Raw genomic sequence first — 63,399 nt, 5'->3', positions numbered from 1 at the left:
TGTTAAATACTATTAAAATATGACGTAGTAACCAAATCCAGGCTATTTGTAGGACGAGTGAAGGCACGTGGAAGCTGAGAGTTAGAGTTCAGGTACACTATGGTTTGAACTAGCTGTATTACCTCCAGAACCTGCTTCTGTTCAGAAAACAGTTGACAAAGAAGGTGTGCAGACCTCTCAGTGTAACTCTGAACGTTGGCCCAGCGTCAGCAGCGGGGTGCGGAGAGCCTCGATGGGTCTCCCTGAGACCCGCTCCTTGTGCCTGCGCTGCGCAGGGACGCTTTTGGGGTGAAACTGTTTATTCTGTTCGGTGTGAGCTGGAGCCAGCTGACAGCTTTTGCTCAACGATCAGATACCGTTAGATGGCAGCATTTACTACATTTTAGAATACTGCCAGTCTTAAGTGAAACAGATGTCCAACTCCTACACTTCAACATGGAGGTATTCAATTAATGGTAAATAACTATAAAAAACAATATCATCTCTTTTTTTTCTGTCCTGGGCTCTCAGGCTGGCCACAGTTCTTAGCTGGTGCTTGTTCGCTGACTGTCCTGGTTTTACGTATGACAGACTGACAGACCTTAATGATGGCGAAGTATTGCCTACTGAAAAACCCCATTCTCCTGCGTGCTTGGATCTTGCAGGTGGGAAGTTTCAAGCATAACTCTACAGCACTGTAGCAAGAAACGTTTGTTAGGAAAGAGGTGAGAGTGCGTTGCTCTTGCATACTGGAAAAGAAGGAAAGACTGCAAAAGCCATATGAGAAAATTTTAAATACTAATAATATGTAACAGGATGCCAATTTTTTTATTATTTATTTATCTAATCTTTACAATTTAAAATTATGTTGTTTGAGTGCAACAGCAGGTGCTGTGCCCTGGTCCAGAATCAGGAAATCTTCTGAGGGTGAACACTCTATTTCCATTGTAGAGGCAGCAATTTTGGACAGAATCACACCTGGCAAAAACACATCCTTGGTGATTATTTTACCTCAGAAAAATACAAAAGCACCTGACTTCACCACAGTGCAAAATTAAAAGTCTGGCCAATTTTTTAGTATTGCTTAAGCATTAAAGTAGCCTTCAGCACACTATTGCAGGGTTGAAAAGCAAAAGGGGATATCCAGCTGTTGCAGCTTCTTCATGCTAGAATCGCCCAAAAGCCAATTCAGCTGCTGGGGCAAAGCAGAGATTCACTGAAACTGCTTGGACATACGTGGACTTCGTGAGAGGTGGTCAGGCATGCTTGGAACACAGTGAAAGAATATTCCTTTCTGTTTATGAGGTTTGATACTTAAATCAGAGAGCAGCAAAACCAAAAGAACATTGGATCCCTCCGGTTAGGAAACACCGTGCATGTAAAGCCACCAGCGAGTTCCTGAGGACCAGCTATAGCAGCGCTGCCGCCTCAGCAGTGGTGCAGAACAGTGTTGCATTGCCATTTATCACTTTCCTGTGTAGAAATAGTTAGCAACTGACCACTGGTAATGAAGAGTTTTCTCCTGTTTGCGATAGTGCTGTATCCCTGAGAACAGGCACCACAAAGGCCTTGTGGAAACTCTACTCTTCAGTTACTGCTAACCTTGCAATGTTTGAAGTCTCCGTAGTTTTGATTCAGGACACAAAGAAACCCTGTATGTAATTAAGTTATTCGAAAAGAAATGTACCAGAAAGAGCATCTCATCACGGTATCTTTTCCCTGAATCTACTAAAGGTTATTGTGCTTGGCAAGTGCGTCCTCTGCAATGTCACTTCCCAAAGCCATCAGTGAGGCAAGCATTCTGCCTCAACTTGAGGAATCCCCGCAACTTACATTATGCAAGAAGGCATGCCAAAATGTGCTTTTCTAACTCCTATTTAGGGTGAATGTTCCCACAAGACTAGCACACCCAACAACTGTAGCAGCTTTAGGCAGAGGTCAGCATTATTACTACAAATGATGGAGAAGAGGTCTTTCATGCTGGAACTGAGTAGAACAAATTTTTCAATATTTATGAAAAAAGTTAAAAACAGGGAGGCGTTGTGTTTAAATACTGTTGTTAACTACTGCCAGCTAATAGCAAGTGTGACTTAGACTTGCTTTGGCAGACTACAGGCTTACTTTCCAAAGTCTCTGTCTCACCTGCCAAGGAAAATTTCTGCCAATTGCTTCATAGAGATGAACAATAAAATGGGCCTGGCGCATGCAGAGCTGCCCATCTCTTCTGCTCCTCTGAACATGGACTGCCTTCAGAATGAACATCCCAGAGCATCTGCTGATCAGTGACGTCCGTTCCAGCTTTCGGTCCCCTTCTGCTTTGGGCTTACCTCGGAGATACCTTGGAGAACCGAGCAGAAAAACGCTAGTTACTGAGACCTAATTCAGCAAGCATATTGCTGTCCTGGCAGGTAGGGTCACCACGTTTTGGGCAGGTCTCACTGCAGTCAGCCTTCGCTGTGGTTTCCCAGCCTTCTTCCTTCTTCCTGCTTAACATTAGCTTAATGTATGCTCTGCTGAGCCTGTGCGGTGGAAGCCCATGCAACGACTGCCTGTGCAAGCCAGAACTTCCGTGCGCGTTAACTAACTTGGCTGTTACGTGTGGAAGGGAGAACTATACGGTTTTCTGCCATCTCTCCCTTCTCCTTTCTTCTCATATCTGAACAAATTGGATTCTTCAGTTATTCCTAGGTTTGAATAACTCAAATTTTAGTAGCTTAACAGTTGCTGAATTCACAAATTCATAGTTATTAATATTTTTTAGTAACATTATAAAAAAGTCATTGCTCAGCTTGCATTTCCTCAACACCAGGCATGATACAGAAACATAACAGGAAGTAAAGGACGGAGTGTCAGTAATCCCATTAGCCAATTCCCTTGTCACAGCATCTCATCGGAGATGAAAGGTAAAGGTAAGAAAGCGCCACAGGTGGTGATGACTAACCAAATAACAGCATAAGGATCCCTCCCATTTGGTATCCCTAAGTGTCATCAATTTCTAGCAAGAGAAGGATAGCCCAAAATGAAAGATTAGAAGAATGAGAAATGGTACAACTAGAAGGTCAGATTGTTTGGAAGCAGCTGGTGCAAAAGAAACCTTGTACAGGAAACAGTAGTTCAGGAAAAGAGAATGGTAATGGATGGGGAGAAGAGATGGATTTTGGATGAGAAAGGACTATCTGGTATGTTGAATACACACTTCAGGGATGACTGGCAGTCACGTATTGCCTGCTAAATCTAGGAAGGTTGAAAAGACCATCCATTATGCTTTCCTTGCCCACGTAACAAACAGATTTTCATTCCAGAAGTGCAAACTATCATTAAAAAAGACTTCACCAGTATCTTAGAGGTCTATGTTCCTAAGAAATACATAAGTAGTTCCCAGCAAATTGTTTGATTTGATCTACACTGAAAGACAAAATATCCAGTATTTCTGATAATTAGAAGGAAAATTCCTACTTCATCCTCAATCTGGCAACAAAATAGTCTAAGTTTTGCTTTAAATGGGCACATACTGTCCCAGTTTATCTCATGTTTTACTAGTTCAACCACAGCTTTCCAATGCTCTGCTACCAAGTGGTAGTCATAAATGATTAAGTATCAAATTCCACACCCAGAGAGGTGATCAATGTCTCATCCCTGGAAACATTCAAGGCCAGGCAGGATGGGGCTCTGAGCAACCTGATCTAGCCGAAGATGTCCCTGCTCACTGCAGGGTGTTGGGCTGGATGGCCTCTAACAGTCCCTCCCAACCTAAAGAATTCTGTGATTCTGTGATCTGTTGCAAATTAAATGCAATTGGTGCATTGTCCGGTTTTGGACTCCTCAGAACAAGAGACATGTTGGAGGAAGTACGGCAGAGGGCAACCAGGATGTTGGAGCACATGACACATGAGGAAAAGCTGAAAGATTGATTTTGATTGATTTGTTCAGTCTTAAGAAGGGAAGGTGAAAGTGTGGATCTTACTTTTGACTTCAGCTACCCAATGCATGTTGAGAAGTGAGAGCCTAACTCAGGTGTACAGAGCGAGAGCTGGGGGTACTCAGCAGAGAGCTACCAAGATGCTCAAGGGACTGGAGCATCTCCCATATGAGGAAAGGCTGAGACACTTGGGTTTGTTCAGCCTGGAGAAGAGAAGACTGAGCGGGGATCTCATCAATACCTATAAATATCTAAAGGGTGGGTGTCAGGATGATGGGGCCGGACTCTTTTCAGTAGTGCCCAACGCCAGGCCAAGGGGCCACGGGCACAAGCTGGAACACGGGAAGTTCCCCCTGAACATGAGGACAAACCCCTTCCCTGTGCGGGTGCCAGAGCAGGGGCACAGGCTGCCCAGAGAGGCTGTGGGGTCCCTTCCCTGGAGACATTCACCCCCCGCCTGGACGCGGCCCTGTGCCCCTGCTCTGGGGGTGCCTGCTCCAGCAGGGGGTGGGACGGGGTGAGCTCCAGAGGTCCCTTCCAACCTCCACCATTCTGTGATTCTGTGATTCTGTGATACAGATAGGAGTCAACAGGCACAAGTTCCAACAAGGGAAATGGTGATTAGACGTTAGGAAAAAAGTCTGTAGTGAGGGTGGATAAACTTTGGAATGAATTGACAGAGATGTTGTGCCATCTTTGTCCTTGGAGAAGTTCAAAATTTGGCTGGACAAGATACTGACCAGCCTGATCTAGCTCCAAACTTGAATCTACTTTGAAGGTGGATCTGCCTTAAGTTGGATTGGTTGAACTTCAGATGTCCCTTCCAATCTAAATTATTCTGAATCTATAACAGTAGCCGCACACTTTTCAAACTTAAATATTATGGCTAAACAGGACTTACCCACATTAATCAACAGCTGTTTGTATGATCTGTGAGTCTGAGTTTATACCAACCAGTATTATTTCAGGTACACGGTTCTAGTCATTCTGCACGATAGCGTGACAAATGAGTGCAAATCAACAAGAGATTTCTGATCTGTCCACCCCTGGGAACCAAATGATGAGCCCTCTGTAACTTCTACAGCATCATGTCAGGTTTCTTTCTAAGAGTTTCTTCAGTACGCCCAGCCATTATAAAGATTTAGATAAAGATATTGAGTGGTTTCAGAGCTGAATGTGGTGGCACAAGTTTAGGCTTTTTGCCCTGCCAATTCCAGAGAAAATACTTGAAGGCATCAACTTAGTAAGTGGTTTTATTGATTTACAGAGACTTCTGAAAGATCAATAGAGATGTTTTGGCAACCCCTCAGGAAAATATAGCTGTTTGGGCAAATCCTTTGCAGTTATCTGCTTCATGGTTCCATGGAGCTAAGGCAAGATAGGCCAAGCTGATTTTGATAATAGTCATTACCTTAATGCAGAGCTGCTGGAGGTCTGGGCAGATTGAGGGCAATGAGGTTTCCTCTTATCTCCAGGTTTCAGGGAAGACGGGCTTATGCAGGAGCGTTCAAAGGTCAGCGGTTCACAGGTTAGACTTAAGACAACAGGCACCCTCCTTGCTGCCCAAACATTGGTTAGAATTTGCCCGCAAAGATAAATTAAAGTAGTCACTGGAAAGACCAACTCTTATGTAAATTTTCTTTTATATATACATACCCTTCTTGAAATGAGGAGAGTAGAACTGGAGATAGTATTTTAATGATGGTCCTACTATGCTACCAGTCTGAGCATGCTCTGCAAAATTTATCAGCAAAGATTTCATACCACTACTTCAGGTAGGTATATTTCTGTGTGGCTATGGCTGGAGTAATAACACAGACATAACGAGGCAAATAGAAAGTCATCCTTTTGTTCTTCACTCGATATGTTGTTTGCTGCTGCTGCTAGTGAAGCCTGTAACTGCTGATGCCAGAAATCTTGTTTGTGTAAGAAGTCAGATTCTTCAATATCTGTACACAGAAATTCACCAGAATACTGCCTGCTGCTGCTCCCCCCTCCCCCTGCCCTGCCCTCTGAACAGCATCTGTAGAAAAGTTCTCCCCCTTTTCAATGAAACAATAGTAAATTTTAATCCAAATAGCAACGACAAGACCCAACCATGGCACCTTTGGAGAATGGCACCCAGTTCCTCCCTACATATATGTGGTGCCCATCACTCATTTCTCAGGCTCTCTGACATCCCATTCAATATAAAATTTGTGCTTATGTCCACTGCGTCCACCCTACTTCCCTTCAGCTTCCTCCTGTAAATTGTTTTGTCTGCCAGCTGTGCAAAAGGCAGAATATCCGATGGCTGCGAGAACATCAGATATAATGGGTAACAGGTTCTCTTACTTTCCCCTGAGTGGGGGGCTCATCCCTTAACAAACAGCCAGTGATCCAGATGGCAAATACCCCAAAAGTCCAGATAGGAAAGAGAGGGTATTAATGTACAAACACGGATAAAGTCAATGCAAGCTGCACTTTCATACTCACCTGGGAATCCACCAGCAAAATACAAAGTCATAGGAAAAACTAAGGTGTTGTTAATTCTGCTGCTCATGTGACTAGTTGGTATTTATTTGAGAATACTGGATCTAAAAGTATGTTTGCACTATATGTTCTGATCCGTTTACTGCCTGCAGCTTCAAACTGAAACATGCTTAAACTGATAAATGCTTAAAATTCCTAAACTGATATTCTCCTTCAGCTGAATACCATCTCAAATAAAAGAGAAGTTGTTTTTAAAATAAAAATTTACCTCAGTCTTATTTTGTTTCATTATGTCGTATTATTTCATTATGTGCATGGTGACACGCATAGATATAAGTGGCTGCCAAAAGAGAAGCTTGTTGTTTGTTAAACTGATATTGCCCAACTCAATTTTCTACATTCACCCCATTTTCAGTCCAGGGCAAAGGTATTTTCTTCCTGTATGACTGCCCAATAACACCCTCCAACGGAGAAGGGCTCAGAGGAGATGGGCAAGGACGATGTGCCCACGAAGCTCGGGGAATAACAGAGTGTGACTGACCACAAACTGTTGCAAAGAAAGCCGACTTTATCACAACACAAAGGGGGCTGGGGGGTGGCCTTTGCTTCAGGTAATTGCCTATCAACAGCTGAGTGGATCGGCTGGTGGTATAAATGTTTCTCCCTGCATTCATTAAAAGGGAATGTCTCCTTAGAATCATCATAGAATCATAGAATCGTTAAGGTTGGAAAAGACCCTTAAGGTCATCGAGTCCAACCGCTAACCCATCACTGCCAAGTCCACCACTAAACCATATCCTCAAGCACCACGTCTACCCTTCTTTTAAATACCCCCAGGGATGGAGACTCCACCACCTCCCCGGGCAGCCTGTTCCAATGCCTGACAACCCTTTCGGTGAAGAAGTTTTTCCTAATGTCCAACCTAAACTTCCCCTGGCGCAGCTTCAGGCCGTTTCCTCTCATCCTATCGCTTGTTACTGGGGAGAAGAGACCAACCCCCACCTCACTACAACCTCCTTTCAGGTAGTTGGGGAGAGCGAGAAGGTCCCCCCTCAGCCTCCTCTTCTCCAGGCTAAACCCTCCCAGCTCCCTCGGCCGCTCCCTATCAGACTTGTTCTCTAGACCCTTCACCAACTTTTCGACCTGGTATCTCAAGATAGTTGAAGAGCCTTAATCCTGCTGTTTTGGGTTGAGCATGTTCATTCCAGGTGAGATGTCTAAATCCTCAGACTGCCAGCCCAAACACCTGCTTTTTTGTATGGTCAAAGGACGGAGGCTCAGCCTCCTCTTCTCCAGGCTAAACAACCCCAATTCCCTCCTTGAGTTAGCGAGAACAGCATGGGGGGAGCGTATATGTGCTTCAGCCCAAGAGAGAGTGTAAAAACTGAGCAACTAACGAAGGAATTTCAGAGAGCAACGGGCTTGAGCTGCTTCAACCCCCGTACCTCTTCCCAGTGACTGGGGATGCCCAGCATCGTGATGGTGAATGTATTGTAGAGAGGGTAATGGAGATGACGTTGGTATTGGGATTGAATTGTACGTCGCAAGTGCTATATTTTGCTAAGTATAACCTTACATTTATGTGTATCATGATTTCAGCATGTTATGAATCACTCTGCTCAATCAAAAATCCCATGTAACATCAAATATCTTTGAAAATAAGTAAATTTGACTTTAAACGTCACAGCCTCCATGCAATGGAGTATCTAAAAGAATCTGGTCGAGGCTATTGGACTCTGCCAACAAGGCATGGCTGCTCTCACTCCAATTACCCAGAGTCAAGAATATAAATAAGCAAGCATTTAGAGAAAGGCTTTTCTGATTGTTAAAAATGGGGCAATGGTAAAAGAAAAAAAATACAATTTTAGAACCCATTCACTCACCTTAATGATTATAGAGACAGTGACAACAGCCATCTTCATTTCAGGTTATAAATTTTGTATGTTTATCTATGTATACAGAAGCAGGTATTTTAATTGCAGTGCAATTAAATTAACTTCACAATGTTTCACAGCATGCCATGAATAATAGATAAGAAGTGAAGTGAAACCTGCCTCCCCATTTCCTGATTTGATGATGCTGATTAGTGGATTTGAATACTACATCCAGCTGTAGCAAAGAACCCGTGGCCTTGATTGGCAGAGGCTTTCATTTCCGAGTGCCGCATCATTGCCCAACTCATGTCATAACAGGCGTCACTGTCCAGTGAGCCAGGTCCCATCGGAAAATGCAATGGTTCAAGTCTGGCTTTTTGGCCAGTGCTTAAACAGTGCCCACATTTCATAGATTTAAGCAAAGAGGTTCACTGTAAATGAAGTAATAAGGCATTTCCTCACAAGACACTTTCTGGCTTTCTGAAGGTTGTTTAGTAAAACTGCTTCTCTCCATAACCAAGGGCCATTCCATCCTTCTTATAAGGATGGAGTTATTCTATCTTTCATCTTATTCCATCTTTCTGTGGTGTTGAAGAGCATAAAGGTATTTACCGGGTCTATAACACTACCGGCCTTTTGCTGGTGCCAGTCCTACTTAACGCAAAGTTGAATTCCCAAGCCCTTTACCACAGTAGACAGAAAGGCCTCTGGCTGGCCTCAGACACCAGGAAGAGAAGTAAATCCCTGGAAATCTTATAAGAAGGTCTGTCCTTCCCAAACACTTAGCAAATGGATGATATGTGGTATATCTACCCCAATTAATAAGCAAAGACAGTCCTACGGTTGCCCGGTGCTGTAAGTGAAGAGCGGAAGCATGCTTGCATGTTCCCATAAATCCCAGCAGTATAACATTTTTGTATGTAATCAAACCCAGCTATTAACATTATCCCTTTAGCTTTTTCTTGAATTCTAAGCCAAAGAGTGCTCATGGGCCAAACACCTCACAAATAAAAGCTTTTAACCTACCAAAGTAAAGGTTGCTATAAAGCCTTTTTTGTGTGTGTGTGAAAAAGGTCGGATTTTACTACCTTAAAAAATAATCTCTACCCGATGCACCAGTTCTGATATTATGAACTGATGATTCTGTTTGCAAAAGAAAAGATCCTTTATGTCAAAAGTCAAGCTCCCTCACTGAAAAAAGAAAGTGAATCCAGTTTCAGTAACTGAATAAAAAGCTGTATGAAACTTGTGGACAGATACAAGCACTTCCTTCCTTTTCCCTCTTGCCTTTTCTCTTCCCATCTTTTTTGCTTTTCAACTTTCATTTCTTTGCATGTTCTTTATGTATTGCAAGAAGCTGCATGATAAAAACATTATGGTTAAGACAGGAGAATTAAACCAGCCTCTAAATATCTTGTGCTCTATGTGTTCTATGTCTGGTACCCAGAAAACATTTGTATTCTTGTAAGTAAATAAGAATGAGATTACCCATAAAATAACATAAAAGCATGGCCCCAGTTACAGGACATTTGACTTACTTGAAAAAAAAACCCTAATTTGTGGATTTATATGTGCAAATACGCTTGCATGTTTATGATACATTACAAGGGCCAACAGCAGTAGACATTGCTTGAAGTTTCCCTTTTGGAGGATAATGAAGCTCATGTGTTGCAAGAAATATTTGGTTGACTAACACAGGTGAGACACTGATGTTGTTTCAGATTATTACTTCCTCTGGCCTTTATATTATTTTGACACAAAAATACTTGTGGGAGACAAAGCGCAGATGCTCAGAACGTAACACGTTTCAATAGCAGGAGAAAATTCCTTTGACCTTCCAATCACATGTTCCAGTTTCCACAGATTCAAAGCTCTAGTTTTAGCTTTGAAAGACGAGGGTGAGATGAGTGATGAAACAAATCCTAGATTTTTTCTGTTCTGTTTGTTGAATTTGATGGAGCTTTAAAGCATTTCTTCTGAGAGGCAATTTAGACACTTCTCTTAGCATTGTCCAATTATGCATTGGCTGCAGCTCACTGTATCTATCAAAGTGTCACAGATGCTTTCATGTAGGCAATATATTGCTTTTTCAGACCCTAGAGAGGGGAAAAATCAGGCACCCCAGCGTCTTCTCCTTAAGTAGGTGTTGAGCAAATTAGCCCCATTACAACTCAGCATGCATTAGTCCATTAAAGAGCTGGAGGAAGATTCCTTTGTGTATATGACCAAATGGCTTCACTGTATATTTGTATTAGTCATTTCCTGTTGTTCTTTAAAGAAAGTTCTTGATACCTGATATTTAAAAGATCTGAATTTCTGCATGACCATAACTTAAAAAAAAAAATTTAATGAAAGAAAGCATTCCCATATTTTTAAAAAGGTAATTAATTGATTTTAATATCATTAAATTAAATTACTTTTTGGCCCAAAGAACACAACAATTTCTCAATATGCAAAACCAATATAGTTATCCTATGATTAATGGTGGCTCCTTGCATACAAAATTCTTCCTTCCCCAAATAGTTTCTGCTGCTGTTCCCAGATTTAATGGTAGACCATACAAAAAAGCAGGTGTTTGGGCTGGCAGTCTGAGGATTTAGACATCTCACCTGGAATGAACATGCTCAACCCAAAACAGCAGGATTAAGGCTCTTCAACTATCTTGAGATACCAGGTCGAAAAGTTGGTGAAGGGTCTAGAGAACAAGTCTGATAGGGAGCAGCCGAGGGAGCTGGGAGGGTTTAGCCTGGAGAAGAGGAGGCTGAGGGGGGACCTTCTCGCTCTCCCCAACTACCTGAAAGGAGGTTGTAGTGAGGTGGGGGTCGGTCTCTTCTCCCCAGTAACAAGCGATAGGATGAGAGGAAACGGCCTGAAGCTGCGCCAGGGGAAGTTTAGGTTGGACATTAGGAAAAACTTCTTCACCAAAAGGGTTGTCAGGCATTGGAACAGGCTGCCCGGGGAGGTGGTGGAGTCTCCATCCCTGGGGTTATTTAAAAGAAGGGTAGACGTGGTGCTTGAGGATATGGTTTAGTGGTGGACTTGGCAGTGATCGGTTAGCGGTTGGACTCGATGACCTTAGGGGTCTTTTCCAACCTTAACAATTCTATGATTCTGTGAAAAGCCTTGTGGTAGTGAACTGGTGCCTTGGTTATGAAGTTCGCCTCTTCTCATGCTCCTTCTGTTATATAAGAAGTTTCAAGATCAACTGAAAATGTACAAAAATTGGAAAAAAAGAAACCCTGTATGCTCAGTTCTTTCCTACCAGACATGACAAGAGCCAGAGAGACCATCAGTAGGCAGGAAACCACAAAATAACAGGTGGAGATGCCAAAGACTTCACAGAGACATATAATAGACACAGAATTATCAAGATTACAAAGGAAAAAGTGAAAATTCCTGCCAAAAACTGTTGAAGATAGCAGGCAGTGACAAACTCCTCTGTTCCAGAGGAGGTGGAAGGAGTAAAGGATGCAGTTCAAAGTGCAGAGCTGGCATAACGAGCCGTCAGGGATCGTTCAGTTTAGATCTTCTTTCAACTACTTTGCACACAGAAGATGTCATTTTCTAAACAGTATTTGACACTCATTTTTTTCTGCTATTCCAATCTGATCAATAATACAGCCTCTAAATCACCATCCGCTGCCAAACAGATGCTTTAGTCAGTCATCTTATTATGTATTAAATAGCTTATCCACTTGTACTCTCTATATAGGTCCTTAAAATTGGCTGGTCCTGAAGGCTATAGTTTATTCCTACCAGCCTGGACCTTCATTCCAGGGTGTGATATCTTCAGCTAACTAAAGTTGCCTCTGATTTACATCAGATAATCAGGTTTTTGTGTTTTGCTTCTTCATAAAAACCAGAAATAGAATGGATAAAAAAAGTTTCTCAAAGAGTAAATATCTAGTGTCTGATACAGTGGGGGAAATCTCTAGATATACTTAATGCTGCTTGATGAAATATTATTAAGAATATTAATTTTCTACCTTGATTTACTTCACTGCCCTAATTCTCTTAGCATTATTTTGACAGACCACTGAGGAGAGAGAAAAGAGCAATCCATATTTTTCCATTTGAGCAGATGATAAGCAAATTTTCCCGATTGAAATGTGCATCGGACCATTTAGAAAGCTGAAGATTACTGTACGTAACAGAATGATTTTAATACATACTTACAAAGAAAGCAATTTCCTGTTACTCTGTAATACCAATTATCCATTCAAAAGAGTCTGAATTTTACATCATCATGATTTTTTTTTTATAATTTCATTCTCTGATAAAAGGAAATTAGATTCCTTTATACTGGGTCTTTATTTTGACAAAGATGCCAATTAACTACTTTATACCATTTAGGCTTCGCTATTATGTGGATCAGAAAATGGCTTCAGCCATTCTTTTAAAATAAAGCAGCAATGTAATATATTAGAAAAGCTATTCTAATCTCTGCAGTAAAAGGCCTTCATAAATCACTAAAAGCTCTCTGCAGCATCATTTCCTCGGTCAGACTGGGCTACGAATCCCACATATGTTAATACTCGTCCCATAAACAGCAATTTATGGGGGTTTCCCCTCTTGACCAGAAGCTCTCAGTCTCCATTGTAGTGTAAAAGTGTTATTAAAAAAAAACCCCAAACCTCTGGAAAGGTGCTAGCTTTGTAAAGTCACGGGGACATCGTACAGACGGACACAGCTCCTGAGCTGGCAGTTACACATTGCGGAGGTTACTTTCCATACCTCAAATTCACTGACAGAAAAAAATCAACAACACCCCTCCAAAAATGGAAATCTTATGAGATAAATCTCATCACAGTGATTTCTTTATAGGAAAGAGAAAGCCTAAAATGGGTGATATGGTCCTTAATTTATCTGTTTAAAGCCATATCAGTTAAGCAATTCTAAATTGACTGAAATCGTTATACTGAAATAGCACATACACAGAAGTTGCAATTTTTTTTTTCCAGTCTGTGCTGCTTGGCTTTAGAACTCAAAATACTTGCAGTTGAAAACCTATCATTTATTATTTAAGTTGTAGGTAAGCTGCTCAGGGTATGTAGGATTTCTTTTGATTAATAACTATATAATTCTGCATTGTATATCTGAAATCTGCCAAAGAATTTTAACATGAACTATTGTCAGCAACAGTGAAGAAAAGTTGTCACAACGCTGATGTTTTTCCTTTGGCTGATGAAGAATTCGGGTTTATTTTACACATTAGATATTAAGATTTTCTATTTAGCTTTCATCTCCTTTCTCCCACATTCTGCAGTTGAAGTGGTTTTGATCGTTGCATCTTTATGAAATGAAAAACCAGGATCAGTTACAAAATGAAAACCCGCGCTGTATCCTTGAGAAAAGGTGATAGTGAAATGCGAAAGGAATTTACAGTTAAGGTTTCCAAACCATATCTAACTTCTCAGAAAGGACCAGAAATTAATCTTTACTAAATCTGGTGATGCTATGAGGTTCCAGAAATATATGCAAAAATGATTGCACTTGTGCAACTCATCTGCTTTCTCCCAATTAAAGCTGCCATTGTATTCGCTATTGTGTCCCTGTTACTATAGCAATAAAATCTATGTAAAAACCTGGATAGATACTGGCTGATTGCTGCCCCTGATATATAATTTTTCACAATCTACCTTCCATTCATTATTTCTTAAATTGCTATAAAACAGCATAATTTATCATAACAGATAGTTATGTACGCACATACCAATTACAGCATCGTCAGGAAACTTATAGAAATAAGTTGGTGGTTATTTTTAAAAGAGCTAAGAAATGTAATTGTTCTGTACTATTTTTAACTAACCGTTCCCTACCCCAAAGTTATTGCTACACTGTGAAGGTAAAACTGAAAGGCAATTTGAATCTCACTTTAAGCTGATTGTTCAGCTTTACTGTAGATTGAATTACTTTACATTTAATGAATATTCTATTTTTCTAATAGCAAACATACATCACATGAATATGTTACACTTGCCTTTAAGTATTAATTTTTCTTAAGTTCCAATATCCATGAACATCAAATATTTGCCCACTTGCATTAAGCCATTTCTGTATCATTTGCAAATGCAGATATTGCTCAGCTTTTTAAATACCTCTATACATTTTCCCTCTAAATACCTAGGCTTTTAATAGACTATTTCCATATGTTTTCTTTACAATTGGGGAATGCTTTCTGGATCTTCATTTAGCAAGGTTGAGATTTTTTCATAGCAGCACTTACATTTCTACTTTTTCAAATTTCTTTTAGCTTGAGGTTTATTTCCTTCCAGCTGCTCTTATTAACTTGAATTTGCTGAGGTTGGAGGTTCTTCACTTTTCCTACTGATGGAGGAGTGGGGACTCAAACAGCCTTGTGAGTACAGCAGGTGAAATAAGGATTTAACTTTGGACAGGAAAGGAAAACTCACTGCCAAAGGTGCCTCATCCCTGTCCAGCAGGAATCTTTATTTTCTCCCCATGCATTTAAAAGAAGCTGGGACATGTCTAAGTTCCTGTTTATACTCAGGGGAGATTTCATCAACACAGTTAATGGAGCCTAGACATCTGCTTCTCTCACCTTCAAGTAAACATAGAAACACAGAATCATTAAGGTTGGAAAAGACCTCTAGGATCATCAAGTCCAACCCCCAACTCAGCACCCCCATGTCTCCTAAACCATGCCCTGTAGGCTATGTCTACATATTTTTTGAATACCCCCAGGGACGGCGACTCCCCCACCTCTCTGGGCAGCCTGTGCTAGTGCCTGATCACTCCTTCAGGGAAGACACTTTTCCTAATATCCAATCTAAACCCCCCCGATGCAGCTTGAAGCCATTTCCTCTCATTCTATCATTAGTGAGTTGGGAGAAGAGACCAAACCCCCACCTCACTACAACCTCCTTTCAGGTACTTGTAGAGAGCGATAAGGTCTCCCCTCAGCCTCCTCTTTCCAGATGAAACAACCCAGTTCCTTCAACCTCTCCCCATCAGACTTGTTCTCCAGACCCTTCCCCAGCTTCATTGCCCTTCTCTGGACACGCGCCAGCACCTCGATGTCCTTCCTGTCCTGAGGGGCCCAAAACTGAACCCAGTGTTCGAGGTGGGGCCTCCCCAGGGCCGAGCACAGGGGCACCATCCCTGCCCGGCCCCTGCTGGCCACACCAATGCTGACACAAGCCCGGGGGCTGGTGGCCTCCTTGGCCACCTGGGCACTGCTGGCTCATGCCCAGCCGGCTGTCAGCCAGCACCCCCAGGGCCTTCTCTGCCAGGCACTTTCCAGCCCCTCTGCCCCGGGCCTGGAGCATTGCACGGGGTTGTTGTGACCCAAGGGCAGGACCTAAAACTTCTTAAACCTCATACAGCTGGCCTCGGCCCATTGATCCAGCCTGTCCAGGTCCCTCTGTAGATCCTTCCTACCCTTGAGCAGATCAACACTCCCACCCGACTCAGTGTTATCTGCAAACTTACTGAGGGTGCACTCAATCCCCTCGTCCAGGTCACTGATAAAGATATTAAACAAGAATGTCCCCAAAACAGCCCTGGGGAACCCCACTCATGACCAGCCACCAATGGGATTTAGCTCCATTCAACACAACTCTCTGGGCTCGGCCATCCAGCCAGTTTTTTACCCAGCAAAGAGTACACCAGTCCAAGCCATGAGCCACCAGCTTCTCTAGGAGAATGCTGTGGGAGACAGTGTCAAAGGCTTTACTAAAGTCCAGGCAAACAACATCCACAGCCTCTCCCTCATCCACCAGGTGGGTCACCTGGTCATAGAAGGAGATCAGGTTGGTCAGGCAGGACATGCATTTTGTTTGGCTACTGCAATTCAACATTTCTGCATCATTCAGGTATTTGCCGCTCTTTGGAGGCTACACAGGGAGTTGTGACCCAGAGCCACTTTGCAGTGCAGATGATACAAGACACCTACTTTCTCAAGCAATCACTGGGGTAAAACTGGTTGACTGCTAGAACTGAGTCAGTTATCTCTTTGCCATGAGTAGTCAATAGGCTTGGATAACCCAGTGCACACAAGGAATATACCTTGGATGCAACCTGTAAAAGAAAGTGTCATTTGAAAAGACCCTGGGATATTTTTAATTACTGAGAGCTTAACTTATCTCTGATTCAGTCTGGGCCAGAGCTGGCAAGTAACTTGCCCATCTCAAGGTTAGTGCAAGGACCCGGGCAAGTCCGAGATAAACATGAGATGCCATTCCTGCTTTCTTCAGGCGTAGATGACAATAATTCCTTCTTGCCTCTAGAAACTGCCCGTTATGTCCTCCGCAAAGTGGATGACAGACAGATAGCTTACAGGGAACAAAAGATAATATGAATTGAATTTGTGTCATGAAGTCTGAGATTCATGTCACTGGTCTGAACATGCTACTTTCTGTAAGTGATGTTACTTGAAAGGGTGGTAGTGATGACAATTGTGAAGCCAGGTGGATTAATAAATCTTTTATGTGTTTAAACCTGCCATGAGATTTCCTAATTTCATTTGTGGATAGTCTTCTTGATCATTACAAATGTGCTTCTGCCCATGAAATTAAACCTTCTGTGCAGTGCCCTGTCCAAAGCATTGAAGACAGAGTTTAACTTGCTACAGCAATACTGTCATTAAATTTAGAGCCTAATGAACCAAAGCTTCTGCCAAAAGACAGCAATGTTCCACCAACACATCAAAATTAGGGACCTGGCACACCATCATGACTTCTTTCTCCCATTTCTCAGAGTCCTACATGCTTGAAAGGAAGTAACTTTAATGATAGAAGGAGATTGGCAACCAACCCAAATTCAACAGAAAATAAAATAACATTTGTCTCAGTATATTGTAACACTACTTTCCTTGAAAATCTCTTTTCCACTTCAACCAAAGCTGCCAAGGACAGCATATGGATGGGTTAAAAAATTGTTTTGTTGGTCCCAATTGTATTTAGTATAGGGAAGGATCCAGCACCCAGATATTCCAGGTCAAAACAGAGCTCACATTTTTAATGCATCCTCATGCTGCAGAGGTACCATCTCATATTCCATCTAGGGGTCAGTTGTCTTTCCTTCCTCTCATTCATTCCATTTAATTAGATGAAATATTAGATGTCCTGAAAGTGAAGTATAATCTGAAACTAATGTATCAGCCTTAACTTCTCTCTTTAGTGTCTGAGGATGAAACTTTTTTCTTGTACAGCCAATACTGAATGCAAAGAAAATGCCTTCCTTCTGCCTTAAAAAGTTCATCAGCCTGACTAATTCAGAAATACAACACTCGGGATCCTTTGGAGATAAGTGAGATCACACTCTCTGTCCCTAAGCAAAACCACACGGAGAAATGAGTGCACCCAGTAAGAGACATCCTGGTTCTCCTGCAGGAGAGGCGTGGGTCCCTCCTTGAGGAAGAGGACTCCTCTTTTCCCTCCCTGTTTTTGAAGCATAAGAAAATTTACTTTTATGGACAGAAATTTACCATGCGGTCAGCTTCAGTATGTGCCCTGTCACAGGTGAGGTCTCTCTCCCATCCCATCCAACAGTGGCTTCAGCCATGGAGGAGTTGCATGTTTCAGGAGTGATTGAACTCTTGCAGGCTCCTCACGTACTCTTTGTGAATATCATTATATATATCATTAATCTGAATCATATATATGCATCGCCATTTTATTTATGTATATGTGCCTATACCCCACCCCTTATATACATGTACGGATACAGAGAGGTAACAGTCATCAGTTTTCCCACCTCTACCCAGCTTCAGTCATAGTCATTCAGTATAATTTATAGATTCAGCAGCGTACGTTTTCTGATTTTACTAAAGCAGAGAACTGAAACTGTAACAGTCAAATAAAAAATAAAGGCCAAAGCATTTTATAAAAAACCTGTTATAGAACAGAGAGGTCTCACTGTGAGGCTGACAAATACATTTGCTCCCATGTTTTCCATCCGTTTTGTTCTGCTTCAGTCCTGATTTTCTGTGAAAGACACTCAGAAATCCAGGGATGGAACAATATCTTAAAGAAATGCTCAGCTTGGAGCCTGCCCAGCTTTGTTTACTGAAGTAACGTCCTTTCCCAGGAGACCTTGTATAATCACATCAGTTACTCTGATGGCTAAATAGACACCTCCCTCAACACCCCCCATGTACAAATAACACAGTCCCTGAAGGAAGAGTACTGCCAGAGTGGCGAGGGATTGCTGAAAGGGGAAACCGAGATGATAAAGGCAGTGAGGAGGTTTTCCCAACTATTTCTTGGGAGGTAACTGGGCTCAGATATGTTTCTCTTGCACAGAAATAAGTGACTGCTCTAACCTTCACTTCGATGGGACAGAAAATCGTGTAAGTCCTGTGGTTTATTGCACTTTCTCTTCTTAGATTAAGGTAGTTTGTGGTAGGGTCTTCAAAAGGATTCAGTGACCATTTATTTGCCTGAAAAACATTGAAGAACCTGAGCAGAAACTTTTTTCTAGGTGAGTGACAGGTAAAAGAGAATGAATGTGGGTAGGACAAGTGAATATTTATTCCCTCCGATGCAATATGTTTGCACACGAGTTTCCCCTATGTTTTTGACTTGCAATTTTGCTGAAATGAGTTAGGGTCAAAAATAACACATAGAAGAGTGAACAGGCATCTAAAGAATTTTTTCTTCTGTGCATAAAAATGGCAGAGATATATATCTTGTATACAAAGTTCAGAAACTTTAGCTATAATTTTTATTTCGAAGAGAAAAAAATTCAATAACCTTAAGTTTTATAATATTACTCTCTCTTACATAGGTTTATTCTTAGTACTATTGTTCTGACTAACATTTATTTTTTAAGACTTAAGAAGAATGGATCTTATTTTAAATGGAATTTTTTTTTTTGTAAACAAAGGCTTAACTAAACCTGTTTTATTTGTGGAATATGTTGAACTGTGTTTGGTGAATGTTTTTATCAAGAAAAACTTTGGGGCAGATAAACTAATAAGTGAGTGTTGGTGGGGAAGTAAATTAACGACTGATGCAACCAAAAGGAGAACATAAATTTGGCTTTTTGGTGGTGAATTGGCTGTAGAAAACAAGACAATCTCTTGGAACTCACAGAAACTGATCTCTTTGCTTTGAGAAAGCAGAAGAGATTAATTGGTTCGGGTTTGCATCTGAAGCACCTGCAATAGCTTTTCTCTGCTAGGAGTGGTGTACGTGTGTTCAGTTCACCACACAGACAACAGGTAAACCTCTAGAGAAATGATTTTAAATGGAATAAAGCTGTACATTATATGAAGGTGTTTTAACAGGATGATAAGGATGATAAACAGTGGAGGTAACCAGTACAGAGACCTAACAGAACCAGTTCCTCAGGAGGTTCTTGCCGTGGTACTCGTACTGTTCATTTACCATGTTTCATAGGTTTTGATATTTTGTTGTACTACATTTTGATTCTCTTTGTAATTGATTTGACCAGAGACTATTCTCCTTATCAATGGAGACAAGTTCTGTGAAATTTGGATTTCTTTCTGTAGGATGAAAAGGGCAAATGTTGAAGTTAACCATGAAAAGTGAAGAACCTAATACTGACATTAGGTATGTCATTATTAAGTGACATTATTAAATGGCATACCTAATGCAAACAGGTTATTTAGAAATGAATTCTGATTAGATACTTTTTAATTTATTTAGAAAAATATTTCTGGGAAGAAAACTGTGGCAGATGCCACAGACCATGCAATATGAAAATTTCATACAACTTGTGGAATCAACAAACTTCTGGCAAAGTTAAAATTTAGATTATATACTTGAGATAAGTTTTTTTTTAAAACTTACATGTGAAATATTTTCTCACTGTATTTTATCAACAATGGTTTTTTTTCAGATTTTATTTTATGGACTATTTGGCTTTTGTTATCATCTTGGGGAAGAATGTTTATCCTATGTTTATCTAAAGTGTTGTCCTCCAAAGCATATATTCAGCTGCTAAGAGACCTTTCTGTATGAAAAGATACATGACGAATCCAAACTTCAGATCTACAAAATGGCAAATCTGTGATACTTTTAGTGCATTTAGTACTTTCTGTTAATAGTAACAGTCCAAAATCCAGTCCATGTATTTCACTGCGTTCCTATAGCTTTTGTTTGTTATAGTCAAGTCTTATTAATACGAGCTAAAAGTTTATAGGACCATTAACCACATTAATGACATTTGAAACACTGCTTACACGTGTCAAGGAAAAAATCTGGTACATTGGCAGTCTGGCCTTCGCAACCCTAAATCTCAAATGCAAAAACCCAAGTTACTGTTTAGTAATTCCATCTAAATACAATTGCAGCAACTTTTATGTAGGTATCCTTAGCTTATTGCAAATTTGATGTAGTGAGAGCTTAGTTCTCATTCCTCAAAGGTTAAGAGAACTCAAATTCCATCTGCTTGTTGCAAAGCTTGAATATCCATAAAATCTGCGGATGGTTCAGTCCAGCACTATAGACTATATGCGGTTGACACAACTTGTCCCTCTCCTGGCTGCTAAATGGAACCTGCAGCACATGCTTCTTCCTTCCACTGTTGCTCCTTTAGCAGGACCCAGCCTGCCAAGCTTAGTGAAATGAATCAATTTCCCTTCCTCCTTCTCCTTTTCCTCCTTCTCTTCCCCACTTCATGGGGCTGAAACATGAGAAACTCACACTCTTGCTGTACTTCTTAAATCTGCCCCCAGACCAGCTGATATTTCTTGGTATGGCACTCCATTGTGCCATACCACTCGTTGGCAAGAAACACTCTATTTCACCCAGGGTGTCTAAGCACACGTAGTGTTCAGGTTAGGAGAGGGCTGAATCCTCACCTGCCTCTCCTTTTTGTTTTTTAAAACTCCACACCTAAGCTTTATTGCCCTGTCATCTGTGTTCAGCAACTTGTTGATCTTCTTGGTAACAGCATAGGAAGGAGGTTTTTGTCTCTGGTCTCTGTGCAATTGCCTCCATATGGTCTTATATGACTACAGCGTGGAGTGTCAATGGACTTGGATATCAACACGCTTTGATCACAGATATATGCAATTTTATGAGTTGCATGACTCTCCTGTACTGCAGCTCCAGTCATGCCATGCATATTCCTGGGCTGTGGGGTCCCTTGGGGTCTTCTCTACTCCCTGGATTCCTCATAGGTTGGAGAGATGGTCCTAAATTCTGGTGTTAGGTCATGGAGTTTCCCACTCTCCCAGAGTCTTCCTTTGTCCTCTTGTTACCCCCGCTATCCTTAGGTACAGGGCTGGGTAGGGAATCCCTTGTTGATGGCTACTCACTTCAAACTGCACTGTCATTGTGGGATTTGCTGTTGGCGCTCACAGTCTTGCTCTGGCTGCTTCTGAATGCTTCTGCATTTCTTGTTGACCAACAGGTTGTTTCTGTGGTTTGCCTACTTCCTTGGGCACACCAAAGCTACCAGTTAAAGTTCACAGGCTGTGTTAATAACTGTGCTGGTTATATCTAACTCATCCTAACTCCTACAGCAACAGACTAGTCTATGGTCATTAAAAGATTTTCAGCTCTTTTATCTCAGATTCCCACGCTCCACAGAGTTTCTTAACTTCCTCAGTGCTTGTAACTGGCCGTTTGACAACTTGTCAACTGACTGCTCAAGCACTTACAAGAAGTGATCTCTGCACAGACTCAAATTATTTATGATAGCAAAGTAGCTGAAAATTAGTCTGCCCTTACCATGCAAAAGAAAATATGACTAACGCTTCAGTAATTGCTAAGAAGGCTTGTCCTGTAACTAGTCATTAAGAAAGTAGTGTAATATAAGGCAGTCCTAGACTTTTTATGTGTTCACAGCCTGCTGGTGACTAATGATGTTTGCCCAGTCCTATCACTGACTGTAGAATTACTAATCTTTGGAAGTTTAGTAGTTGTCCATTAGTTGAGGCAGTGAGAATAGTAGGCCTAATGGATACAAAAGGGAAATTAATCTCATCTCACTTGAGACATCTCAGGTCATCAATTGTAGTCAACTGGCACTCTGAGATGTGATTCATTTCATCCCAAAAGAAATGTGAGAAGGTGTCTGAGATGCCTGCAGTGAGGTGAGAGCAATCCCACCCAAAGGGGCTTTCTAGATGAATGCTAACAGACTTTATCAGGTCTTTGTACGTTGCTTGGTGAATCTCCACACTGTTTAGTACCTTCGTTCCCCAGGGCTGGGGACTGTAAGCTGTAAAAAAAAAAAAAATTGAAAGAGTGAGATTTATCTCAGGATAAGTCTTCTTTCCTAGCCAGTGAAAACAATTAAAAATTGCATTTTTCTACACTCTTCATGTGTCTTAATCTATATGCTTCCTCATCATTTGCTGGTCTGTGTCCTCAGTTTTGTTGATTGCAAAGAGGGTATAGGGTAGCTGGATCCGCTGTTGCCATATCCCTTCATCCACATGCCATGTTGGGAGACTCAGAGGACCTGAGCTCTTGGCCAGGTTGTCTGGGCAAGGTAAACAAATTTTGGTGTTGAACCCAGAATATTGAAAGGATGATGCCACAGCTCATTTCAGGTAAGGTGTGATGTTCTAATGGTGGGAAACTAGTGAGCAAATATGCTGATCATTGTCTCCCTTGTCAATCTCAGTGGAGCTACACTGGGTGGTGTTATTCAGACCTGTGCATGTTTCTTGTAGGCTGCTCTAAATAGGTAGACTACATGGGCTGTAGTAGGCATAGTATTTGTTTTCCTTATATAGAGGCATTTTGTGGGGGAAATTGCCTTTTACTTTTCAAATGAATGCAAAATTTTATTTCTTTTTTATTATTACATTGGTGCATGGTGGGAGGACAAGAGGCAACGGGCATAAATTGGAACAAGGGGTCCAAATGGATTGAGACAGGCAAGTATTAGAATGGGTTGCTCAAAGAGGTTGTGCAGTCTCTGTCCTGGGAGACTTGCCTGGATAAAGCCCTGACCTTATGACTGCCCCATTTTGAGGAGCAGGTTAAACTAGAGATCTCCTGAGCTCTCTTCCAACCTGAATTATTCTATGATGAAAAAATTACATGTGTTAGTATACAAAAGTTATTTCCACACATGTTTTAAAGATCATTAAGACAATGACAGTTTGGTTTGATTAAATAATCTACCTCAAAATATAGACAAGTTTTTGAGGAAAGAACAGAACAGTTCTACAAAAGGTTTGAACTGCTGTTAACTAAATCTTTCCTTATTCAGTTCTAGAAGGATTTATCTTATCTGATGGAAATTCATGTGTAGAAAGATGTAACACAGCCCAAGTCTACCGTAGTAACTTTAGATGGTGCATTTGGCATGTCTTTCCAAGGTCCATATCGATGTTCTTGGTTCCTGAAATAATTACTGGAGATACAAACAGCTGGTTCAGCCCACAGTCCCTAACTTTGCTCCTCCAGTCATTGGATATTATCACTGAATAAGATGCAAAAGTATACAAAAATCAGCTACACTGAAGAGAATAAAATTTTGGTTGTTCCGATAGGACAAAGACTTTCTCATACCATCTTCAAACAACTGTTATTCCAGTTACTCACGAGATAATTTCTGTGCATATTATGAAAGCCTTTTTGTACCAAAGGGACAGTTTTAACAGACAAGAATTGCGATCATCCAAGCTAAAGAAAAAAAATGTAATAAGGTAATCATGGCCACTTTGGTCTTACTAATTACCTTGGTCATGCTGATCATAGTAACTGTCAACATGTTTTCACCTCTTTCCATAGCAGATTATGAAGCTAGGAAATCAAATAATTGAGAACAACTTTTATTCATTAAGTGAGGATTGAACTGGGGTGATGGTAATGGCAAGAAAAGGAGAGAAAACATCTTTGACAATAACTTTGTTCCCTATCTGTCACAATGAATATTCCTGAAGAGGAGAAAAACGTTTGGGAAAAAGCAGTCTTCCTTCAGAAAGCTATCTAGCTACACATTTTGGTATTTGAGAAATAATTCATAGAAAATGCATTCAATGGCTAAAAGAACAGATAATTTTTTGTTTGTTTGTTTTCTTATTATTCTTCAATCATCCTGATTTCATGCAGCATTATCTGGTCTTTAGTCAGTCAAAGGTTAAGAAAACTCTTAATTTTAAAGAGATGCTAAAAGTCACAGTATTTTGTAGGTATTTTAAATTCTTGAGAAAAGGCCAGAATGGTACTTTGTTGCTTCTCTGACATCAAGGGCAAAATGGTTTTGCATTGATACTTTTCATTTCTTTTGGTCAAATTGCTAATCTAACCCTGGTCATATAAAAAAATAAATACATCTCAGCTGCACTTTGTATGCTATCCTCTGTAAGACTATGGGTAAAAGAAATTATTTTGGGGGATAATTTTAAACATGCTTGAATGAATCAGGAACATTTTTCTGGATTACTCCATTTGTAATAATCATCAGATTTCATTCAGGACTAGGGTGAGTAGCTCAAAATTGCCCATGAATGAAAAATGTAGTTTAGCCTTCTACTCACAGAATCACAGAATCACAGAATCACAGAATCACAGAATCACAGAATCACAGACTGGCGGGGGCTGGAAGGGCCCTCTGGGGCTCACCCCATCCCACCCCTGCTGGAGCAGGCACACCCAGAGCAGGGGGCACAGGAACGTGTCCAGGTGGGGTGTGAATGTCTCCAGGGAAGGGACCCCACAGCCTCCCTGGGCAGCCTGTGCCCCTGCTCTGGCACCCGCACAGGGAAGGGGTTTGTCCTCATGTTCAGGGGGAACTTCCCGTGTTCCAGCTTGTGCCCGTGGCCCCTTGGCCTGGCGTTGGGCACCGCTGAAAAGAGTCCAGTCCCATCCTCCTGACACCCACCCTTCAGATATTCATAAGTATTGATAAGATACTGCATGGCTTGCAGCTGCCATCAATGGAAATTGTGCTACTAACACGTGAGACAGCAAGCACAAAACTTTATTTAATTTCCTTAATGTTTGTTCACGTGTGGAGCAATTTATAAAACCACCTGTACCAGGAAAGGCTCCCCTGCCTGGTTTCTAGCTCTGGCCAAGGACATGCAGACTCTGCGTGCCCTCATGCTTCTTCCTATTTCCCCATCCTTGGCTTTAGCCAGCAACATCTTATCTTCCTAGATTGTGATCTGCCCTCTAATAGTCTCGAGGGAGAACGGTGTGACAATCGAAAGTTTATTTTCTGGGATTTCAAAGGTGGTTTGATGTAAGAGAGGAGACAAAACTGCAAAGAAATCTGCAACAAACCCAGAATTTTAATGGCAATCTTTTGAGATCAGGTAGACTTTTATGGAAGTGCTGCGTGAAGGGCTGGGTTTGGATGATTTGGCACAAAGCAGAATAAAGTAATTATTGTATTCCCTCCATACATTGCACAGAAGTTGTGTTATTTCATGCATCATTCACAGCTCTCGTTACTGATACCACATCATCTAAATTGCTCTGAGCACCAACAAAACAAATACCACTTTGGCTAGCTGAAGACTTGAAAACTTGGGAGTGGATGTTATCATCTTCATTTTTAATATAACACTACACACAGCTTCCAGACTGTTAGCTTGATCTTGAAAAGTGTAAAATAATGAGTATTCTTGCCTGAATGTCCTATTTCTCCTCCAGAAATGTTGCTATTTTGTGCTGGAAGCAAGGCTGACTTTTCATATTTATAATTTTTTGTGCTTATTTAATGAGAGGCAGGCAGACTGCAAAAATGAAGAGATTTCACTGCAGTTTGCCACTGGCCTCCAGCTGTTTTTCAGTTCAGCAATGTGACAACTGAAATCATGTATCTGGGGAGAAGTGAAATGGCATTGCATGGTAGGAAAAGATACAGGGATTCAGCACACAGGCAGTAAAATTATCTAATTTCAGTAAAACAAAGCCTCTTGATTCAGGCTTTGTGTTTTCCTGGGATGTTGCATATAATGTCTGAAAGGAAAGGTGAAAGAGCAGGTCATCTGGCACTTGTTCAGCAAGGACAGATTAAACTTCCCAAGATAAGCTCTGACTGCTAGTTCAGGAGTCAGCTTTGAAAGACACATTGCAGTGGTGGTGGCAGCTGCTGGATGGAAAGACGTGGCTGTGTGTCTCTAATGTGATCTTCTTCCCCGCAGACTCAGCAGTGATCCATCCTGGCTAAAGTCCTCGACCAGATGGGATCATTTCAGAGTCTGCAGGTGGGACTGCACTGGCTCAGTAGCTCTGTGACTCTGTACTGAATCAACAGCGTCACCCTAGAGGGCATAATCAAAGAAAATTAGAGAAATCTCCCTACAGAGCCTCTGAGTGAGTTTAGCACAAGGGTGCAGGTCTGCACCGTCTTACTCTGTGTACCATTTTCAGTATTTTCACTGTCAATACATGTGCACTTCATGGCCTTGCTTTGAAGCTTTTCACAGTGTTAAGGTAGAAGGTTGGGTTTACTGTACTGCCAAAATATGGACTGAGGTGGCATTTAGTTGAATGGATTCTACCCAACACCTTACCAAAATTCTCCTTTAAATAATGCAAAGTATCTTTCTAGTATAATATCACTTTCCTTGTTCTGACAAGTGGACATAAAATATAAACTTTGTGCTTGATACTTATCACATCAAGAATTTTTGTCCACTATGTCAGTACTGACTCTCTGGGTCATGAATTAAATCTTCTAATGCTTGGACACTGCTCCTTCCTGCACTGGCACCACCAGGATGGGTTATCCATTCGAGTATTTACATCTGCACTGGTTAATTTAATACTTGGTCCTTCTGTTACAGACACAGTTTCTACATGTTTGATGTTGCTGCAGTTTGATGGGTTTTGCTGTCCCATTTCCAAATACTGGGTTAAACCAGTGCCTTGGGTTTTTTTCCTGAAAAACAGCTCAAGAGCATTTAGGAAAACACATGTCTTAAATGAGGTGCTCTAAATATACTCTTAAGTTTAGAGGTCTGCCTACATCCTATAAGATACACATAATTTTAAAAAATACTGAGCGGGCATCTCACTGGAAAAGGTATGGATCGTACCTTTTTTATTTTTTCTCTTTAACAGCTGACGGTCAGAAAGTTATTAGCTATGCATGGGCAACCAGTTGTTTAATTTTCATAACTTACCTGTTTTGGAGTTACTTGACTTTTTACTTGTTTCTATTATTTGGACAGAATTAGTGACAGGAAGAGAAGAATGAAAAATGGCCGAGTTCTTACTGCCTGGTACCAACAACTTCCGTAAATTCACTTACGAATCCTTGGCTGCTATCGAAAAGAGAATTGCTGCCAAGAGGAACTGTCGAAGAAATACTACAGACCAGAAAGCTGAGGAGAAACCACGTCCTCAACTTGACCTAAAAGCTTTCCAGAAGTTACCAGCTCTCTATGGAAATCCTCCTCCAGAGCTCATTGGGGAACCACTGGAGGATCTCGACCCATACTACAAAGATCGTAAGGTTAGAGCCAACCAAGATGCTTCGATTTTAATGTGTTTTGTTGTGTTGCTCTAAGAAGTGTTTATGTGAACGATCTATCAAACAGTTTTGCTCACATCCCTTCAGAAAAACTGTCATCCCTTTCTAGGTTATAATAACACAGGCAGTTGACACAGCTGAAAGACATGCTGTAATCTTTAAAAAAGCTTCATTTTGAATAATAGGAATTAAATAATATGAAATTGATTAATGTTTGAATCAGAATGGAAGCAAAAATATGGATAAAGGGAGAAAAGGGGATTTTGAGTCAGTTCTACAAGAAATGATAATAATTGTGTAAATTTTATTAAATTCCATGGTTTGAAATGATGTGTTCCTTTCTATATCAATGCTTATGCTCCACTTACATGTACAATAGTCACCTATGTATAAAAATTATTTTAAAACATTTCCTGATGAATCATTAAAACCTACTTATTCAAGCTCCATATTCTAGTCATGAACTGTTGAAGAATATGATTTTTCGTTGAAGAACAGAGAAATGGGGATTAATCCATTGGAAATTACGCTTATTGCTTGAGAAATGGTTAACACTGTGAACTAATTTCTACAGTCGTAGAGCTAGAGGTTCGCTATCAACAACAGCAAATAATGACAAAGGCTGTAATTCTTCCTTCCACCTCTGTATATCTTAACTCAACGAGAGGTTCTATTTTTTTTAAAAGCATAGTCATAAACAAGATTAATTCTCTGCACAACTCTTTGGAAGTCCCAAAGTTTAAAAAGGAATTTCATGCTGAGGATTTTTTTGCAGCTTGACAGTTAATGGGTATTTATTCTTTCACCAGATTATGATTAAAAGATAGCAAAATATTACAAAAAGTCTTCTCATTTAATCATACAGACTAAAGTTAAATCAAGTTCTTGCTCATCACTGATACAAAAGTATATAGCACAAAAATATGTTCTCTGTTCAACTTCCTGAAACTTTACTTCATGTTTCTTTATTTTTTAAAAGATTTTCATAGTGCTCAACAAACAGAAAACAATCTTCAGATTTACTGCTACACGTGCCTTATGGATCCTCAGTCCCTTCCATCCAATCCGAAGAACAGCAATTAAAATTTTAATACATTTATATCCTTTTGTTGGCTTCATTCACTCTTTTTGATTGTGAAATCCTACATAAATCCGGTGCTTTTGTATTTCAGAGCAGATTACTTCCAAATTACTGTTTTCTTGGTGCTCTTGTGCTACTTAGAAATAAATATTTTTTGTGTTTACTGGGGGTATTGAGGCCTGATTTTCTACAGATCTGTGTTTTGAGAATGATCTCTAATATTGATATCCTTGTTGCATAAACAAGTATCTCATGCCAAAGCCTTTCTCAGTGAGAAGACTAGTAAGATCTCTATCCTCTTTCCCATCTTCTGTTTACCCAAACTGTAGGAATTAAATTCAACATGTGCCAAAGCTGATCAGCCGTTGGCCAACTTTAAGAAGAAAAAGGCTGCGATAGGCAGGCTCACATATGAAAACACATGGAAAGAAAAATTATGCAAACTTAGTTTCTTTAGGAAATCAGATTTTAAAATATATCTTTGGTATATGAATGTGAAAATTTCCAGGGATGCCATTGCAGGGAATGCCTTTGGAATATAAAGGTAGTATAGATCCCACCTCATACATCAAATTTAGGGAAGAGGGATCACTAGTGTATTGCTCCAGTTTGGCACTGGGCAATGAGGCCAGAGTAATAACGCTGTTGCTCGAGGCTGAATCAGGCCCAGGGCAGAGTTGGAGGTGTTGATTTTAGGCTTCCCGCCATCCCCTGGCTGTGTGGTGCTGAATTAGCTGCAATGGGTCTGAAGTTGTCATCGTAGGAGGGTACAGACCTCCCTGGAGGGTGATGCCTCTCGTCTGAGGCTTTCCCGGGCAGCAGGTTGGCTGATGTTGGCATTTCAACACTAGTGGTCCAGCTCCTCAGTTTGTAACAGTTTGACCCTGCTTAGAGCTAAAACCAGGAGACTTTTTGTGGGGATGGAGCAGATGGATGGCAGAAAGGCTAGATGCCTTTCCCATGGACATCGAACTCCTGGATTGCCAAAACATGTGGTATGACACAAGGCATGGGATTCAGCGCCAGAGCCAAGTGCTGAAGCTTAGGTGTCTACACGTGAGCTAGACGCCCAAGTTCCTGTTTATCCCCTGTAGTCAGCAGGTCACAGAAGGCAGCTGGGCAGCCCCAAGAGTTGGCTAAACATAGTCTTTCGAGACCACTGCAAGTATGCTGGCAGACTTCACAGTGTCCCTTCAGAAGACCGCAGGTCTGCCAATTTAGAGCCAGCTTTTGGCTTTATCTGTGAGACCGTGGGCAAGTTTTTAACTTTTATATATAAAATGAAACCAAAAATACATCCTTCCTCCCACTCTTTGAGTGGTCGAGGATCCTTTCACCAAGTGTGCAATGCTTAGAGCAGCAGATCTCTAGCCCATACAGAAGACCATGTGCATGAATAACAACAGAAGTGTGTTGTCATATAATATGACTCAAAATCAGTAAATACATGGGCATGGTCTTCTTACATGTGCTTCAAACTCAAAACCAGATGCTACATCTATGACCGACAGAATATCTAGTTACATTTCTGAATCACTGTCTTATTCTTTGCCTTCACTCCCGTGACTTACATTATTCACTTTGTTTATCATGTGCACTATTATAACTAATTGTGTATTCATGGCTCTGAATGAGTCCTCTAAGGCTTCCGCATCTCCATGGAACAAATATGTTGAGTAAGTATCTGTGGGTACATATGTTTTTTAATTCTGTAGTTATATTGAATTATTGAGACTTGCTGCCTTCACTCAGAATAGTTTATGGGGGATTTAGAGGGAAAGTTGCCTGTGTTAGGACTTTGTATTTTTTTTTCTTTGAGGGAGTATTTTTGTCTTTAAACCCAGTAACTACAAAATTTGTGGTGTTATAGGAGAGACAAGTGTAGAATAAGTTCCACTGTTGAACTAGCTTCATGTCTGTCCTACTGCTCCAGTTTGTTACCCCGCTTTCTGAAGTTACTCAGTAATTATTTGCTTTTTATCCAGATACATTTCCCACTGTTGCTGACACTGATGAAGCACATCAAGAGCTGCTGTCTTTAAAAATCCTTTCTAATACTATTGAAATGCTGAGTTTTGCTCTAATAAAATGTTCTGTCAGCAGCTACAGGCCTGCAGGACGCTGTTACAAAATAAAGCCATTATTTTCAACGCTGCCAACACTTGAAATGTTAAATCACAATAAATTCGTGCCTTTGTAGTCACACTTAATCTGGATAATCTCATGGGGTTTTTTGGGGTTGGTTTTTTGTTTGTTTGTTTGTTTTGTTTTTTTTTTTTTTTTTTTTTAAAGAATATTTCAGCTCTCACTTTTCAGTTTGGCCTCAAAATGTTAGAATACAAACCCTGATAACCCTAACACCTAACGCAAAGGAAAAGATTCCAAAATACTTAGTTTTATAAAAAACTCTCAAATTATTTCTATCTCGTGTTACATGACACTGAAACAGCTGGGAATGGCAAATCCCCATGCAGGCAGGAGCAAGACTCCGCATGGTATTAATATACGTTTCTCCAGAAGATGCTGGGATACTTCCCTACTTATGACAGCATAAAGGTTAGATAAGAGTTTTATCTGCTGTTGGCATCATAACTACTGTTCAAATGCATTTCAATAATAATTTCAGAGTGCTTCTTTCCAAATGAAAAGGGAAGCACTACATCCATATAATTTCTTAGCGCATTTGCTGACTACCAAATGAAAGCCTTCAGAATTCCATAGGGAGATCGCTCTCTTGTTGAAATGATAAGTGCACTCAATAAGCCCAGAAGAGCTTTTACTGATAATTTTCCATTAATAAGAATAATTGCCATCTTAAACTGAAAATCCTGTACTTTTGCATTTCTCTAAGTGTTTTAAGCTTTCTGCACAGAAATGGGTGCTCTGTGCCCAGAGTAAATAATACACAGCATATCACATATTCACTTGGCCACTTGAAACCAGAGGAAGATAAAAATTTTGATCTTTTAGCAAGTAGCTAGGAGCTTTTTGTTTCTCAAATTATGGGGACTCGCATGAAAGAGTTTGAAAAAAATGGTTGAATGCCAAACACCCCCGTCGCAGGCGTGCGCGTTAATAGCCACGTCCAGATTGCAGTCAGCTACTGTCTCAGACTCCAGATGAGTCAGACACTGATAGAATATGCTGAAATCAACAGCAGTCTTTCCCTTACTTCTCTGAAGTGTTGGCTTTGTTTCTTGGCCTGGACAGTAAATAGTCTGACTGTGTCTCTTCCGTTAATTGCTAATATTGCTGTTTACCTTTGGCGCCTTTCTCCTTCCCTTAGATTTACTTTCACTGGCATTTACACTTTTGAGTCACTCATAAAAATATTGGCAAGAGGATTCTGTCTAAATGAATTCACTTTCCTTCGAGATCCCTGGAACTGGTTGGACTTCAGTGTTATCGTTATGGCGTAAGTTGGGACATATAAAATATGGATTACCTGTGCTTGCGCTCTGCATTTGAAGTTCATGTTGCTGTGCTGCAAAAGGCCGTCTGCGGGACAAAAAAAAACCCGGTGCGTCCTAAATGCATCTGAAACTATCTAAGACATTGATTCTTCCCCTTGTTTTGTCACTCACTGTATAACAACAATGTATGTATGAGTCTTTCAAGAAGGGAATAGAGCTGTGCAGAGCAAGACGTACGCTGCGGTGAGTGCACGTGAACGGGTGCTTTTCAGTCAGTGAAATGTCACAGCTGGGCTGCAAACACAGACATACTGATCCTGAGAATGGATGATTTTGAGTGTTATCTTTGTTTATATTTTAAATGCATGATGCAGAGGCTGACATAAAAGCAGCTGTGCACAAGCCAAGAGTTACCTCACAAGGAAACCCTCATAATCAAGGGATGGGTTCCTATTTTAGAGTCGTCAGACAAACCCTTGATACGTAGTTTATTAAAACTTAAAACATGCTCAGAAGGGTTGACAGTTAAGAATGACCACTGTAAAATAATTGCCCTGTTTACTCCATTGAACCATTTGATGTATCACGTCCTGACTTTACAGGTACGTGGGAGCATTTAGTAACTTGGGGAGCGTGTCGGTCCTTCGGACTTTCAGGGTTCTGAGAGCTTTAAAAACCATTTCGGTAGTCCCAGGTAAGAAACCCTATTGGCTGAATATTTTCTTCTGCTTACAACTGATTCATTGCTCCAATCAAAATGTTGGCTTTTGCCTTTTTTTATTATTTTCTTTTTGTTTTATTTTTAGTTTCTGTATCTCTCATTGATTGCAGACGCAGCTGCATTTGTGGACACAAATAATGTCTCAGTTCACCTGGACCAACCAGAATAAATAAAGCATTAGAAACATTCTCGTATTTCATTTATTTTCATTATGCCTTTAAAGATCTTCTTAACATTTTATAATGTCAGTTTTGCAGACTATTCTTCTAACTGGTCTATGCATTATGGTTCAACAGGAACACCTCTGGTGACTGAAGGGAGTTTACTGTTAATCATCCAACATCACGCCCAGGAAAACAGCTTCTTTTTCACTTTTCCTTTAGTTATAAAGTCAGTGGATCCTTTCTCATGATGAAATACAAATTAAGAACCAGTAGGGTGCCTCTGCCTTCTCTTTCTTGTCTTTTTGATCGTAGCAATTATTGTTTCCAGTGTTTCCAATTTCTTCACAGATTATCAGTGTTGTAAATTTCATTTAAATCATGCATATTACTCTTTCTGGATAAGAAAAACTAGACTATCTCTGGTTCCTCATCCTTCCCTAAATATTTTACAGGGATTAAAGGAACACCTGGAAATTGTAGGGTCAATAAAATGAGGAAAAATATATTGTTCCCATATTGATTACTCTTTCATGCAAGCTATACCTGCATTGCAAATATATTTGCCACTTATTATGTAGTAATTTTGGTACCTTGGTTGTTAGACATTGTTTTAACTCTAATCAAGTATGACATATGAGTCTCAGTTTTTCATCCTGTTTTTCCTTTCTATATTATCTTCCTAGGCCTCAAGATTATTGTAGGGGCACTTATCCAGTCTGTTAAGAAACTTGCCAATGTGATGATCCTGACAGTTTTCTGCTTGAGTGTCTTTGCCCTCATAGGCCTCCAGCTTTTTAAGGGCAATCTAAGACAAAAGTGTATCAGAAACTCTACAGAGTTCAGGGAAATACCTCATTCCCTTAAGAAAACATGGGAAACCTATGAAATGTTTGCTAACGATACAGGTAATTTTCTCCTTAATTCTTTTTTAGATGATAGTGTAGAGACCTATGCACGCATGTATGGTTATACATGATGTATATTTATTATTAATAATTAATCAAAAACTAATAAGTTAATAATTATTTTATATTATATCAAGAAATATAATTACTAATAATATATTAATATATAATTAAGATTATTAATTAAATGCAATTATGATAATAATATATGAATACATATTACTGCTGTAAATGACAATTATATTTTGATGATTGATATTTTGGTGAGTAACAATGTGATAATGGCCTTTACATTGCCAGAGCAACTTGCAGGCATCCAGGAATACACCCCTTCCCTTCATTATAAGAAAAAGCACTCCCAAATTTTCCAGTAATGTCCAGCTCTGATTCCCAGAATGACATGGCAATAACTGAAACGTGCATTAGCTCATTCTCTGCTGCAATTCCCTGAAGTTCATCTTTTACTACATGCTGAAGAGTCCGTATGTCTTCATTTTGCCGCCCAGTAAAGTACTCTTCAGCTTGAAACAGAAGAATCCGTTTAAAAGTCAAAGTTACTTTCTTCGTCACATCATATGTATCTGATATATGTGGCATATAGTTTATGTTTTATATAAAATATATATAACATACATCTTTCATGTATACATCTTGACTGAGGCTGCTGATGGAAGCATAGAGCAGAGATCTGAAATGCACCGAAGCATTCTCAGAGGAAGAGCAAACGTAAGATGCAATTCGGAAGGGAAAAGCCTCAATATGCATGAAAAAAACACACTCAAAGTAAACAGTATCTATGCCGGAATTATGAAGACCGCTTCATCACTGAAGAAAATCTCCACCAGCGAGTTCAGACATTGCAGTAGTTATATAGGGAGAAAAACATTCTCCCAGGGAAAGTTGAGATACATAGAAAAGCCACACAGGATTGCTGCTTGTGTACGCTCTGTGCGAGGGACTTGTGCAGACAGGATTTCTTTAATAACTTCAAAGGCCAGGGGCAGTAAGTCTTAATATGCATGATTTTTGAGAAAAAATTTTTGCAAGAAACTCTTGCACTTACCCAAAACCACACATAAGAAGAAAGCCATTTAAGTGTACAGAATGTTGCTCAAATCATAACTGAAAGCAAACTTCAAAAGAAACCAGTGACTAGAGTAGCACACAGGAGACCATGGATGTGACAAACTTTGGCTAAAAACACTGGTTTTCCGTGCTGAAGAAACAGGAAACAAAAACATTTACTTTTGTTTGTTTGTTTAATGCAGAACATTGCAGCTGTATAAAGGGAATGGCCTAGAGAAAGTAGGGCTCAAGAAATTAAAAATCTGTGTTGCTTCACAAGCTTTGTCTTGTTCACATCCTGTGCCATACCCCTCATGTGCGGGGTGATTTGCCACGATGGCAATAGAGATAGGAGGGCCCAGACGGGTTTAATGAAAGCTAGATGAATTTCCTACATGATTTAGGACTTACAGCACTGTAAGACCAGTTTTCTATTAAATGATTTTTTGGATCTTTTTTATGGGATGCTTTGTATATTTTTTTACGGTCCTGACTTTGTGTGAAGTTCCCGTCCCCAACATGGAGAGCTACATGTTGTTATGATTCTCTGAAGCTCAATCACTGAATCTTCTTAAAAAAATTTGGGTGGGAAGTAGCCCACAATGTGACTCATTCCTTTATGGTGTATTTACATGGTACAGTACGGCTGATACTAAGGATTCCTGCTGGCTCTGGATCATGCTGACTTACCTGATGAGCACAGCTGAGGTTTGAGAAGCACCAGGAAGTCCTGAGACCCCAGGATAATAAACCCACGTCTTAATGGGGCTCGTTAGTTGTTAGTGCTAAAGCTCTTACTTTCAGCTTGCTGATAGCTCAGGCATTGGAGTAACTCATGCTAAGAGAAATAGGGGAAGAGGACAAAAAGGGCACAGCTCCAACATCCTAATGGACAAACCTGTGTTTCTCAACTCAGCAGGGTTAGGACCTGCTGTCTGGCTCAGCAGAGCAGTGACATGGCATACTGACACTGCCAAATACTCCTTCTTCCTCCTCAAACTAGGATTGTTTTCATTGCTTATTGGAAACAGAAGTGGTCCGTGCTACCCCAAATGATGTTTGTAAGCTGTTCTGGAGAGGGCTAATTGCTACAGGCCAAAACTGTGTCAGAGTTTGTGCTGACGGTTACCAAACCAGGGCCTGTGCTTGAGCCTGTGCCTCCAAGTCTTGATTTCTTTTATGCAGATGTGGCCAAAGTGATAATATATTTTTTTAAAAATTCTGTTTTAAGGCCTGCCTTCAGCCTGAAATTTGTGCATACAAGTGTGCACTTTATAAACAAGGACAGGACATCTTGCAATCTGGTGCAGTTACTGTGAGTGTGGAAGACCTGTCTAGGTGTGTGCACATACACTTGCAGGTCACTAATTACTCATCCCTACTTACTTTAAAGGATAGAGGATTCAGGCTAAAAAGTGCTTTGTTTTTAAATTTTCTTTCCCTTTTTTTATAGCATACTTTGCTAAGAAAGAGGGCACCTCAGATATTTTGCTATGTGGTCCTGGTGCTGGGTAAGTGCGCTTAAGAATATCTCTTCTTTGGAAGTTCTCTCTGCCTCAGTGCTTCTGTATTTGCTCAGTCATATGAGACAAAAGCAGAAATTCCAGGCTTTCCTTGAATGCAGAAACAGGAACACAGACGAAAAGTATAGTAAACAGTCAAATAATTTACTACTTCTAGGGAATGAACCATGAATGTGCAGTTGGTTTATTCAGGTCTAAATTCCTCTGAGCCTTTCCAGAAGTGCTGCCTTTCTCTTCCTCATGGATGTAGGAGAGGACTGAAGCATGAAGGATCTCAGACATAGCACAGGACAGACACACAGACACACCCTTATCTATAAAGGCTGATGAGCGTTAAACTGGGAAAACAAAACATGGATTTCAGAGGGCAGGTTTAGGCAAGGAGGGAGACGGGGCTGCTTTGCACTGAGAGGCAGGAGATGAGGACTGGTGATGAAGGACAGGTCCTGGGTTGGTGGTCTGCTCCAGCCTGTCTTCTTCCTTTGTTGATGGGTTGTGGGTACTGCTTTTTCCATGCCACTTTCCAGTCACTACTACCTGGAGCAGAAGACCGGCTTTCAATCTAATAAAATGCAGAACTGAATAATAATCAGGACTCTCACATAAGCTCAAGGTTTCCTTGGAATCTGCATCGTTAAAAGAGCTTCACTTTCTATTATTACTTCTAGGGTCTGTCCTCCAGACTATAAATGCTTGAAAATTGGGCCAAATCCTGATTACGGTTTCACTAGTTTTGATACGTTTGGCTGGGCTTTTCTTTCATTATTCCGCCTGATGACACAGGACTACTGGGAGCGTCTGTACCAGCAGGTACCAGCTTTGTGCATAGTTCAGAACCAGTCTTCCAGGGAGAGCAATAGCTGAAGCAGATAGTGTGTAGAGAGGACAAGAAACCTCAAATAAAAGCAATAGCTGCAAGTCATTGAGACCAGATCCTCCCTTCTTGCATCCAGCAAGCTGTGACTCCTTGAAAAGGGATGCCGAAGCACTTCCCAGAAATAGCCCTATTACCCTACTGGTTTAGGGACTCAAAAAAAAGTACTAAAAGGGTCCTGTATTGTCCTTCAAAAATACAAGAACATCTCCTTTGTCATCCTCATGGAGTGTACGATCAGTGATTCTTAGGTGGTGGTATAGGAAGAGGGAGAAAGAGGGGGAAGAAGGGCTAAGGAAGACATATTTCCATTTCAGCTTCCTAAAGCATTGTGTCTAGGAAGCTGAGTGCTTCTAAAGATTTTGGAGACACATTGAAAGCCTATTTGTTTTGGGTTTTTTTATGGTAATTTTTATCTCTGGGGTGTGTTGCTTACAGACCCTCAGAGCTTCTGGGAAGGTGTATATACTCTTCTTCATGCTGGTCATCTTTCTGGGCTCATTTTATCTAGTCAACTTGATTCTGGCTGTAGTAACAATGGCATACGAAGACCAGAACAAGGCCACCATTGCTGAAACAGAGGCAAAGGAAAGGAAATTTCGTGAAGCCATGGAATTATTACAGAAGGAGCAGGAGGTACGTAAATTGTTCCCTTGCAATCATTAGTCTCGGTGCTCTGTTGTCAGTCATGTAAGAAAAAGCATCACTCCTTGTGTACAGCTGTATGCAGTAGTCACTCATGGGGACATGAGCAAAAGATAATGTATTGAAAATAGTGATTCCTAGAGCTACAGGAGCAATTCCTTGTTCAGCTCTGTATTTTTCCTGTGAAAAAATGAATTTTGTTGTGGATAATAAACAATAAAGGTTGCTGTTACTGTAAGAAAAATAGTATTTTAAAATCTGGAAAACGTAAAATTCCATGGGCTAGCAGTTTCCAAAAGAAAATTTAGTTGTTTTTTAATTTTTCTTCTATTTTATCATTGTGGACTGCTGAGTAGAGAAATATACAGTAATTCCATTGATCAACAGCATTGATAATGGAGCCAAAACCTATTGTAGTTGAATGAAAAGTCTCTTGGTAACTTAAATGGCTTAGAAGCTTCTGGAATAAAATACTCCTGTGCTTTGAAAATATTGTCCTAAATTCAGTACGGGCAGGAAAGGCAGCCACCTTTCCTGCAGTCCCAAGGATCCCCCATGAGAAGAAAGAATTTTTATACTGTTTGAGCTTTTATTTGGGGAAAAGGATATATTTTACAGCATTATTTTCAAACTGAGTATTTTTATTGTAAGCAAATCTGCCATATGGAGGAATAGGAGCTATAATGTGATTATTTTGCCCCTGGCAGGCCCAATACATGTGATCATGTAACATACTGCAAATAGCAAATGGTTCAGTGCTCCATATGCTGGGGAAATTCTCTTTCTTTTAGTGTTATCACATACTGGAAGATTTTTAATGAGTTTTGTGAAACACAAATTGTTAGGAGGAAATCATATAGAGCACAGAAGTGTTTTCTTTCTGCTTTTATTCAAAGTACCCAGCAAAAATACCATCCATGTTTTTTATTTAATTTCAGTCATTGGCTGTTAAAGGAATTGATATCCTGTCACTTAGCTCCTTTGAAGCCTCTTCTCTGTCTACCAAGGAAATCAAAGAAAGAAGCAATAGGAAAAAGAGAAATAAGTCCTTGGGGATAGAAGATAATGAAGAAGAACAACAGTTCCCCAAGTCACAGCCCACAGACAATCAACGAAAGTTGGTAATCTATTGTCTGAATCTGAGATCCTTACAGCTTTTCCAATTTTAAATCTAAATTAAATTGCTTGAAAGCACAAACCAAATCCTATTAAACACTGATCACTCTTAAGTCTTTATTTTACCAGCCTTTTGGGATAAGGAAGAATTATATGTAAAATTTCATTTGGAAACAAAATATTATAAACAAAGGATGGAAGGAAATTTTTAATAACAGTTAAAATACATTTTCTGTAACACTGAGGAACAGAAAAAAAGTGAATGACTCTCAGAATTTAACTTTTGTGCCATCATTCTCTGTTAAAAAAAATCTTACTTAAAATATAAATATAAAGCTTATCACAAAAATAGCTGCTACAGCTGGTAGGATTTTATTATCTGCCTTTTAAGTCTAAGCAAAATTCCTCCTGAAAAATCTAAGCTAAATAAGAGTGTTGGAGTTGATATGGTTGATAGGAAATGTTATGAATCCCTAAACATATATGGCTTCCCGAAATCTTCTCTATGATATTATGCCTTTCTCTCTTTATTCCTTTTACTGGGCTTTTAGTCTTTACTTGGCTTGGTGTATGGTCGCAACGCAAATCACGTGAAACATAGACTTAGCCACGGGAGCGTGTTCAATTTCCAAATACCTGCTTTAGAAGTCGATTCCAGGATGGATTTTGGTGATGAAGAGACCCGCAGTGCTGGGGAACACGAAATCCAGTGTCGGCCGCTGTCGGGCACGCAGATGGGGAGACGCTCCAGCATGCAAAGTCAAATGAACCACAGCTCTCACCCCGCTACCCCAAACTGCGTGCAGGGCAGCAAGTGGGCTAACGTGGACGACTGCAATGGGATGATTATGGCGATGGGAGGAGGAAGCAGCAGGGTACACAGCCTAGATCCAGTGTCTTCTGAAGGAGCAATGCTTCCACCAGTAATGGAAGACCCAGCAAAGGGTGCTCTGGTAAGCAAAAGATGTTATTTTAGGTATATACTTCATATTATGGTTTCTCCATAAGTGGCAGGTTTTTCTTGTCTTAAGAGTTTCAGTGAAGTGGCAAACAGCGACGTAAAATGAAGTATATCGGTGTGGGGTGATGTGTCATGGTGATGTCAGTAGAAAGTGGTTTTTAATAGTCTGATGAGTTCCCAAAAACTAGAGTTCATTTCTTCAGCAATCATGTTATAAACCCTATTTTTCTGCTACGCACAACATGCACTAGCATACATTTGAAGGTTCCTAGTGCTGGAATTACAAGTCACCAAAGAATGTTTTTATCCTATACCCTGTCCAGGGGGTAACTTTGAGGTAACTCTCCTTCACAGCACCCTTAGCATCGCACAGAAGCTTTGTCTGTACATTCCCCCAGTGGGTAGAGATGCTTTTCTACCAGTTTATTCCCTCATCTCTCTCCTTTTCCATTAGTCCCTGGAATATTTCCTAGGCCTATTTCCCCTCATACACTTGCTCCCAAGGTTTGTGCTTGCCCTGTTGCTATTACGTGCTTGCAAGATCCATTTACCGCATCATTATTACTGAAGAGTAGGACCTTTGTTCTCAACATCTATTACATCTTGTAAAAAGGTACATTTATTTGGCTGCATGTCATTGTTCCTATTAACTTTCCTAGTTACCCATCATCACATCCTACTTCATTTTATTCCTGTGGTATCTCCCTAATCATGTTTACTTCTTTAAGCAGCCAGCTGTAAATGATGAGAGCAGCATGATGCATTTGACTCCTCATCTGTCAGTGGAATACTTTAACGAGGCACTTCAGAGACAAAGGGCAGCAAGTGCAGTCAGCATAATTACCAGTGTCTTGGAGGGTAAGTGGTTCCTCATTGCGCTCCTTTCAGTCCTAAGGTAATGCTAGCATTAAAGACCAAAATGTCAATACATTTCTTGAAGGTTAACAGAGATTTGTAAGAGTGTAGTTAGGAAATTCATCGTTAATTTGGATTTTTAAAACAAACAAAAAAAAAACACAAAAAACTTTGTCACACAGACTATGCCCTGGAATCCATCCTTTGCCTATTGTAAGATCTTGTTTGTGTTGGACAGGCAGTGAAAGCGATTGGAATGAGGGTGGGTGGAAGGAGTTTCCCTAGCTTCTGAGGTGCAGGGCTCTCCTCCTGACCCTGTGATGGGCGATGTGTCACTGTCAGAGACGTAGGCATGCGAAATCGAACAGTAAGACTATGCAGCCAAAATCAGTTGTGGCAATTTCTGGGTTTTGAATGCTTAACCTCACTATTCTATTCCTTTAACTTACCTTCCCATATGAATCTGGGGGTGGAGGTTGTTATCACTGACTGTTATTATGCTGACTGATAGTTTTATTGCAATTTCTGAAAATTCTCAGCCCAAATTGTTTAGTTGTTTTCTGGACCAGGATGAGGAAGACTTTTTGTTGTTGTTGTTCTCTTTTTCTTTTTTTTTTTTTTTCATCAGTTCATCTGGTCTTTGAAAAATTTTCAGGTCCTTGAAAACCAGATTGCTAACAATTTCTACTGTATTTTTATTTCACTTTAAGTAAGTTCCAGTTTGTCAATGAATTTACACAGGACTTCAGCAGGGTCAAAAGTATTTTGGAGAACTCACTAATATTGATGGTGAAGAAAGGAAGGCTATGTGATTTATATTGGACCAACAGGATGTAAATGACAAAGCCAGAACAGCTTCTATCCCATGTTTACCTATAGCAAATGGGGAGGTGTGGCAGCTGGCATCAGCTGGGAAATGGTAGGCATGACCTTTCCAGTAGAAGCGGCCTAAGGCCAAATTTCAGACGCTGTGGTTTGGCTCTGCCTCAGCTACAATCAGAGTGCCTGTGGCTCCCCTTGATTGTGGACTCCCTTGACTCGAGTCAAAGGAGACAGAGATGTTTGATGTAATAGAGTCAATGTCCTAGACACCTGCTTAAGGGTAAGGTGAAAAGTGCCTTAGCTGCTGTATTGACTCTGAAGAGCTTGTAGCGTGAGATGCTGCAGTGCGGCCTCCGCATCCCAAACATCCGTATTTAGCCAAATGATTGTAGGACGAGTCTGGGTCTAAGGAAAATAAAACCTGTTCCAAAGGCTTTTGAAGTAAGTTTACATGAATACATTTTGAATCCAGTTTTCTCTGAATTTTATCCTCATGTTTATTAGCTGATGTAGGGACTGCACGAATGGTGGGAAGTGCAGGGAAGCTCTGGGGCTGTGTGAGATGTGAGGTTTCCTTTGACTTCTGTGGTCTTTTGAATACTTGAAGATGTTATTTCACTACCTTGCTCAGTGATAACTATTTAATTACAGTAGGGTTTTCTTTTGCATTTAGAACTTGAAGAATCTCAGCGGAGATGCCCGCCGTTCCTGAAAGATTTTGCTTTAAAGTATCTAATCTGGGACTGTTGTCCGCTTTGGTTAAGAATCAAGAAGAAAGTGGCTGCTTTCATAAAGGATCCCTTCATTGATCTCACCATCACTGTTTGCATTGTGATGAACACTTTGTTCATGGCACTGGAGCACAATAATATGTCAGATAATTTTAAGTTGATGCTTAATGTAGGCAACTTGGTAAGCAAATTCTCAGCTATGTGGCATTTTATACCAAGGACTGATTGATACGTGCTTTCCCTTGAGACGTCAAAAGTAACTGTAAAAACTAAAGATTAGCAAACTCTGCATTTGTAAACTCTAAATTTCTAATATAGGCAGTTCCCAGATTTTACTGATACACTTCTAACACACTCTTTAGAAGGCAGGAAACAATCCTCCCATTTTAATTGAAAAGGCAGTAGAAGTTCGTAAAAATTAGCTTTTGTTGAATTGTCCCTGAATGTTATTTGTGGGAACATGATCTACAGATAGGATAAATTCATGGCTGCTTTTAGGCTGATGCTTCTGCTTCTTTGTCACAGGTTTTTACAGGAATCTTCACTGCAGAAATGATCTTAAAAATCATTGCTCTCGATCCCTATTATTATTTTCAGCAACACTGGAATATTTTTGACAGCGTAATTGTCACATTGAGTTTAATTGAACTGAGTTTACCCAAACACAAAGGAAGGAAAGGCAGGCGCACAGGAGGAACCCTATCAATTTTACGATCCTTCAGACTGGTAATGCCTCACATTTACTCAGTTGTATAAAATATTTTGTTGTGAATATAATAGAGAATACTTCTGTTCTCTGCAGTTAGGGTGCAGGAAATGATTTTTTTTTAATTATTTTTTCCTCTCCATCTTCTTGGCACTAGGAATAAGAAACACACTCTTAAACTCCTTCTGATGTTAGAGTCAGAGTTTAATGGCATAGGCTATTTTTTCTTTTAAATACACTAAGAAATATTCAGAGGAAAAGATTTTCCAGAGTAGAAATTGTAAAACTGGTGTCAAAAATCAAAAACCAGCACAGGAAACTTAGGGAAAAAAGTGTCAGAGTACAAATACAGAAAAAACTATACTTAAAAACAGATATGAGATGATGTTGAGGTATTCATCTCGTATGCCATGGACCGATTGAGGTTGCTTTCCCAAAAGATAGACTAATTTTGTAGTAATATAGCAGCCTGTCTCCCAGCTTGTTACATGTAAGCTAGGCACCATCGTCTACACCAGGTGCATTGTATGGATGCCCGTGTGGGCCAAACACTTACCAGGGACTCAAGGTAGCCTGGTCCTGTATGAGGTGGTTGGTTTGTTTTCTATGTTGCCCAGTCAAAAAAATAAATAAAATCTATAAATGCTTTTTAAAAAGTATTAGTGTCACAGTGCCACAAGTATTACATTGCTGGAATAGTTCAGAATATCTGTAAAATGCTTTTTGGAGGATTCAAACATGCAAAGGTGCAGAGATGGGCTATGTCTGCTGATGTCTAACACTATGTTTTATGTTTCTACACAGCTGAGGGTCTTCAAGCTGGCAAAGTCCTGGCCAACTTTAAACACTCTAATTAAAATAATTGGTAACTCACTGGGTGCACTGAGTAATCTGACCCTCGTCCTGGCAATCATCGTTTTCATTTTTGCTATAGTAGGGGTGCAACTTTTTGGGAGAAGCTACGGGGACAACTGCCGTAAAATAAACAAAGATGGCAAGCCACGCTGGCACATGATGGACTTTTTCCACTCGTTCCTCGTTATTTTCCGAATTCTGTGCGGAGAATGGATTGAGACCATGTGGGACTGCATGGTGGTCGCTGAACAACCACTGTGCCTTCTTGTCTTTCTGCTGGTCATGGTGATAGGAAACTTAGTGGTGGGTTTTCCAATATTTACTTCTCTTTACACTGCGAAAGGTAGAATCTACTTAATTACCATTTTGTCAACAAAAGGCAGTTTCCCTAACGCAGGTGGAAGAGTTACCTGTGTGTGTGTTATAGGCCGCAAAAGCCTCTTTTGCCTTTCACCTTTGAGCCACTGTCCGTATTTTTGCATTTTGCATGCTCTGCATGCAGCATCACTTGACCTTTTCACGTGGCAATGTGACAAGGAATATCTTTGCAGTAAACATAGTACAGGCAACGATGTTTCTTCACGTCTTGGGATTTGGATGTAAATAATCAGTAAGTCTTATGGCTTCCTTGCCTGAATTAATGGAGCTGAGTGCTTAAGTCCCCCTCTAAATGAATTGGGTTTAAAATTATTTTTTTTTCTAAGATCCCATGCAAGTATTGAATTTTGTATCAGCAAATGGCAGAATCTACACTCTTATCACTGAAATCAGGATTTTCTTTAATCACGTCTAGGCATGTTTATACCCAAGGGCTAGATCCCGCCACAGCATACCTACACAGCCTCGCACACCCATGCTGGGGTGTAAGGGGCAGGCTGCCTTCCCAGTCCTGGTCCATCATTTCTGCCCAAATAATAAAAATATTAAGCTTAAAAAGCTTAACTTCTCATGTCCTTCTTAATATCATTCAAATACTGATCTTTCCTTAATTTAAGAAACTGCTGAAAAGAATTAAGTTTGGGCAGTCGTTATGGGAAATACCTGTTCTGTGGCTGAATCCCAAATCCCCGGGTTTAAAGTCCCACCTGTTCTGCACCCCAGTGATTGATTTCAGTGATGAAATGCTGTAAGTGATATTCATATTGCATAATGTTAAGTGTCAAACAATAAAGTGCTTAACCTGCGCTCCTTGTTTAGGCTTTCTTATTATCAAAAGAAACAGATTGGAATCTGAGAGTGAGATTTATTCCAACCTAAGGTCAGTAGCGAAGACAGATGAGACAAACTGGTCTCTGGAGGACTAATGTTCTCCACTGACTGTTGTCCCTGGATGACTCAGGGGTGCTGCCTGCCCAGTTCTGAGACAACAAAAATCAAGACACATAGATCCCATCCCAAACTGAAATATTAGGAAAAAAATAAAATTCTCCCATTCCCTTAAAAAAAAAAAGTGATGTTTATAAATTCTTCTATTTAAATGTACTCAAAAGCAGCAAGGAAACCTCACTTTGAGATTCTCTTCATATTGATTTTTGTGACAGTGGTGAAGATTTGATGGAATTGCTGGGCCCAAATCCACAGCGTTTTGGGTGTAGCACCACAGAGGCTGGATTTAATTCTAGTTCGAAGAAGGAAGAGACATTATTAAACTGACAAGCTCTGACCATAGTCTTTCTTATTACCGTAACCTATGAAAAGTTGTTTTGGCCAAATAATGCATTTGGCATGCACAGATCTGTTTTAGCTACTATTTAAATAACTTTGAGGGGGAAGAGGGTCATGGGAACAGTGGACTTTCTGAGAGAGAAGTTTGCTTCAGCAACCATAATGTTATCATAGTCATTTCATTGTGGCCTCGTTTTGGTTTGCTCAGTAAGACTGAACTTTGATTGTATCTGTATTCTTCAAAGTTAGAATTTAGACTGCTGAATATTACTCTCCAGATGTAATTTTATTACTGTTTCAATGACTTTCAGGTTCTCAACCTTTTCATTGCACTACTGCTGAATTCCTTCAGTACCGACTGTCTCCAGACAGCAGAGGATGACGGAGAGATGAACAATCTTCAGATCGCCTTTGCTCGGATCCACAAGGGATTTCACTTTGTGAAGAGTGTTACATGGCGTACCTGTTGTGGAAAGCTCAGGCATATAAAGAAGGCACACAGGAAGAAAGTAAAATTGACTGCACAGAACCCACCTGCGTTCAAGTGTGAAGAAATAAAAAATTGTAAAAATAATTACAATAATGAATGGACTGAGAAAAACAGGGATAAATGCTCAGGTCTTGAAGATTTTATTACCAATCCCAATGTATTTGTTTGTGTCCCTATTGCTGAGGCAGAGAATACAAGTGAGGGTTTCGAAGATGATGACAAGCTGAGCACGTTTACAGACACAGAATACAGCAAACAGGTAATAAATTTATATGAGATTCTACTGTTCCAACACAAATATATTGAGGGATGCATGTATGGTAGAAGACTGTCTCTAGCAGAATAGGGTGGCATATATCGATCCATTTCCAGAGAGTTACCAAATTTTGAACTAGAACCAAAAGTACGAATGTTTAAAGTGAGGGTAAATTATCACTTGGAGCCTTTTAAAAATCATGAATCTTTCATGGTCTTAAAAGAAAGACCATAAGTTGTTGGGTTTGTTGCAGGGATTCCTACCTGACATGGTATGTTACACACGGGTAATTACATAGCTCGTAGGTAATTGCGGTAGTCCTTTACGAACTTGGCATTTATTATGTAAAAAATTATGTAAATAATGCCCAATATTTTGGGATTGTTTATATGAGAGAGAAAAACCCCATATGTTCTGCATAAGAGCATTATCATGGACTCATGATATATATTTATAGCTCTGGTCCATTTTTTATATTTTTCCTTGTTGTGTACAGTATATAGTAATTATTAGAATGAGGTAAGAGTAGCTCTAAGTCATGTTTCTTATATGACAGCATATATTATCCTATTTCACTGTTTTCTCTGATTTTTTTCAGTTCTATTTTAACCATAGAAGATTGCTGTTCTGGTCTCAGGATTTCCCACCTTAAGTTTCTGTCTTAATTCCTATGCAAAAATTCTCACTTTTGACTGGTTCACTAAAATACTTAGTTTGCTGCATGTCTGTTGGGGAAAATTTCCCTTTCTCTATCCTTAGGTAAAAATCAGAGACTCAAACTGGTCATATCTCATTACTTTTGTCTGGCAACTCCCACTTTAAATGAAATGTGTATCTTATCTTTCTTTCCCTTCCAAATTGTCCACCCTCTAAAAAGGGAAAAGAAACCTGTCATGGTTTATCCCCAGTCAGCAACTGAGCACTGTGCAGCTGCTCACTCACTCCCCCGTGGTGGGGTGGGGGAGAGAATGGGAAGGGTAAAAGTGGGAAAACTCGTGGGTTGAGGTAAAGACAATTTAATAGGGAAAGCAAACGCTGTGTACACAAGCAAAGCAAAAGAAGGAATCCATTCACTGCTTCCCACGGGCAGGCAGGTGCTCAGCCATCCCCAGGAAAGCAGGGCTCTGTCATGTGTAACGGCTACTTGGGAAGACAAACACCATCACTCCAAACATCCCCCCTTCCTTCTTCTTCTCCCAACTCTACATACTGAGCATGCCGTCATATGGTGTGGGATATCCCTTGGGTCAGTTGGGGTCAGCTGTCCCAGCCGTGCCCCCTCCCAGCTCCTTGTGCACCCGGCAGAGCACGGGGAGCTGAAAAAGTCCTTGACCAGTGTAAGCGCTGCTCAGCAACAACTAAAACATCTCCACATTATCAGCACTGTTTCCAGCACAAATCCAAAACTGCCCCATACTAGCTGCTATGAAGAAAATTAACTCTACCCCAGCTGAAACCAGGGCAAACCCCCTCTAATGTGCAGATTATTTTCAGGATGAAAATCACCTGAGGCTGAGGGGAGAAAGAGGGAAAAATTCAGGCAGCTGGAGTAAAGGATCAGTATTTTCCTCTGAAGAATTCAGTGTGCTTTACCTAGGAAAGGACAGGAAGCTCGAGCCGTCCTCACCAGAACAAAAAGAGGTAAAAGGTTGTTTTCTATGGCATTGACTTTCCAATACTTGTCAAGCACAGGTATGTTCTTGTTCAAGGATTTCCTGGAGTGGAGTTTAGTGGCAGCAGCGGCTCTGAGCGTGCAGCAGCCGGTCTGGCTGGTTAATAACGGAGCTGGAATTATGTGAATGAAGTTGAAGCTGGGCTGATTTCTAGGTATTGATTTTTAAGAAAAATGTATGTATAAGAAAGAGAGTGTTTAGAAATGGAAAAGAAAAAGGACAAAATAATTTGATTCAAATAAATAATTTATAAAATTTTCTCTGCTACTTTCCATTTATTGAAATTGGAGTCCACAAAAAAAAAAGGAAAGGAGGGGAAGAAAAAAAAGGCATTAAAAGAGAGATGCTTCCAAGTCTGCCTGTGTCCTGAGTATCTCAGTTTCAAGAACCGTAATACTTTAAATGAGTTTCTCACTATGACATTAAAGATAGTTAATTAAACTATTTTTAGGATAATTTTAAATAAAGACTACATTAAAAAACTAACAATGCACTGTGCAAATGTAAAAGAACAAAACCATAGAGAAAGTAATCAGTAATAATCTGCTGACTCATCACACATTATATACAGTGTGATTGGATAGCAAAAAGCTTTGTAATTGCAGAATATATGATACGAATCCAATTTCTACTTCATAAATACTGTCATGGGTGTTTCAGTTCCTGATACAATACCAGATATATTTATCTGGTTCTCCTGTCTGAATGTATTTTCCAGTGATCTCATGGTTTCAACCCGAGTAGTTACCCTGCTTTGAGGACTATATATGCTGCTAAACAATTTGAAAGCTCTCCAATTTATTAGGCAGTTAAATCTGGTTCCTGTAATTAAATAGCTTTGGTCCCTATTTGAATGCACCTCTTGGTCCTTCTAAACTCATGTGCTTTTAAAATCACAAAGTTTGTTCCATTACCAACAGTACTTGAAATATTAGCACCTAGGCAAGTTTTAATTTTGAATATTATTTGTTCATGGATGAGCTTATGCATTTGGAGCTGAATGTAGAAAGACTCAATACTTGATCTTATTTTGCTCGGTAGTTTGACAGTGTCAGCTCTTCTGAAGGCAGCACAGTGGATCTGACAAATCCTGAAGATCTTCTGAGGCAAATTCCAGAGTTTGCTGAAGACCTCAAGACTCCAGAAAAATGTTTTCCGGAAGGTAAGGCTCTCATGGTTTCACCACTGGGAAGTGAGAAGAGTCAACCAGATTTGTTCCTCTAGTGACACTGAGCCAAGAGGATGAGATTATTTTCAGTTCATTTTACTTACAGGTAGATAGTCCGAATCATTGTCTCTGTCTAGTCAACAGAGAGATTGTGGCACCTGAAAAATAAACCCTGTTTCCTTTAAAGCCAGTTGCTTCTAACTGGGACCTGGCAATGACATAGACCCAATCCCAAAACATGACATTATTACAGTGGAGAGAGATGAATTTCACTCTATTGGACAGGATCAAAGTCACTTTGGGAGTTTAACATAAGAGAAGTGTATGTGATCAGATGTCACCTGACAGTGGCCATTAGAAAAAGGCACTCGCCACATCAGATTTGTTAATACTTTGCAACACTAGAAATGTTTATTCCTTGAATAGCATTTCATGAACAATGTTTGTAACAAAGAAAGTAGTGAAATAAGCAGAGAGAAGGTGCTAGGATGAAGTTGAATTTCTATAGGGTGATAATCTGGGAATCCCTTCTCAAATCATCGTACAACATCTAGCTTTCCAAATTGCTATGGGGTGTGTTGAGTACTTTTATGAATTCTTCCTACCCTAACATGCATAACAACATGTCGTTTTCATGAGATGCAAAGAAATAACTCTTTAAATTTTTCTCAAATAAGTATCACTACTGACAGCCAGGGGTAATCACTGCTCTCTCAGTGTTAGTTGTGAGAAGATGAACTACATCAAGTCTGTTTATAGGCTCGTTTCTTCCAAGTGTGTTATATAAAATGAATTATAACTAGCAAAATTCTTCCTGGTGCTCCAACTTGCTCTTTGCTCACCCAGACAGCTTGGCCGACCACCACCATTTCTACCCGTTCCCAGAATTTTCTTAGATTCTGTTGTTTTCTGCCCATTCTAGCTTCCCTGTACCACAAAACGATCGGGAGGCACTTCTCCTGCCTCACTTATGTGGAGCCCAGCAGCAGGTCCCACAGCTCTCTGAGCTTGCTTTCCTCCTCCGCTTCCAAAGGCAGAGCCTTTCTCTCATCACCACCTTTCCATTCGAACACATCTTCCCGGATATTTCATCTGATAAGAACACAAATAAATCAAATCTGGCTATAATTAATCCCACCCCCTCATTGCCCTGTTCTGCAGAGTTGGCCTATTTTTTTTTTTCCTGTGCCCTTTTTGGATCAATGAAACTTCTAATGTACATTTTTAGGATTGAATCAATAACAGTGAAGGATGTAGAAAGTATTCGAAGCTAGAGGGGTGTTGTACCTGAATGCAAAGTATTCTCTGTGTAGTAATAATATATATATTCTACTATTTTGTTATGCATCATAAATCCTGAGAGAGATCCACTCTACCTACATCGTAGTTTGCTTTCTTCAGAAAAAACCCACAACTATTATATTAATAATACATGTGTCAGATTTCTGTGCTACAGGTTTTTTTCCAAGCTACTTTATCGATGGCATTTTTTGCCAGTGCAGCCATTTCAACAAAAGAAATAAAGAATTTTCTTCCCTGCTCCAAGCAAGAAATGTGAAATACCTTGTTTTGTGCCCTGTAGTCCCAGCTGCAGTGTGCCTGCTGCGGCCAAACCATTGGAGTACTCAGCTGAAGGTGCAGCAAAGCTGTACCTAACACAGATTTCTGAACAAAAAAAAGGCTCTATCTTGTGCAAGTGCTGTTCCCTGGCTCGTCTCAAATCCCAGATCCTCATTAATGGGGAAACTGGGATTACTGAAAGAAAGATGACAAGAATTTTGTGTATATTTATATATATATTTATATATATTATATACATTTATATATATAAATGAGTTATGCATATGATACTGTATAATATGTGTATAAGATCGTACATGTGGCACACGTACTTTTTTGTATGCTTGGAAATGACAGAAGCCTTCTGGCTGACATTTTTCATGGTAATGAAAACATGAATTAGCCTAGAGCACACAACAAGGAAAATGTTGGCCTAAATGAGTTAATTCTTGGCAAAATTAATAAGTAATCAAATCCAGGATTTTGTAATGGGGTGGTCAGGAAATGTTAGGTGGCCGTGGCATCATTGTCTGTTACAAGGTGTAATCTGGTGAGCTTGAAAGGAGCTGTCTCCATTTAGGGAGCCTCTATGTCAGATAGAATACGACATATTCTTGCAGATTATTTGACATAAAATCAGTCACTCCATGTATTCAAGAGCAAATAAATAAATTAATAGACCTTGCAAGGCAGGGTGTAATGCTGTAATATTGAAGACAACTGCTTGCCCTTTTGTTCCAGGGTATTTTGTCTCTGCTTTCCAAACAGCGTGCAGAGAAAGGCTTTTGTAACATAAAGACTCTTCCCATGGCCCTGAAGTTTTGTGTGCCCAGAGAGCAGGCCGCAGAGCATTGCCAGCATCTCAGAAATACCTTGAAACAATGGAAAAGTTTCCAAGGGCACTCCACCTACTTTGTGTGTGCACATAAATAGGAGTTAAAATGCAAATAGATTTAGATAGTTCTTTTTTTTTTTTCCCCTCATGGCAAAACATGAAAAAACCCAACAATGATACAACTAACATAACTATGGACTTTTTCCTGCCACCAGAAGTTTCTTGAGCAACGCTTCACGTGCCTGTACATTCATTGCATACATTCACTGCTGTCTCTCTCCTTCAGGTTGTGTTCGATACTTTCGTTGTTCTGTGGGTGGTGCCATAAAGTTTGGAGGAGCAACATGGTGGAATCTGAGAAAAACCTGCTACCAGATTGTTGAACACTCCTGGTTTGAATCCTTTATCATATTCATGATTCTTCTGAGCAGTGGAGCCCTGGTTAGTGTAGCACAATATCACGTATTTATTTAGAAGTACTTTTAGCTTTACTTTGTACCAAAAGAAATTTGGCTTTTGGGTTTTTTTCGTGTTGGGGGGTGTGTGTGTGTGTTTGGGTTTTGGTGTGGTTTGTTGTTTTTTTTTTTTTGCAGAAAATGGAGCAAATACCTTTGAACTCATCAGGAGAAAAAATAGGCTTCACATAGCAGCAATTTATTCATATTGCAATTTCTGCAAACTTATTATTTATGTTATTACAGATTGTGAGACAGTGAGCAATGCTAAAAATATATAGCTCTCAGAAGCTATCTCTGTTCTGGCTGTATACTGGATTTTTCTGGCTGTCTCTGGAAGTTATTTCACAACTGTGAAATATTTTTTTTTAGGTTGTTAAAACATAAATTACTCTTAATACTTGAAAAAATAGTACTTGATTCTCTTGAAAGAAGTTTGTATTTTCCTCCTAGGATCCCATGTGCACGATGTTTGTGTCCATGAGGGGTACTACTTGGAGAAAAAGAAAGGGAAAGGACAGGGAAAATTCAAAGTTTGTCAGCTGTCATAGATCTGAGTAAAAGATGGGGTTTAGATCTGTGTAAATCATGTATTGAATGATAAAGGGGCCTTAATGATTCCAGACTTCCATTTCATAAAGCTTGTCTCTGACTTCTGCCATTTATTAATATATTATGATTTCAGGCATTTGAAGACATCCATATAAATGAGAGAAAAAGCATCAAAATTATGTTGGCATTTCTTGACAAAATGTTCACTTTCATCTTTGTTCTGGAGATGCTCCTGAAATGGGTGGCTTATGGCTTCAAGAAGTATTTCACCAATGCCTGGTGCTGGCTGGACTTTCTTATTGTAGATGTAAGTTCTGCCTTTGACACTTCCACATGCGTCCTGATTCAGGATGCCGTAACAGAATCACTGACTGGTTTCAGGATGCAAGGCTAAGACAGTAGTGCTCTTACCTTCTTCAGTGACCGTTGCAGGATATTGCACTCTGGGCACTGAAAATATGGGGAGATTTGGTTTGGCTTTTTTAAAAAAGAAAAAAGAAAAAAAGCCAGGAATAATGATAACAGATGCCAGGACATTGCTAATACTTACTTTTATCTTCCCATTCAGGTCTCTTTAATAAACCTCTTAGGCAGTTCATTTGGCCCCATGAAATCTCTCAGGACTCTCCGAGCTCTGAGGCCCTTAAGAGCATTGTCACGATTTGAGGGGATGAGGGTAAGCCTGAATACAAATTAAACCCTGTCAGTACTAATTATCAGGTAACAGGTTCACAACTCATGGCTCTGTCTTTATGAAGTTGACATATCTACCCCAAGTTCAGTTTAGGACCTGTAAATGAATTTTTAAAAGGCACCTTGGTTGCGGAGTGCCTCTGACTTGGCTGCTCCTTTCCTTGCGCGATCAATCCTACGTGCCATTGAAACTAAAACTAGAGCAGGCAGAACTTTGTTTCACTGCTGCTCAGTCATTCTTGGGTTCCTGTCTTACTGAGATAGCAAAAAAAAAAAATAGTAGAGAATAAGAACTGTGAGCACAATTCTCATTTTGAAGTCTGATGGCAAGCTAATTCAGAGTAATCGCCTCTGCTCTGCAAGTTTTTACTGGATTGATTTATAAAAACTTTAGACTGTTAAGAACTTCTTTGCTCAAATTATTGTTCCAAATAGCCTTATTCTTTCACAAAGCAGGAGTGTTTTTCTGTAGAATATTTGCTGCCTTTCTCCATCAATGGAGCGCCTGGAACAATGTGAAGCTACTGGACAATAATTATATTTAATTACAAATCTATCATTGTGCAAACGCAGAGGAAGATTCCCTCAGCCATATGCAAAACACATCCCTACACAGCACATACCTGTAGCATCCCTGTCACACCTTTACACGGGAATGAAGCCTCAATGCAGCTGAAACACAGGTTGCTTTTGGATATCTCTGGAAGTGAGACTGAAAGCTCTTTGACTGAAAGCTGTTTGATTGCAGTCTTGTCTCTGTGAAGGCAGAGAGAAATTGCATTAAATTAACTAAGAGAATATCTCAAAATTTCCATATGTGGAGTCAATTTTGAAACAGGTACCATCATACTCTCTGTCTTGCTACGCAGCACGTGTGTGACATGGTCTCCAAAAGCATTCACAAAGCTTTTTCTTTTTTTCTTCTGGTCTGTCAAGTTCTTCTTTGCTACCTGACTGCCGCATGCACTGCGAAACTCAAAGATACATTCTCATTGTTTCCTTATACTGCCCCATATTTTGAATCAATCTGTTACATCTTAGCATGCACTTAAAACCTACATGGACATTTTCTGTGATTATACAGCACCTAACACAGATTTTTCCCTGCCTAGCTCGTGGTTATACAGACCCCAGTCACAATCATAATCCACGGAAAAGAATAGATCTAGAAAAATTCTAGTGGAGAGGTATTTCTGGTCCTTTAAAAAACTACTTTCTACAGTCTTAATAATACAGTCCTCTGCACTCGTGCTTGTGGATGAATACTTCAGAAATGTTTTGTTATAAAAGTGTAAAACAAACAAAAATCCCCAACTCCAAAACCAAGGGAAAGTCATCAAAAGAGGATGGACTTGCACTGTAGTGTACTTACGTGGTAGTGGTTCACAGCAGCCCAGAAAGTATCAACTATTCCTTTGAAAACCTAAGAGATACTAAGGAACTTTGAATCTTTGTTCATGCCAGCAGGGACTAGTATTTGCACGGAAAACATTGGTTTTCGGTTTGCTGAGATGACTAAGTGACTGCTTATTGCACTGAGCAAATACTTGAGCCCACAATTCTTTAAGTGTATTTTTCCTTTCCCATTTTTCTAAGGTGGTGGTGAATGCCCTCATGGGAGCCATCCCTTCCATCATGAATGTTCTGCTCGTCTGCCTCATCTTCTGGCTCATCTTTAGTATCATGGGAGTGAACCTCTTTGCTGGGAAGTTTGGGAAATGTGTCAATCTGACAGAAGAAAATTCAGAATTAAATAATTCCATCAATGACATAACAGACTGTAGAATGTCTAATAACACAGGAAAAATATTTTGGGTCAATGTTAAAGTCAACTTTGATAATGTTGGCTCTGGTTACCTGGCTCTTCTTCAGGTGGTAAGTGCTGCCTGCCTTCACTAGCCAGCACCACGTCAGATAGGCTTGACCTCCTGCCAACTCCTAACTCATTTCTGTGGGTGATGGAAAAGAGAGGTATCATAGAGCCTGCTCTTCCCTTGTAGCTGGTTGTTCAAACACCAGTGCTGTTCGTGCACAAAAATGGAAATAGGGTGACAAATTAGGTCCCGCTGTGATTTTCCAGGTGATAAAGTAAGCATCTGGTGGACAGGTGCTGTTTCAGCCTCCAGCATGTTCATGAGACTGAGAGCTGGAGTCAATCACAGAAGGAAACGGGGCAAATTCTGAGCTAATCTTCTGTAACACGGGCTTTTTTTCAGCTATGAGGGTTGTAAGGCCTTTAGTAGACCGTGCTAGTGAAGGCTAGCCCTGTCAGCATCCTAGGATAGCATGTTCTGTCTCACCCTAGCAAGTTTTTGCATCCTGATAAGGCTGAGAACACCACACGTACGTAGGGGCAAGTTTCCCTAAAATGAGCGCTTGGTGCTATGTGTGTGTGACGATACCAAAGGCTCTTACTCCAGTCAGTATCATTCAGATTTTGCAAATGATGTGAGGACTTACCCTGAAAGTCCAACACATTTTCCATAATCTCTCATTCTAGGCAACATTTAAAGGTTGGATGGACATCATGTATGCGGCAGTAGATTCCCGAGAGGTCAGTCACTATATTCAAACTAGATTTTTTGTTAATGTTACTCTTTTCCACAAAAGCTCTATGATTTTTGCACTTTTATATCTGCTGTTTGTGTTAAATCTTTCCAGTAATTATTCTGATCAGATGATGTAAACATTTCATCTGTGGATGACTCGTAGTATCCTAATCCGTTGTAATGGGGAGTAGGATTCAACTCCAGATCCACTCCCCTAAATGCAGTTACCGATACTGTAAGGCCTCCAAGTGCCCTGTATGGTTAATGGAGATCTGGTTAATACGCTCAGAGGGATCTAGGGAGCATTTCAGCTCACCCTGGATATCAATACTGTTTAGTTGAGCACCTCTTTATACTACATTGACTCTACTAACCACTGCATGTCCATCAGCTTGCAGGGGGCTTCAGAGCTCCCGCTCACAGGGAGGAACCTACCTTCACACAACCCTATTTATGAAAATCAGACTTGGAGTAAACCTAAATGTTTTGCAGTGACATGGTTTAAAGTCCACTTCAAAACATAAAACCAAACTTGGCAAGAATCAAGCTATTGTGGATAAGCAACCATTTAAAATACATTATCTGGCATCGCTAGTACTATTTTACCTACTGTTCATATTGACAGCAGTGTTTGCTGTCTTATCAGAAATATCATCAAATGTTATAAAGAACAAAGTGCTATGTCTTTGGAGGCAAAGAATTTCAGTTGAAGAGGTTATCTTAATTTGATTTTGACTTCAAAGGAATCAAATTATTTTAAAAGTAAACATATATAAAAATGGGGGGAGTTGTGTTTCAATTTGAAAAACTATTTTTATTGATTGGCTTTTGTTTTTATCCATAATAGCCATAGAATAAGGGTTTATTGCTAAGAAGAAAAAGACATATGTAGGCCAAGATTTTTAATGGCAAGAGCTTGGAATTAGGCTTCTAATGGTTTGCTTGATTTTTCAAGTACTGAGCAATTTACAGCTCCTATTCCTATTGGATAAAGCTGAACTGATGCTTCTGAAACGCTTGTGAAAATCATGTCAGGAATGTCCAATTCAGTAACTATTTCTATTGACTTCAGTAGGGCCGCAATCAATTGCAAATGGTAGGATTTTAAGTCAGATTTGAAATGAAAAAAAAAAAACCCACAACAAAAAGCTTTTGTGGAAAAGAAAAATTAAAATAAAAGTAAACCTCATTCACCATTAGTCAAAAACTAAGTTCTGCTCTACAAGTTTTTCACTGTAAATATATTAGTATGAATTAAATTATCCTGTTTTGCAATGATCTAGCCAGAAACTACAGAAACAAACACTGTAAAAGAAATCAAACTAACAAGTTGTCTTTGTATAAACACTTTGTAGTACTGTTATTCTGGACCTTATTTTCTGGTTAGATATCTCTCAGGGGTTGTGCTTGGTGTATCATTTTATAAGGTTCATGTTTTATTTCAAAAGGGATAGTAGTCAGCACCTGAGCAATAATGTCTCCACAAGGTCCTAGAATTTTGGTGTATCTAGTAGTCACGGTATGAATGTTACTTCCTTCCACCATTTCATACCCCTTCCAAAACGCTATACATATAATAGTTTGTGTTATGCACTATTGGTAGTTTTAAACTCTATCAATTTTGTCAGAGTTAGCAGTAGGGCTGTAAATCTTAGGTCCTCCTAGAATCAATTTGTGAGAGGATCTGCAATATGAAGATTATTCTGAATTGAGTCCATGTTGTTACGGGTCATTTTTCATGTTGCTTCTCATTCTTGCAGAAAAATGAGCAGCCGCAAATGGAGCACAGTCTATTTATGTATCTCTACTTTGTGAACTTCATCATCTTTGGATCTTTCTTTACCCTGAATCTCTTTGTTGGTGTTATTATTGACAACTTCAACCAACAAAAGAAAAAGATAAGTATATTGGTTGTGCTCCCAGGCACCTACTATGTCTTGAATAATGCTGTCTTTAGAGAACAAGGTCCTTGCTATACATAGACTCTAAAACTTCTATCAGCATTTACAAGAGCATTAGCAATTAAGTTAGCAGAAGGAACACCTAGGGTGAGTTTCTTCCTCCTTACTTTTCTCCAATAGCCTGAACACCCGGCTCTTTCCCCACTTATAAAAGGCAATGACACCTTCTCTGCAGCCCCTTAAACTTCTGCTCTTTTTGGGGAACTGAGCACGGCAGGAGACTTGTTATTTAGAAAGTGGTCTGGTACAGATGCTCGGAGAAGTATTTTGGATATTCAACGCAACCAGGATGTGGGAAGCCAGGGGAAGATTCTTCCCTGTCCAGGTTTTCAGTAGGTTCTTTGTTTTCATGCTTTCTGAGCTAGCTGGGTTTCACCCAAGGACTTCTGCTCTGTGAATGTATGGTTTGTGTCACTCTGGTTTTTTGGACACAGTTACGCATTATGAAAAGGGCTGGTACAGCAAAATGTGAAAAAGGAAGGAATGTTAGTTTCCAGCATTTTAGACTTTGGAACTACAATAGAGTTGCTTTCTCACCAAACAACAGTGACATTTCTCTATATACTTAGGTGGGGAAGATATCTTTATGACAGAAGAACAGAAAAAATATTACAATGCAATGAAAAAGTTGGGATCCAAAAAACCTCAAAAACCCATTCCAAGACCACTGGTAAGACTGACTGCATTCTTCAAAAGGAAAATGCATTGCAGAAGTGCAATTTAATTCCCTGACAAGTGCATATGTTTACATATTGCATGTAAATTATTAATGCTGTATTTACCTTGATACTCAGACAGTGCTCTAAAGTCAATCCCATACCAAAAAGTTGCACTGAAAGATTTTACAGGTTAAATATTTATTAAGTTCTCTGCGAAAGTACTGTTGGGTTTTACGTTCACCTTGGAACTGATTAAACTTCAGGATGGGAAGGGATTTTTAACATCATTTTTACATTCTGCCTTTCTCAAATTCCTTTGGCTTCACTATAGTTGAGTGAATTTGCAACATAAAAATTGGAGCTGTTGGAAACATGTACAGATGAACACTTCCTTCTTTCATAACTGATGCCAGATATATTTTTTCCCTCTAGAACAGATACCAAGGGTTCCTTTTTGACATTGTAACATGCCAGTCCTTTGATGTTGTTATCATGATTCTCATCTGCCTTAACATGGTCGCCATGATGGTGGAAACCTATGAGCAAAGTGAACAGAAGGCTAACATCCTTTACAAAATCAATATATTCTTTGCTGCCATCTTTACTGCAGAATGTGTACTGAAGTTGGTGGCTCTGAGGCAGTACTATTTCTCAAATGCCTGGAACATATTTGATTTAGTTGTTGTGATCGTATCACTTCCTGGTAAGTAAAATTGGTTTGGCAAAATCTTTACTAAATCGATTATTATTCTTTTCAGAAAAAATACAGTTAAAATTTACCAACAGCAAATGGATGTGGAAATGGAAATCATAATACTGTCTTGAGGAAAAAGAACTAAAAAACCCACCGTGATTATATTAAAATATGAAATAAGTTTTTTTAAAAAATTTCTGTTATTTTCTTTTAATAAAAGTATCAAAAAAGGGCAGCTGTGTTATGTAAAATCTTTCATAATCATTCTTTAGTTTGTTTTTTCCTAGTCTGAAAGACAGAATGAATAACCCATCGTACCAGTACAACATTATGTGATAATGTGATAATTTCCATTGTTGTAGATTTAGTGCCAACCAAGAAATCTTCAATCACATAAAAATTGCTAGTTTCATCATCTGAGTTTGTAAAAGAGAACTGAAATATATAGACAATATGAAGACTGGAATTAGATTATAGACTACAGAATTCAGTTTCTGGAAACTCAGGCATAGCTGACTGAAAATAAGGGTTCACACTGTGTTCACACTTGTATAGGAAAGAACAACACAAGTATATTAGCTTTTATTTTAAGGGATTGTAATGGAAGAGCCCGGTAGAGAGCTTTTCTGCCAATTTAACTGTTCCTAGAGCCAGTACTGGCAAAATAGCACAAGGCATTTAGGGGAAGAAAAATATTTCTTTAGTATGACGTCTTTTGGGGAAGTAAGATTCCAGTAAGAATATGGCTCTTCCTTGAGAAATTAAGTTCCTGGAGTGGAAATTCAGAAAAATGTATCAAAAACATCTAAACATAGAGAAGCCAAACCTTTTCTAGTGCTACTAGATCTGTCATTTTTTTCATGCAAACTAAAGTTAAAAACCATCCCAATGTAGCTATGTCCTGGAATGAACAGAGCGCCATTGTAGAGTGGCATCGCTGGGTTTGCTCATACATATCTTGACTATATTATCTAAACGATGACCGCGACATTGTTGTTATATCTTGTTTTCTTAATTTAGCTTTGTACTGTCAGTATTTGAAGTTATATTTGGAAGGTAAACACATAACCTGCACCTGCTGAAGTATTCATGCAAGCGGTGTCAAAGAAAACCGTCAATCAGTGAGTGTCGACTGATACGGGTATTCAAAGTTGTGCATAGAAAGGTGCTTGCCATCCTTAGTGCAACGGGTGCTATCTCCTAGTGGTCTAAGAATGTGGTTTATAATTGCTGATTTCTACAGCTATTTTTTCAACTCTAATTTCTATTAAAGGTTGTTCTGCTAGGGTCTTAGCATACAAACATCAGACATTTTTCAACTGTACAGATATTATAATTGCATCCTACTTACTAGTTAAGCAGAAATGTGATATTCTAACCAGTTGCTATCCTTTCCGTTTTAGCCTTACTGCTTTCTGGCATCAGTAAAGTGTTTGAACATTTCTTGCCACCTACACTCTTCAGGGTCATTCGCTTGGCTCGGATTGGACGAATACTGAGGCTCATCCGGGCTGCCAAAGGAATTCGAACTCTGCTTTTTGCTTTAATGATGTCCCTACCTGCTCTGTTCAACATTGGCCTCTTGCTTTTTCTGGTCATGTTCATTTACGCTATTTTCGGCATGGCTAACTTTGCCTACGTGAAGATGGAAGATGGCATTGATGACATGTTCAACTTCCAAACCTTTGCTAACAGCATGCTCTGTCTCTTCCAAATCACCACGTCGGCTGGCTGGGATGGTCTTCTCAGTCCTATTCTAAACACTGGGCCACCGTACTGTGATCCAAACATAAGTGGTACTATAGGCGAATGTGGGAAACCTGCAATAGGAATTGTTTATTTTGTAAGTTACATCATTATATCATTTCTCATTGTTGTAAACATGTATATAGCTGTTATTCTGGAGAACTTCAATGCTGCTACTGAGGAAAGTACAGAGCCTTTAGGGGAAGATGACTTTGACATCTTTTATGAAATCTGGGAGAAGTTTGATCCTGAGGCAACTCAGTTTATAACTTTCTCTGCACTTTCAGACTTTGCAGATGCTCTGGCTGAACCTTTACGTGTACCAAAACCAAACAAAGTTGAACTCATAGCAATGGACCTGCCCATGGTCAGTGGAGACAGGATCCACTGCTTGGATATCTTGTTTGCTTTTACCAAAAGAGTGTTAGGAGATTCTGGGGACATGGATACTCTTAAAGTACAAATGGAGGAGAAGTTCATGGCTGCCAATCCATCCAAAATATCCTACGAGCCAATCTCCACTACTCTCAGACACAGACAAGAGGAAGCTTCTGCCACTGTCATCCAGCGTGCCTATAGGAGTCATTTGCTCCTGCGCTCCCTAAAGCAGGCTTCTTACCTGTACCATCACAGAAATTCCATTGGTGAAACTCTTGGTGGTGTTGCTCCAGAAAAAGAAGGACTTATTGCATTCATGATGAGTGAAAACTATGGTAGGAGTCCTGAGAAGTCTGAAACTTTGTCCTCACCATCCTTTCCTCCATCATATGACAGTGTCACAAGAGCCAGTAGTGGCAATCCTATGGTTGAGAATGGAGAAATTGCAGGTAATCAACAATCTCCAGAAATTAAACAGTTCATCAGTGACAATGGTGTTAAGATTATTTAAAAATGTTCACAGAAGCTGATATTACAAATACATGTCAGGTGAGGCAGCCTCCCTATTAAACAAAGTCTGTTGGTCACGATCAGTTAGGAATGATCGCTTAACTGTGGTAGCTGCTAAATCATAGCCTTTGGCTCTGCTATGTTCAGCTTTGTTCAACATTTACATATGCAGAGACAAAAGCTGTGAAGGATTTTAGATCTGTTTGATCAAGGGCACCCTACTGCAAAGCAGGTCCCAGAGTACCCGGGTGCTGCGGCGTATTCACAGCAGGGATAGATAACATCTGCTGGCATCATCCCTGGTGCCAGAAGCAAAGAAAAGCCCAAACAGCAACAGATCTACTGGAGAACAGGAAAAGAATGTCAGTGTTAAGATAAATTGCTGAAGGGAAAGGAGTTAAAATTTCCATTAGTCCATTCCTAATCGATACTCTTGTTATACACCTATTCAAAAAAAGATAAAATTCAGCAGCCATTTTCTTATTTTTGGGGACTGATGTACCACTAACATAGCCACTGCATGATCTACAGGCATGCCGCAGTGTAGTGGACTTCTTCCAATATGATCGATTTACAGAGTAAGTCATGGCATGTACGCTATTGTAGTTGTTACTGCAGCTTAATGAAATAATAAATACAACTCTTGGTATTACAGAAGTTGTATTGAGCTGAGTAAAACCTTGCTTTATATTTTGTCTGTGAGGATTATTTTTTTAACCAAGTTTCCTCTGGCAGTGAGGAGAAGGCAGCTGTCGTGTGTGTCTTTCAGTCACTCCGTAACAAATGGTGTTTACTACATACTTTCCTCAAACTTCACAGAATGGTTGAGTTTCATGCGCAAGTTCATTCCTGCCAACGCGGTAGAGAAAAGAGACACAAATAAGCATTTCCACTGGGGCAAAATTGGCGGCACCGCTTCAGATGACATCAGAAACCCAGGCTGGGGACTGCCACGTGGGCGGCGTCTGAGCTGCCCTTGGTTGTGGTGGTGAGTGTCACCCACGGCCAGGGAGTGAGGCTTTGACCTAAGGTGGATGTGTCCCATTGCTGGCAGGAGCTTTTGCCTCTTCTTTTGTGCTTACGTGATGGCAGGACCAGTCTTCTCTGTCCTGCAAAGATTAGAAGAAGCCAAAGTATCAGTAATGTGGACAATTAAGAAATCTGGGTTGAAGCATTTGCATGTGGAGTTAAATCAGACTAAGAATGTAATCATAAATTCTGCTTCTCGTGAAACTACATGTGCACCTGGTCTCTCATGATCCCCACCACATTTTCCTTATAAAGTTCTTTATCTTTCTTCATGTCCCTACTAGCTTGGGCTTCTCAGAAAAACACGTGCCCAAACAGTGCTCAGTCGTCCATCCTTTGTACATGTACTCTGGAGGTGTTTCCAGCTGATGCACTTTGCTGTCTAATGATAGTTGTGTTACCCTTTGTCGTGCACTAGACCGTCACAAATTATCCTTGGCGTTTTAATTTCTTAATTTAAACTTC

General features: G+C 40.0%; 1 protein-coding gene across 1 annotated transcript; it reads left to right on the top strand.

Moving 5' to 3' along the window:
• Window positions 1-27,351: 27,351 nt before the first annotated feature.
• LOC104041997 (sodium channel protein type 5 subunit alpha) lies at window positions 27,352-61,906 on the top strand. Its single transcript, XM_064441831.1, has 27 exons — window positions 27,352-27,606; window positions 28,604-28,722; window positions 30,277-30,381; window positions 31,992-32,120; window positions 32,721-32,812; window positions 33,687-33,908; window positions 36,427-36,484; window positions 37,165-37,306; window positions 37,809-38,006; window positions 38,954-39,136; window positions 39,683-40,084; window positions 40,821-40,950; window positions 42,443-42,681; window positions 43,026-43,226; window positions 44,011-44,364; window positions 46,038-46,475; window positions 47,967-48,113; window positions 49,187-49,307; window positions 51,995-52,149; window positions 52,849-53,022; window positions 53,284-53,391; window positions 55,005-55,283; window positions 55,909-55,962; window positions 57,718-57,859; window positions 58,488-58,588; window positions 59,010-59,280; window positions 60,675-61,906. Exons 1-27 carry the CDS (start codon window positions 27,352-27,354, stop codon window positions 61,904-61,906), a joined length of 6,051 nt encoding a protein of 2,016 aa, XP_064297901.1.
• The last annotated feature ends 1,493 nt before the right edge of the window (window positions 61,907-63,399 follow it).

This window comes from Phalacrocorax carbo, chromosome 2 (genome assembly GCF_963921805.1).
Source record: "Phalacrocorax carbo chromosome 2, bPhaCar2.1, whole genome shotgun sequence".
NCBI classification, from domain to species: domain Eukaryota; kingdom Metazoa; phylum Chordata; class Aves; order Suliformes; family Phalacrocoracidae; genus Phalacrocorax; species Phalacrocorax carbo.
Note: the sequence above shows the minus strand (reverse complement) of the source record. Positions and strands in the feature narration are given on the sequence as shown.

Coding starts and splice junctions, on each gene's coding strand:
- LOC104041997 (XM_064441831.1), top strand. CDS start 27,352: ATGGCCGAGTTCTTACTGCCTGGTACCAACAACTTCCGTAAATTCACT. Junction 37,307..37,808: donor GGGAGCGTCTGTACCAGCAG/GTACCAGCTTTG, acceptor TGTTGCTTACAG/ACCCTCAGAGCTTCTGGGAA. Junction 48,114..49,186: donor CCTCACCAGAACAAAAAGAG/GTAAAAGGTTGT, acceptor TTTGCTCGGTAG/TTTGACAGTGTCAGCTCTTC.